The sequence below is a fragment of the Lissotriton vulgaris genome, chromosome 6 (genome assembly GCF_964263255.1).
Source record: "Lissotriton vulgaris chromosome 6, aLisVul1.2, whole genome shotgun sequence".
NCBI lineage: Eukaryota > Metazoa > Chordata > Amphibia > Caudata > Salamandridae > Lissotriton > Lissotriton vulgaris.
This window is the reverse complement of record NC_141694.1, coordinates 1271713562-1271785650: the sequence shown is the minus strand read 5'-3', so window position 1 is coordinate 1271785650 and position 72089 is coordinate 1271713562. Positions and strand designations below refer to the sequence as shown.

The 72089-nt window shown below is 41.3% G+C and overlaps 1 protein-coding gene and 1 long non-coding RNA gene across 2 annotated transcripts; both read right to left on the bottom strand.

The window, feature by feature from the left end:
* Nucleotides 1–30747: 30747 nt before the first annotated feature.
* On the bottom strand, nucleotides 30748–49469 carry LOC147708759 (uncharacterized). Its single transcript, XM_086927395.1, has 6 exons — nucleotides 49435–49469; nucleotides 47767–47837; nucleotides 41718–41784; nucleotides 32999–33436; nucleotides 31510–31725; nucleotides 30748–31073 (listed from the first exon to the last, which is right to left on the bottom strand). The coding sequence occupies exons 4-6, from the start codon at nucleotides 33434–33436 to the stop codon at nucleotides 30813–30815; spliced, it is 915 nt and encodes a 304-aa protein (XP_086783521.1). The 5' UTR covers nucleotides 41718–41784; nucleotides 47767–47837; nucleotides 49435–49469; the 3' UTR covers nucleotides 30748–30812.
* Nucleotides 49470–52463: 2994 nt separating this feature from the next.
* On the bottom strand, nucleotides 52464–54613 carry LOC147708758 (uncharacterized). Its single transcript, XR_015296517.1, has 3 exons — nucleotides 53221–54613; nucleotides 53056–53104; nucleotides 52464–52745 (listed from the first exon to the last, which is right to left on the bottom strand). It is a non-coding gene; the product is annotated as an uncharacterized LOC147708758 (long non-coding RNA).
* Between the last annotated feature and the right edge of the window lie 17476 nt (nucleotides 54614–72089).

Here is a 72089-nt window from a genome sequence, read left to right as displayed (position 1 = left end):
GAGAGGAAAGAATGGAGACAGAGTCACTATCCACCGTGGCTGCTAGGAATGGGGACCATGTTTGAAGAAAAACAGAGGCCTGATCTTGCAAGTTATAAATTACACGTTCATAGGAGGCTGTTTGTACCATAGCCACCAGCCACTCTTCCTGAAAAGGAGATAAGGAGGACTTCCATTGACATAATATACTGATTTTGGCCGTAGCCAAAGCAGTACGAAGAAGACGAGTCTGTGGTTTAGACAGTTTCGGAAGACCTCGAAAATCATGTAAAATAATATTTGCAGAAGTAAAGGGTAATGATAATGACATAGTAGATGCCAAAGTCTTTCTTATAAAAAGCCAAAATGATCTAGTACGGGGGCATTCACATATAATGTGCGTAATATCACAGCCAGAAGCAGAACATCTCCAACACAAAGAGTGTGTTATCAATTTAGCATGATGTAGTTTAGATGGAGACCAGTGCCATTCATGAATGATTTTGAAAATGCAAAATTTGAGACAAGCCTCTCGGACACCTTTATGTAAACTTTACAGAATTTGATTCCATTGAGTAATGGAATATGTAACTGATAAGCGAGATTGCCATTTTAATTGAAGAGCTTTCGAGAGGGGTTGCGAAAAAAGAGGATGCAGGAACGTTTTATAAAGACCAGAAGTCACACCTTTAAAGTTTCCCCACAAATGTAAATAAGACAAAATAGGAGACGCGGTCAACAATTCAGGTGAAGAACCTAAATGTTTTGTGATGGCTTGTTGGAGTTGAGTATATTGACGGGATTGTGTGGATGGTAAATGGAATTCCTCACTAATTTGAGAGAAAGATTTAAAGTTGTTGTCATGGAACAGTTGTTCCAGAGAGTGAACACCAGCCTCCTGCCACAGAGGTCATGATAACATGCGACCACGAACACGAATAGCCGAGTTGGACCATAAAGGAGCTTTGACATGAAGCAGCGGATTAGATTTAAGTAAACAATGAATTCTTTGCCAAGATTTATACATAGCAGATAAGATAGGATGTTTAGGGTCGGAAGAACTGGAACCCTTACCATATAAAAGGGACAAGCCAAGACTAGAAGATAATAAGTGGCATTTAAGTGGGACCCATTGAGGTATGTCTTTAGACTTGGGCAAAAAGAAGGAAAGTTGTGAAAGATGGAGGGCGAGTGAGTAATGCTCGATAGAGGGAAGACCCAAACCTCAGTGTAATTGGTGAGATTTTAATTTGGCCAAGGTAAGAAGCGGTTTAGCCGTACCCCAGATAAAAAATTTAATTTTGGAGTCAATGGACCGAAGAATAGTCAGGGAAATGTTTAGAGGGAGCATACCTAGAACATAAAGAAATCGCGGTAGGGTAACCATCTTAACCGCCTGAACCCGCCCCCAAAGAGATAAGCCAAGGACTTTCCATTTATCGAAATAAATACATTTTTGAATGACCAATTGGAAGAGGAACTCCAACCACTGCGGGTGATTGACGTATTGCAGCAGCCAAAGGTTTCATTGCCAGAAGGAAAAGAATAGGGGAAAGAGGACAACCTTGACGAGTACCCCGTCTGATTGGGAATGGAGTAGAAAGGAAACCACCGCAGTTAACTTGAGCTGAAGGACTATCATATAACAGACGCACTTTAGATATAAATTGGTCACCAAGACCAAATCGTTGCATTATGGTAAAAAGATACTCCCACTCAATACAGTCAAATGCTTTTTCGGCATCCAAAGAAAGGAGTAGGACATCGGTAGCGAGATTTTTAGCTGACCATAAAGCATGAGAGAGAGTACGTAAATGATTTCGAGATGAACGACCAGGAACAAAGCCTACCTGTGAATTGTGGATTAAAGAAGGTAAAACCTTACGAAGACGTGATGCGAGAATACTCGCAATAATCTTAACACCAGAGTTTAAGAGAGATATGGGGTGGTAACTACCACACAGCAGAGGATCTTTACCAGGTTTTGGTAAAATAGCTATGATGGCCTTGTTGGAAATAAAACCAAGAGAAGCTTCCTCTGTGGCTTCTGCAAATGCGGCATGTAGAGTATCAACCATACTCTGACCAGTCCATTTGAAAAATTCAGGGGGGAAACCATCATCACCTGGTGCTTTATGGTACGGTAAGGCAGCGATAGCTGAGGAAATTTCCTCCTTCGTAATAGTTCCATCAAGTAGAGCTCTACCATCATCAGAGAGTCGTGGAAGATGTACTGTATCCCAAAAATTGGACATCTCTGACGTATCTATGTGAGTGCTTGGTGAATAAAGAGATCTGTAAAATGAAGCAAATTCATCAACGATTTCTTGCGGTCGAGTAAGCATATCGCCAGAACTTGATTTGATAGCCAGAATTGCCATAGCAGCTTCCCTCTGACGCAGTTGCGCAGCCAATAGCCGGCCGGCCTTTTCACCATGCTCATAGTGACACCCTTTCATCTTTTGTAAGGCATATTCGGCCTTAGAAGTAAAAAGACTTTTAAGAGACATGCATGCCTGCTCCAACAATTTACGATTTTGAAGGGTTGGTTTTGAAATATATAATTGAGAAAGTCGGCAAATGTCTTTTTCCAGATCAGCCTGTTTGGCAGCGTTTTTCTTGTTATATAGAGCAGCGTTCGGCATAGGTTGACCTCTGATAGTTGCCTTAGCAGCTGCCCATACCGTTCTTTTAGGGGAAATTGAGTCCTCATTATTCAAAAGGTAATCACGCATGTGTGACTGTAGAAGATGTTTACCTGTTGGTGTTTTATATTTATTGATGTTTAAACGCCAGGACTTGCGCCCCCGACTGGAAAGACCCAAATCAAGAGACAAGAAAACAGGGGAGTGATCAGAAATGGCTGCTTATAGAATTTTCGATTCTGTCACTAGGCGGACTGTATGTTACGAAAGAAGAAAGTAGTCGAGACAGGAGAATGTACCGTGAGTAGAAGAAAATAATGTGTATTCTTTATCTTGAGGGTGACAGAGTCTCCAGTGATCAACAAGACCAGTATCAGTAAGAATGTCACTCAAAATGGCTCTGTCGGATGCATTGACGGTATCAAGGCAACCTGTTCTGTCAAGGGCAGGATCTGGAGCCAAGTTCCAATCACCTCCAATGAGAAATTGGGCAGCATTTATATCTGTGAGGAGGCGATTGAGTCGAAGGAAAAATTGCTTTTTGGAACCTAATGGAGCGTAGATAGAACCAAGACAAATGAAAGAGTTTCCAAGTTTCAACTTAACAAATACATACCGACCATCTGGATCAGTCCATGTCTTGATAATCGTAAAAGGAAGTGACTTCCGAAAAAGGATGGCTACCCCACATTTACGAACAGGGTTGGGATTAGTGGGGTCCGGTTTAGAAACACTGCTATGAATGACTTTACCAACCCAATCCCTGCTAAGTTTACTAGATTCAACATTGTCCAAATGAGTTTCCTGTAGTAAGGCAACGTCTACATGGTTAGAATGCAAATAAGAAAGAACCTTCTTTTGTTTAATATAATGGGTGAGGCCATGAACATTCCAGGAAATCACCGACAACGGATGGATAGAAGACATGACAACACAATTGAACAAGGAGATAATAAAGAAAAGAAAAAATAAATAAATAGAGATAAGAGAAGAAGTTTGTTACTCTGGGTAAGGAGAAAAAAAAGGGGGGGAGAAAAAGAAAAGGGAAAGTAGATTATAAAGGCAGAGTGAAGAGTGGAACAGACAAAGCAAATATGAATAGAGTGAAAAAAAGTATTAAAGATGCAAAGAAGAGAAAGAGAGGGAAAGAAAAGAAAAAAGAAACCTAGACTGTTAACTACGGGTCTGGGTGCACCTACAGCAGCACCAAGGGAGGTCGGACCCCCTCCGAGCAAAGAAGAATGGGGATTCAGGGAACAAGTGATAAAACTGAATATGTAAAACGTATTTAGAATATGATTACAACAAGAAAAACATGGAAAACCATATACCATTATCCTGAAATATAGGCAGTAAAATGGAAAAAAAATCAAGATATAAGAACCATACAATAAGAGAATAACAGGAAGAGAAAAAATAAAAGCAAGGGAAATTAAATAAAAACGAGACATATGACATAATAAAAGAGGTGCAAAATATAGAGTGAAATAAATATGAAAGTTAAATGAGAGGAATAGAGAAATCCAGCACCATCATAAAGAGGGGGAGAAAAGGAATTAGAAAGTACAGATAATAATGCATGGGAATAAAAACATAGGAAAATACCAGAACCTATTTTAAGAAATATATGAAAGTATCCAAAGCGGAGTGTCCACTGAAGGAAATGAAGATTGTCACGTTAAGCAACGAGTACAATGTCATAGGGAAAGGAATACATTGGAAAAAGGATCACCATAGGAAAGGTAACAATTTGGAGGCAAGCCTGCAAACAGAGACATGCTCTGAGGAGGCCGAACACGTAGTGTAAAACCATAAAAGAACAGGGAGATAAAAGACACAATATGAAACAGAGAACAAAAGTTATCACACCACAAAAAGAAAGACGGCGTGAGAATAAAACCTAGACGAGAATATTAGGACAAGGAGAAGAAGAAAAAAAAACACGAAAAGGAAACAAACCAACAATGGCACATAAAAAGAGGGAGAAAGATAGCATGTAAAGACAAGGAGGGGAAAACCATAAAATCATGCAATAGAATAGAAACAAAAGAAAATGATCAGAAACAATCTAAACATAGAAAACAATGAAACAAATAGACATCATTCAAAAGCGGAATAGTTAATAAATGAAATATTTAGTGGTTACTTTAACAACAATAACAGCACTATAGTAGGGGGAATGAACAGGAAGAAAGAAAGACTACCTGTGGGTAGGTAACAGTCTTATAGTATATAATAAGCACAACTTGAAAATGATTAAATAACTGTAAAACTGAAAATCCCATATTAATAGCAAATATAGAATATCAGTAAGGCATGAGGCACTATACATGTAGAGGAAAATACAACCCCTCATGAAAGTGGCAAAAACCTTGCAATATATAAGAAGCAGAACCTAAAAATGGATAAGTAGCTTCAAAACTGGAACTAATGCACTGGTGGAAAATATAAAATAACAGTAAGGTAAAGAGCACTATGAAAACCTGTAGCAGAAGTGACCACATTATACAGTGCATTGGATTCGCAACTGACAAATTAAGCAGCAAACGCATTACCAACAATAAGAATTGCTACAAACGTATGAAATAAGAAAGAGAAAACAGTAGAGTATAAAAAGGGGAAATTCAGTCAGCATCAGAAGGCTTCTTGAGAGGCGATCTAGACTTGTCCCTTTGCTGTGTGTTAGTGAGGGAGGAGACGGAATGTAAAGCTGAGTCCCTGTCTTCCTGAGAGCGAGGCAAGCAGGTGAGATCTCTACCACGTTGCCTGCAGTCAGTAGAGTCCTTTAAGGGCGATGTTGACATGTTTGTAGATGAAGTCTTGGATTGAGAAGGTTGAGCATAGGAAGAAGATTGAGTTTCCATATCATCGGACTTGATATCATCTAGAAACCGCTGGAGAAGGGCAGGATCATAAAAGTCTTTAGACTCTCCATTCCTGGTAATACGAAAACGTGCAGGCTCAAATAATCCGTACTTGATGTCCATGTAGCTGGGGCCGTGGGGAAAGAAACGCTTTCCTCCGCTCATTTGTTTCCTTAGAGAAATCTGCAGCCATGTGAATGGTATGACCTTGAAATATAAAGGAGCACCGTGAACGAGCCATTGATAAAATCTGTCTGGTCTGTTCATGCCGAAGAAAACAGGCAATAATTGGCCTGGGTCTTGCAGAAGCACCAGAACATGGTGGACCCAGCCTATGAGCACGTTGGAACTCAAGAGGAGGAACAAAAGAGATACCAGTCAAAATGGGGAGGGCATTACAGAGAAAGGTCTTCATATCTTGTTTTTCAATATTTTCTGGAAAGCCGAAAAAACGGATATTGTCTCTACGACTGCGGTCTTCCAAATCGATGATCTTACTGTGTAGAAAGAGTAGGTCCTGATCCGAATCCTGAACAGAATCTAGTCGGCTTTCCATATCCAATATTTTAGAGTCAATGGTGTCAATCCTTGTGTGAAAAGTAGCGAGTTCTGCCTTAATTGACTTAGTCTCTGCAGCCAATGATGTCATGGTAACATCCAGACTCTCCAATCGACGGTTAACCCCAGAAAGTTCTTGTAAAATGCGTTGCATAGTGTCAGACAAGGACTTGTCGCTCTGAGGTGATGCAGCTTGCGATGAAGGAGGCGACGCAGAGCCATTACTTTTATTTATCGAAGTAGAGGGTTGTTTTACCACGTCAGTGAAAAGAGTCTGCTTAGGTCCACGACCACCATTTTTGTTACTAGACATGACGGTGCACCTTTGTAGAGACGGTCTATAATAGCGAATATTGGAATATGAGGCAATGATGGGACCAATGACGCATCAAATAGCAAAGAGGCAGTGAACCATATGTAGCAAGTAAATGACCACTACACTCAGCATGTAATTAATGCTTGAAAGTGGAAAGCATTACAACATTGCCACGAAACACCAAGTATTGTTTCACTGAACCAGCGCAACACTGAAGTAACAAATCTTGCGCGCCAAAAATACCTCAGTAATAAAGCATGAGGGCGCAGTAAGTGGAAGCGTCAACAGACCAGTAATGCCATGGTGATTAATTAGTCTGTACTCAGGAAGAGCATTTGTTAAACTGAAGGTGGTATATGAGAAAGCAGAGTCATGCAAAACCACCAAATGTAGTAATATAATCCAATGTAGGGGTTAATTTGTCGTTACCGGCTGTCAGTTAGAGGCAGCATAATGAAGTACATAGCGTTTATTTGAAGAGATTCAATAAGCAAAAACAAGCTGAGGCAGAGTAGAAATTCATGCATGAAACACTTCAAAAGCCCCTAACATATGAAAGGTACCGTGAAAAAATGAAATATCAGAGTGCTTCGCTACAGAACTGCAAAGAAATCCTCTTATTAAAGCATTGAAAGAGGGCGCCGTGTGTTAAGAATGCACACAATGTTAGTCACGGCATGTTCATGGTTAAAGGAGCGCGTCCTCGTCGTCTGAGGGGGTGCGGCCTAAGGCATGAGAAAAGCCCGGCCCTGAAGTTGCAGGAGGCGTGGCTTACCCTGACAAAAAACCGTGGCGTAATCAACGCGCAAATTCTGATGTGCACAACGGAGGAGGCAGTCACATCTACGCCTCGCCGAAGGTCAGAGGAATTCAGCGTTGCCCCACAGAAAAGACCGTTTCAGCGTTCCTCGCAAGTTCCGCTGTCATATGAGCACCAGAAGCAGGATCCCGGCTGCCTAGTAAGAGAAGGAAGCTCGTTAGAGGTCCGTCCCTCGGCGGAGCTGTTCCCTCAGGCGGCCATCTTCCTGCGTGGCCAGACCAATCCCCACATATGCATATTCAAACATTCTAACTCTACTCATTTTTGCATACCAGCTTTCAAAAGTCAGTAGATCCTTTGATTTCCAAATTTGCGGTATCAGGGACCGAGCAACTGCCATACATATACAAATAAAATACTGAACAAACTTAGCCAATTTGCTAATACTAGATGAATGTCAATTAGTACTATAGTCGCTTCAGCCTGAATTCTGACCCGATAATTTTGCTAAGTTCTTGAAATAACTTGGACCAAAATTCATCTGCTGGACATGTAAAAAACATATGAAGCCATCCCCCCGAATCGTTCATTTGGCACATGAAACATTGACATGGAATTGCTTAAAACATTCTATAAAGAATATTAGGAGTGTAGTACACTAGTCATCCCAACAAAAAAAATCTAAAATATAATTATTTTTAAACTGGCCACCCTTAAAGGTTTATATCCCGTCACTAAGATAGATTGCCACTCTCCTATCATTGTTCTACAGTTGGTAACTACATTTTGTATCTAAAACTTCTAGGATCAAAGATGTGATGCCACCGAGCCCTATAATTCTATACCAATTCCTGACCCCTGAAAGTTTATTTTTAACAAACAGTTTAATCACTGTATGGGTCGCATTGTTAATCTTGCAAAAGTTAGTTGCCTAAAAGGCCGCTCTGTAGGAAGCTGAAGAAAGGGGCTGAATCTTTTCACTGTGCTACAATATTATCTCGAGCCCAAGTGTTCCGTCTTTGGCCAATAATAAAATCTCCAAAAATACATGACATTCCAGTTTTCCAAAATAGATTTGGAAGTGGCTAATTGCATAAATCTACAATCATTCACTATCGTAAAACATGATAAGACAGAACGCAACACACACTAAAAAACTGTTTCATCAGCTTTCCATTATATCTAGTTCTTTTTGGAAGTTTAGCAGTTTTTAGAAAGACTGGCAGCTTAATTCCTGATTCTTTCAACATATAAATCAAAATAAACTTATCAAATTACTCAAATTCATGAGAGAGTCAAACAATATTATCCAACAATGCTGCCCTATAATAATTGATAATATAATAATTCTATAAATGAGATAGAGGAAGTCCTCCCTAACCCTGATTTAACTGTAGAACTGAAAACGGAACCCTTGGATCCTTATTATTCCACATACATTTTCTTTAAAAGGAGATCAACTTATTTCAAATATAAACTATTAATCTTAATTGGGACTTTAGTGAAATGGAAAAGAAACCATGGCAAAAATGACATCTTGATTAAAATAATATGGCCAATCAAAAATAACGGAAGTAAAGCCCATCTATTCAACAAGCCCTTTACATTCTTGATCATACCAGTGTAATTAATCTGGAATATATCACTATAACTGGATGTTACATAGATTCCCAGATAAAGAGCTGGGCGTTGTGGAGCATACTCTTGTTGGAGATTCTGAGGAAAATCCATGGCTGCTGCATTAAACAATAAAAGCTCTTTTTAAAAAAAAGAATTAATTTTATAGCCTCCCACCAAGGTATATTTCTGAATCTCATCTAAAACTCCTTGAATATTGGCCTTTTCCCAATTTTAAATATAAAATAATTTCGTCAGCGAAGAGTTTCATTTTCACCATCCTCTCGTGGTTGGACATTTGAAGCTTCATTACGAATCCTAAGTGCTAAAGGTTCAATAAAAAATGTGAAAAGAATTGGTGACATTGAATAGCCCTGTTGAGTGCCTCTTGTAATTGCCACTGATCCTATTTCTTTCAAATTAATCATTATTCTTGCTTCAGCGTCTTTGTATAAATTCTGGAGCGTTCTTATATATTGGCCAGGGAATCCCAATTTTGTCAAAATATAAAATAAAGCCTCTCAATTAACTAAATCAAAAGCATTCTCTGTACCTATCCTCAGGAGTACCAACTTCACCTGATTACTAGAAAGAAAGAAAATCGATGGCCTGAATCAGAAAATGCATGTCGGCGTCCATTGATCTATCCTCTAGGAAGCCATACTGATCTATATGAATGATTTTTTTTGCCACAGGCATAATTTGTGCTATAAATATTTCAGTGAACAATGTATAGTCTGAATTTGGCAGGCTCATGGGTCAATAAAATTAACATTCAGAGTTGGGTATGTTCCCCCCTCCCTAAATTGATTAAATACTTCTGCTAAAAATGGGAGCAATTCGTCCGCAAATTCCTTGTAGACTTCAGTTGGAATACCATCATTTCCACAAACTTTGGCATTGGCCATCTCTTTTAATTACGTCTCTACTCCCGTAAAGGTTACGTATCCTTTGTATCTCTGTCTATTTGGGTAGGATAAGAGTACTAAAATATTGTTAGTACTTACGAAGCAGAAACATGTTCTGTTTGCTCATATAAAGAATCCTAATGCTGAAAAAAATCTCTGCTATTTCATGATTGGACCAAGCCATATGCAAATTAGTCTTGACCCTGTGCCTCAAGGGAACAGCCCAGCCCAAACTGCCTGGCCAGGTCCTCTCTGGACCGGAAACAAGCATCCTGGGACCCGTTTCGGGGTAACAATCCTCATCAGCCAGGCTAGCTTGAATCCAGTGGGAAAGTGAGCAAGGGACCCACGTCTGGGCATACCCTGCCAACTTAGTGCGAACAAAGCAAATACAAGGAGATGATGGACGGAGCTCTGAAACTTTTCAGTCACAGATCTGGGTTGAATCCATCAGTAAGTGTATAATTAAAACATATCCTAGGACCCATTATGTGTGTAAAAATATTAAGGTATGGTCCATCCCAAATGCATGTTGCGAACAGGTATATTACACTAACCATTTGTCAGTTGTTGGTAAGACAAGACAGAAATGAATACAGTTCTACTACGTGCAGCCAGTAACAGAGCAATTGCAGTAAACCGCCTAGTGTGGAATCAGTTTAACATAGCCTTATAGAGCTGTTAATGGTTGTGGTTCCACCTACCTGCAGTTTATGCATTAGATGGTACTTGTGTTTGCCACTAGTATTTGAAGGGTTATGGACAGGACCAGGTCATGTGGCTAAACCCTGCATGATCTACCTGGCACCAAGTCTCGTGATCATGCTTGGGTGGATCTATCCTGTGCTGTTTTAAGATGTAAAGTGTGCTTGATGTAAAAATGAAGTAGTTTTTTTACGTGCAATAATATTTCAATTTTGCATCATTCAGCTCCACACCAGGGTCTGTGTTCTAGGCCTGTCTACTACGAGTGGAGCCAAATGTTCTAGCTACAGTAAACGTAGTGTATAATTTAGATACTTAGCTTGTGGAATCTGATTAGTTGGATCAGGCGGGGCCGGGGTTTGGGGCAAACTAGAGGCATCACTGAGGACGCAGTGCGTGCAACACTTGGTGGGAGGGAGAGGGGAGCGGGGGCAGAGGGGCAGAGGGAGGGACACAATGTAGAGAAACAATTGCTGCTTTATCAGGCATACAACTTCATGTTGCATTTGAGTCAGGTGCTGTGTAATGATGACCACTGCTCTACGCATAGTTTTGCTGTAATGCTGTTGGAATGTTGATAGAAGCTTTGTTGTTCAAAGGAGTAGAGGTCTCGGGTTTTGGGCATGCAGAAAGGAGTGTCACCTTAAGAGCGTGTTGTGCTTTTTATGTCTTGATTTTTTTTTTTTTCAAAAACCTTTATTGCACCTTCAAAGTTACACAGCGGAATGCCTACAACCCCACGGGCTGGCCGCTATAACAATTCGTGAATCATATTGCAACATTCGATCTTTTGTTTATTCATAACCAGTATTTGAGATAATGTCGGAAATGCCACATTTAAAAGGTACAGCATATGCATTTGAGTCCCAAACTGTACAGGTTTTTGGTTTTCTCTGTTTTAGAAAACAACAACAAAACAAAACAAACCAAATTACTGGAATCACAATGCGATCATTCGTTGATTAGTGTCGATCGTTTATCGCTTCTCCCTAAAATGTATTCCCTCAGTGTCTCCCCCTACGCCCACTGTCTCGTCTAGCATGAGTGTCCAATGTGTAAGTGTTTTCAGCCCGACCTTGTACCCACACCTTCCCCCTGCTGTGCTTCTGCGTCAACACGTCATCTAGTAATTCCCTTACTTTTAGTGTTTCCCCCCTCAGTGCTGTCCAATGGGAATATTAGCTTTCTTCCTCTTCCCCATCTGATTCTTCCTGTTCCTCCTCCGCCAAGGGCTCACAGATCTCCCCTCTGTAAAGATTCCACTTAGTCCAGATTTTGTTCCACTTCCCCGGGCAGGCCCGATTGGAGTAGACCGCCCTTTCTGTTATCATCACCCTGTCCATATTCAAGCACCATTGGGTCTTGGTTGGTATTTCTGCTGCCCCCCAGCGCTGTGCAATATCCCTTTTGGCTACCATCAATCCCGTTGTTACCCAGAGTTGGCCATGTCTGGAGAGATCATTAGGTTCCCATACATTCAGTAGGCACCGCCTTGGCTCAGGTAGTAATGATACCTCCAGTGTCTGAGATATTGTGCGTAGTATCTGTTTCCAATATTCCCGGATCTGGGGGCATTCCCATAGGGTGTGAAAAAATGTGCCCTCTTCCCCACATCCGCGAAGGCAATAAGGATGTTGTGATCTATGGATGCGATGTAGCATAGTTCTTGTGTAGTAGACCCTGTGCAGTATTTTCAGCTGTACAAGTCGCATCCGGGACGAGATGCCCACCTCCTTAGGTGACGCTACCGCTTCATTCCACTCATGTTCGTCCATCTCACAGGTGTCCCCCTCCCATTTCTCCTTTAAGGATGTCAGTGGGTCTGGTAAGTTGTTGAGTAGTTTACGATATGTGAGGGACGTTGCCCGTTCAGTCATGTAATCAGTGAGTAAGCGGTCTTCCAGTGGAGAAGATTCCGGTAGATCTGTGTGTGGGGGCAGGACAGCGAGTAGCGCGTGTTCTCTCTGAATGTACCTGTAGAGCTCTCTTTCACTCAGGTTGTACAGTTCTCTCAGTCTTGTGAAAGGTATCACTTCTCCTCTCTCCCAAAGGTCTCCCACCGTGGATATCCCTATAGTATCCCAATGGGAGAAGCCCCGGCTATTTCTCATGTTGCCCAAAGCTCGAGTATCCCATAGTGGGGTGAGTTTCGTTATTTTCCCCTTCCAGCCCAGAGCCGCTGTCGAAGCATGCCATAGCGTCACTGTTAGTCTGGTGGGGCCCACCAGTTTGCGTATTTTGCGTTGGTCATACAACGGAGCCAACATGCTATTGGTACCCAGTTGCGCCCTATCGGCCTGAAAGGCTGGCTCAGTTTGCGGGGCATGAAGCCATTGGTTGATGGGTTTAAGGTGCGCAGCCCAATAATACAGTTTTAGATTAGGCAACGCGATGCCCCCGTTGTACCATCCTCTGTGTAATTTGGGCTGTGCAATGCATGCTGGTAAATTACCGCATAGGAGATTGGAGACCAATGCTGCCACTTTTTGAAAGAATCTTGGGGCCACTTGGTAGGGTGTGTTCTCAAGAACATACAGAAATCGGGGTAGTGACATCATTTTATATAATGCGGCCCTACCCAAAAGCGTTAGTGGTAGTCCCGACCAGAACTTGACATACTGTTTAAATCTTTCCAGATGGGGATTCAGATTCTTGTCCATAAATTCCGTAGGGTCTTTAGTTATATGAATACCTAGGTATTTAAAGGAGGAACCTGCTACCTTCAAAGGGCAGTCTGCAGCGAGCGCTGGGAACTGCCCCTTCAGGACATATAGTTCCGACTTGTTCCAATTTAACGTGTACCCGGAGATTCTCCCATGATTATTACAGAGGTGTAGTAGGGCCGGCACCCCAGTGTCTGGTTCCGTGAGATACACCAACATGTCGTCTGCATAGAGCGACAGTCGGTCCTCCCAACCCTCTTTCCAACGTATTCCCTTCAGCAAGGGTGAAGTTCTAATAAGAGTGGCAAGGAGTTCTAAGGATTTCGCAAACAACAATGGCGAGAGGGGGCATACTTGTCTCGTACCTCTCCCTAAGGTAAATGTTCTCGAGATATGCCAGTTCGCTACCACCTGAGCAACTGGGTCTGTGTATAACAGTCTAACCCATGCAATGAAGCGGGGGCCAAACCCCAACCGTGACAGCACCTCAAGCAAGTAGTTCCATTCCACAAGGTCAAATGCCATCCTGGCATCAAGAGCTAACACCACTGCCTGGGTTGCGATTGAGTCCGCCCTGGCCAATACCCCGTGCAGCCTACGCAGGTTCAACGCCGTGTTTCTGTGGGGCATAAATCCGGACTGATCCGGATGAATAAGGGACGACAGATGCGGTAAGAGCCTGGTTGCCAGGAGTTTGGCGAGGATTTTGGCTTCTGCGTTAAGCAGCGAGATGGGGCAGTAGGAGGAACAGTCCTCAGGTGGTTTCCCTGGCTTGGGGATGGCCACTATCGTCGCCATCCTCTGGTCTATTGGGAGTGTACCTTTTTCTAGACAGTCCCTAAACATTCCTAGTAAATGTGTGCTGAGAGTTGCAGGTGTTGCTTGGTACCATTCTATAGGTATGCCGTTGGGTCCTAGCGCTTTGCCCGGATTTAGGGCTTCAATTGCCAGTTGGATTTCGTCCGGAGTAATGTCGGCCTCTAACTCATCGGACATATCCGGGGATAACGTTCGGACCTCTATTGGTGCTAATGCTTCCCTAGCCATCTCAGGGGTAATCACGTTTTCAGGGGTGTAAACCCCTTCAAAGTGGCTTGCGAGCTGATCTACTATGTGTGCTGGGTTTGTGTATACCTTTCCCTGACTATCCTTTAATCGTTGGATTCCCTTGGAGTTCCCTTCCCGTTTGTCTAACCAAGCAAGCATTCTCCCCGCCTTGTCTCCTACCTCATAAATCCGATTCTGAGTGTCAGTTATCTGTCTCCTTACCTGAAAGCGCAAATGACCGCTGTACAACCGTTGCTGAATGTCAAGTGCGTGTGAGGTTGCCGGAGTTGGGTGTTGTTCGTGTGCTGCCTTCAAATTTTGCAATGTTGATTCCAATTTATCCAACTCTTGAGTTTGTTCCCGTTTGTGTCTCGTGATTGAGCTTATGGCTTGTCCCCTCAAGACCGTCTTATAGGCTTCCCAAAGTACCATGGGGGAGCGCACCGAATCAACATTTTCATTGAAGTAATGTGTTGTTGCTCTTTTAAGAGCCTTACGGACTTGAGGAATCTTTAGATAGGTGGCGTGTATGGGGTATATGCGTTTACGGGACCTCTCTTGGGTAGAGAGTGTGAGAGAGATTGGTGAGTGGTCTGAAATTCCCCGGGGGTGGATCTCTACTGTGTCTATAAGTTGGAGTGCATCTCCCAGGGTCAGAAAGTGGTCGATCCTCGTCATACTGCCGTGAACTGCGGAATAAAACGTGTATTGTTTTAGAGTAGGGTGAAGGAATCTCCACACATCAGTAAGGCCCATAGCTGTCAAGAAACGCTGGAGGCGGGGGGTCCCTGTCATGTGAGACAGTGTCGGGAACCTATCAAGTTGTGTGTCTAGAATGGCGTTAAAGTCCCCCCCTAGGATAACCTCTCCCTCAGGTAGAGTCAGCAAAAAGTCACCCAGCTTCGGAAGCTGCACCGAGTGTAGTGCCGGTGGGACATAAACGGACACTATGTTAAGAAGCCTACCCTCCCATTGCCCCTGTAGCACGGCAAAGCAGCCCTGATCGTCTATCTTGGTCTGTAAAGGGATGAACCGTGAGGCCCTTTGTATCAGAATACCAGTCCCCCTAGATCCTGACGTGAAACCCGAGTGTACTACCATCCTGTATCCTCTTCTATCCATAGCTTTGGTAGCCCCCCGTCAGGTGTGTTTCCTGCAGTAGCGCTATGGTGGGTTTCTGTCTCTTGAGTGCAGTTAACACCAGGCCCCGCTTCACCTTGTCCCCCAGTCCCCGAACGTTCCAAGACAGTAATCGCAGGGATGAGTGCTGTGTCTCCGATTCTATTCCTTCTGCCTCAGGGACCGGGTTCTCAGCCATTTGGTATTGTGAGGTCTATGGTGTGATAGAGTGTGTGTGAGTCTTGAGTGTGTGGTCCGTGCGCATTCAGTAAGACGTAGAGGGGTCTAACCAAGGAGACAGATCGCTGTCCAACCCACCAATTATCTGAAAATTTAGGCGAAAGTATAACATTCTTCGTTGACCACACATGTGTATTCCTAACTGTGGCGAAACAAACCCTTCCCTGTTCCCCCCTCCCTGCACCCCTGCCTAACAGACTTTCAACTGCCCGCCCCCCCAACTGAGCAGAGTGCTTAACCCATCCCTTAACCAGAGTACTTGCGTGTGGGGGGAGAGTGTCTCCCCGAGTAGGCGGCATCCCTGCATGCTTCTGGGGCCTGCTCATGCCAGCGTCCGCTCGCAGCTATCGCACAGTATTTTTATTATTCAGCAAGTACTGTCATTCCAGGTCCAGGAGATCAAGTCATTCCTCTCCACCATGCCGGCAGAGCCGAGGGGAGGGGAGCCCTCCGCTCCCCCCCGGCCCGATGTTTGGGAACCAGCTCTACTATCGTCTCTGTGGCTGTAGTTGGGCCTGTGTGATCTCCTTGAGTGTTCTGTCGTGCGCCAACCTTCAAGCCAGTCCCGAGCCGCCTCCGGGGAATCAAAAAACCACACTTTCTTGTCTGCCACTACTCGCAGTCGGGCCAGGAAGAGCATCGAATAGGGAAGTTCCTTCTCTCTCAACGTCTTTTTAACCTCAAGAAACGTCCTTCTCTTTCTTGACACCTCGGCCATGTAATCTGGGAAGAATGCAATCCGTGAGTTCTGGATCTGAATAGCAGGTGCCACTCGTGCCGCTTGTAGGATGGCGTCACGGTCTCTGAAGTTGAATAACCTTGCAAGTATTGGTCTTGGTGGACCTCCAGTCTTAGTTTTTCCTCCCAGGACCCTATGTGCCCTTTCCACCGAAAAGAAATTTGAGAGTCCCTTCGGTTGGAGCCTGGTTTTGATCAGGTCCTCCACGTAGAGGTCGAGAGCACCCGTATCTTCCGATTCCGGCACGCCTAAGATTCGGATGTTGTTGCGTCGTGAGCGCCCTTCTTGGTCATCCAGTTTGTCCCTGAGTAGTTTGTTGTCCGTTTGCAGTCTTTCTACTGCTGTTTGCAGTTCGGACATATCCTCTACCAAGGATTTGGTAACCACCTCAACCTGCTTGACCCTTTCGTTGATTTTCTGGAGGTCCGCCCGTATCAAAGTTACTTCCGTGGCCGTGGCGCCCACCGTTGCTTGAACCTGGGCCAGCGCTGCCAATACATCCTCAAGTGTGGCCTTTTTTGTACCCTCTGCGTCCATTGTCTTCCCAGTGGGCTTGCGTTGTTCCTGGGGAGGCGTCTGCCTTTCATACGCAAATTTGTCCAATTTTGCCTGTGTTGTCCTGTGTTTGGGGCCTCTGTTGGACATAATTCTCCTCTTATAGGCGTTGCAGTCCCCCGCCGATACGATATATCAATGCCAGTAGAGAGCTGATTCGCGCGATGATTTCGGCGGGTCCGCTACTATGACTTGGCTCCAGCGTCCCCCGGTAGGCTCTTGCTGATCAAGGCTGCTCCAGATGGCAATCGGAGCTCATGCAGTATATTTCCCTAGCTGAAGGCAAGCCCGAGTGCAGTCCGTTGTGTGCCCTATAATCTCTGTGCTGGCTAATATGGCTACTGGGGTGATATGGCGAGCCCCCGCCGCTATAGTGTTTTACTTCCAGATCAGGTAAGGTGCATCACAGTCTCCCTGCAGCGGGTGGTATTATCTGTTCCTGCCCGGCGCTTCCCCTCCCCTCGGCTGCGCCCCTGACTCTCTCTGCGTGCCAGTGTTCAAGCCTGTTCTGTAGGGTGGCGGGGGAGGGAGCGGCGTATAACTCACCACCGGCCCCGCGGCCGGCCGCTGCTCAATTGGATGCCTCCACTGCTCCTCTCTCACTCTCCGGTGTGCTGCTTCCACTCGCAGCGCGGATGACGGGACCCGACGATTTGAACGGGCCCGGCACTCAAGATGGCAGCGTCATCTCCCAGGAGTCTGTCGTCTTGTTCTTGTCCTGCCGCGCCGGATCTGTGAACGCGCCGACCTCCGCCGGGCCCAGCAAGTAACCCCTCCGATTCCCGGGGCTCAGAATAAAGGTCCGGTCACCGACAGGCAGGTCACCCTCGGGGCCGGTACTTCCGCCTCGTCCCATCCGCCGATGCTCCACTTCCGGTCGGTCTCTAGCCGCACGCCACACCGCTGCCTTCTGGAGGACAGCAGGCCCCTCCTCCCCTCCGCTCCGTGGGCTGAATCGGGCCGATCACCAGTCTCCTCCGCCTCTGGAACGCTCCGCTGGGCGCTGCAGGGACTCCAGGCACGGTCTGCCCCTTCAGGCACCAATAATTTTCGGATAAAGATAACGGATTAATGGGGGATGCCGCCTTTCAACGGGAGCCTCCCTAAGCTGCGGCCGCCATCGTCGGCTGCTAGCCACGCCCCCTATGTCTTGATTTTTGATAGTTAATGTGAATAGAATTTTGTGGCATAGTTTGGGAGCAAGAAGAACAAATGAACAGAAGCAACAACGGAGAATCGAACTAGAAAGGGTATAAAAGCGGAGGCAAGAAACCTAAATAAAGACAAGCCCGAAAGCTACACATGTAAAGAAAAGATAGAAGGAAACAAAACCTAAGTTGGGAGTGCTGAGAGATAAAGGGCATGAATTTTGAGTGACCAGAATTTAGTTCTAAGCACATCGGACATACTATAGTATAGGTAATTATTCTTGTATATGATCATTATTTTTGGTTTGGCTATTATTACTGTACATCATTATTGAATTTTGCTCCCCTTAAGTCATTATGCTCCATCGTCTAGCACATTCTTCGTTCATCCAGGTGTATAAAAGATCTGTTAGATGTTCAACATTTGATTCAATGCCTTTTAGACTCCCCATTTGACTCTTGTTTCGATTGTTTTGGGTACTGGTTATTATTCCTGTATATGATTATTGTATGTACTCCCCTTATCTCTCTATGCTCCATCGCATAGCCCATTCCTACTTGTGCACTCAGGTTATATTGAGCTGTTATGTTTGTACTAGTTGATTCAATGCCCATTAGATTCCCCATGTTAGACTAATGTTCTGATTTGTTACCTTTGCCTCAAATTGTAAAGCGCTCTGATATACTTCGGGATCAAGTTTGCGCTATATAAAACTTTATAAACAAATAAACAAACTACCATTAGGCCCTGTGACTGTAACTCTAACCAAGATGCAACAGTCCTTTTGCCCCTGCTCACTTGTCTGCCATTTTACAACTGGTGTTCAGTTATCATGAAGGTTACCATCTGTCAATTGTTGATTAGGTGAGATAGAAATGTCCACATCTATCATAAGGTCCTGTTCTGTGACTGTAACCCTAACCAAGATTAAATGGTCCTTTTGCCCCTGCTCACTTGTCTACCATTTTAAAACTGATGTTCCCTTATCATGCAGATTAACATCTGTCAAGTGTTGGTAAGTTGAGACAGAAATGTCTATAACTACCATGAGGCCCTGTGCCTGTAACTCTAACCAAGATGTATAGTCTTTGTTACCCTGCTCACTTGTCTGCCATTTTACAACTGATGTTCACTTATCATAGACTGTACAATGTACATACAATGGTCTACTCAGAGACATGTCTGACTGTTTGATTGATGGTGTCCTGGTCTCCTCAACTGAAACCATTGATAGAGTGACACCATACCAAGTGTGTACCTCAAATATATATAAGCCATGAAGGCAACTCAGCTGATTAGAAGTGACAGGTGACCAAATGACTCTGCGCTGCTCACATGATGAATAATGCCAAATATACAACCAAGTTGCCTGTTCGCCTGTATTATATACAACTAGGCCTTGAAATGGTCAAATACACATTACTTCTACACTGTGTTGGTTGAAATGTTTTGGAGAAGTCATATTTATCCCTAAATACTAAACAATACATTTCAGCACATCTAATGAGCTAGTCAATTCTACTACATGTATGTTACGTCTCCAAATGTCTTAAAAGCAACTTCAATGCCAAGCAAACAGATCATAATAGTACTCTTTACCTATTTTGTGTCATCCTACGTCTCTCCTTACTGTGACACAAACAATGTGGATGGCACACTTCCACCAATAACAATGTTCTCTATTTCTCAACTGGTCGATCTGGCAGAGAGGCTGGTCAGAGCTTGACCGCAAAAGGATCAAGACCTCAGTGATGACAACACTCCTGGAGATGTGGACATGGATGACCTTCCTGACCCATCTGGTTAGTCTGGGCAGATGGCAACAGTTGGGCTCACTGTCCCCACAATGACACCTCCCACGACAGATGCAACAAGACAGCCAACCCCTGCCCCCAAACCTTTGTAGCAGGCACAGTCACTAACATCTTGTGCCCCCCCCCCAGTCCTGGATTCTGAGGTGGCAAACGCCAATGTAGTCACTGAGGAACTAGGAGCCAGTAGGAGGGTGCAGTCTGGGCAAGGGAACAGGCCCATGGGGGTAGGGTATGTGGGAGGGTAACTATGGGCCTGCTGAGTGAGCCCACTGGGGACACTGACACGCAGGCTACCATCACCCAAGTCTTGGGAGTCTATCAGGACTCCCAAGGTGTGATGGGCCTGGTACTTACGGAAATCCTGGAGATGAAGCAGCAGCAGAGGGACAGGTGCCTGGATGTGGTTTACATCAGCACCAACATGACCTCCCTGGTTGGATGGCTGCAAGACATCAACACAACCCTCTGCAGGGCTTTTCTACCTGCATCTACCCCTTCCTGTGGTCCTAGTACATCCCAGCCATCAACATCTGCAGCAGCCGCAGGAAGGCAGGCCCTGTCAGAGGAAGACACGTCTGTAGACACCCCTGTCTAAGCAGCAGTGGATCCACCCAAAGATCCAGGAGGTCAGATGTCAAGACACTCACCACCACCAGGAAGAAACCTCGCACCTAATTTCATCCGGTGTGTGCAACACATTCACTTTGTGGACTATTTCTGGACACTTTTCCATTTCTGATGGGAGTAGTATGTTGGACTTTGGAGTTCAAACATTTTGGCATCTACAACTATGGTTTCATTCAACATGACTGACTTCTTCGCTTTTGGTGTTACCTGTTTGTTTTTGCAAATTGTTTATTTTCTCCTTGGTCAATGCAATAAATGTAGTAGTCACAAACTCCTTGCCTTCTGTAGTATCTCTCTGTCACATTTCGCCCCAAGTTACCTAGGTTCCCGAAGAATGATTGAGAGTGAATGTTACACTACATCGCCCAGAATGCTTAGGGACACTGTCATTCCTTTCTTTCTATCAGTTTCTTTACTTAACTCCTCCTCTAATAGAGTCTGGTGCTTGTCACCTGACCGTAGGAGTACCTGCACTGAGAAGCCCTGGACCTTGGTGTACTGAACCCGGATTGTACCTTTCTGCTTTCTTTTTCGTGTGTACTTTTAACTTACACACAGTCGGAAGCGTGCACGGATATCGGGTGAAACCTTAACTCGATCGCGCATTGAACGCGCTGGGATCTGAGGTTTGTGTGGCCCGAACGAATCTTGTTGTCTGAGACTCGAGGAGGAGTTAAGGATTCACGGTAAGGTAAGGCGCAGGAGCGCTGCCTTGTCGCATGTAGTATTACGCTGGATTTTGATTGTAGAGCGGCCGCTTTACACTTCCGTTTAGAAACTCCTGTTGACTTGATTCTCTTGTTCTCCCTTCCTCGACCGCATCGTTGTTGATTCTATGGTCTTGCTTTACTCCAGTATGGCCTTAATACTTGGGTGAGGAGTGAGGAGATTTTCTATATCAAGTATACATATGTGTCCTTCATCGAGTACCAAGCAGGATTCTATGCAGTTCCACTACTTTGCTACCATTTAATAGCGGTGTGCTATTGAACAGTCAGACTACGTTTCTCTCAAGAATCCAAACGGTTATAAACAATTGGTAGCACTAGGAGGTGGCTTAACCTTTGTTTCAGGATCTTATGCACCATGCAGGAATGGCGCTTCTTATTCTTTTATGCTTTATTTTTCCTTCTTTTTTGAGCCTGTGTTTTATGAGCCTGAGCTGCAGTTTCAAGTGTAAGTGCATATACATATATGGCGATTAACATAATTATAGAGGACTTGAATGCATGCGTGACCCCGTGTTTCTCCCTCTGCAGGGTTCATCACCAGTTACCAGGGAGGTTATTCAGCGTATCTATATCCGAACATACCTACCTGCTGATTTGAGCTGATGCTACTTTATTGTTTCTTTGTCCCTTTTTCTCCCTTCCCTGGTGGTGATACACTTAGTGGAGTTCTTTTGTATATACTCGCTGAGTGTGCCATTAAAAGGGATAAGGAGAATCAGCTACCTTCATCGCTCCTACTGTACCCAGCTGAACAGGTTAGTGGAAACCTGCATGAGATCACGACACTCTCCCGTCTATCTATGTATATATACTCCCATGTGAACTTTCCAATGCCAAAACAAGCTAGCTTAATTCCATTGTTCCAATCAAAGGCTGACATTATGTCAAAAACATATCAAATCATACATGACTCAAATAATCTGTGTCAGTGATCAGATTCACAGGTGAAGATCTTATGAACATGGAAGGAGGGGATACAATAGACAATTTCCTATAGAATAGGCAACATAAAAATAGGTTTATGTCATCAGTTGGAGCCATTATCGCCTAACTCACAAAAGGAATCCCACATCACTTGAAACAATAAACAGACACATGCCAGTGCAACAGTTTCTAAACGCAAGATCATTCCAATACAGTGTTTCTGTATCTGGTGGAAAGTCACAAACAAATGTCAGTGATGTGCTACATGCACTTTGGTCTACAATGAGGAGACATATCAACAGCTACATCCAGTTCCTACAAAATTAATATTTAGCCAATGTGAAGGCAGAATAGCATGATTTGAGCCCAACACAACATTGGGTTGTAGCACATGGTGGCACACATATTGCATTAACACCGCCATACCACAAGGATCAAGTCCAATGGAAACCGACAACTTACATCCTATCACTGTGCAAGTTGCCTTGGTATGGGTTTTGTACACTCAAAGTCTGTGACAGACATTCCCAGGAACAATCCATGTCCACTTCATACATCTGAACAGAATCATATACCTGCTAATGTCACATCTTTGGCATGTCCAAATAAAGATGCCATGGTTAAGGTATCTAAAACAGACCAAAACAAAGAGGTTAGTTATGAAACCATACATATGGCACAATTCAAAAAGACAACTTCTAGAGAATACAGTGCAAACATTCAAAGCTAAAGAAAGCTACAATAACAAAACAAACACCAGTCACCAGAATTTTCCAGAGCTTCATATTCCTTGTGTATTTCGTGAACATCGTCCTTGCATCATCAAAACAAGAGTTGCTATGATAATCAAAGTCATGACATCTCACACCATACTTACACTCATTATAAGGAGCTTTTAATGAGATCTGGATGCCAGTCAGCTCCTTCTTCTTCACCAATATCATCATCATTTGAAATGTCAGGTTCCTCACTTGGTGCCTCTTCATGGTTTTCATCCTCTGTGATATAAGGGATGTTCCGTCGCAGGGCAATTTTGTGGGGTATGCAGCAGGCCACGGTGATCTGACACACCTTCTCGTGTGAGTAGAAGATGTGGCTCCCCCAGTATTGTCCAGACATTTGAATCTGGCCTTCAGGAGCCCATATGCCGCTCCACTGGCCGTCGTGTTCTTCCATGGGCTTCATTTAAGCAGACTTCATCTGGCGTAGTTGGATTTGTTAGCTGTGCCAACAACCATGGCCGGTTGGGATACTCAGAGTCTCCTAGATGGAAGACAGACAGAAGTGCAACAATGAGTTAAACGCTTTCAGATTATACTACCTGACATTACCCATACAAAGTTAGGACAGATCAAACTTACCAACAAGCCAGGCCCTCTCCGGTAGTAGTTGTGACATCAGCTGGGGTATGGTGCTGTTCCGCAGTATGAAGGAATGATGTGTAGATCCTGGGAACTGGGCACAGACGTTTGAGATATACAATTTCAGTGAGCAGATAATTTGCACAAAGATAGAATGGAAGTGCTTCCTGTTACGGTACATATTCCCTAGCTTGCGGTGCTAGTAAGGCAATATGGCTTCCATCAATGGATCCGGCCACATGTGGGATACGATAAAATCGAATGAAATCATTATTCACAATGGCTATATCCTCACGTCTGAGGAACTGGATGTAGCTGTCCATGTGTCTCATAATTTTTTTTATTTTTTTTTATTTTAAGTTAACATTGGTAAACATGACAGCTCTGCATAAATTTGTTACCTCAGATACATAGATAGCGTAAGCGGGTACAACACAATTAAATCCAGTTTCGCTTTTTAAATCTTAAGCTCAACATCTGTATCATATTATCACCTCACTTCGTATGTCTCGACTTAGCTCCCTTAGTCCGAGTCTTCACCTTCTTCAGTGACTCTTGGTGGTTCACAAATATTACCTCTGAATGCATTCCACGCCCCCCATATTCTGCCCCACTTTCCTGAACAACCACGGTGGATGTAAACTGTCTTTTCTGCCACCATTGCCTCATCTACATCCCTACACCAATCTCGAAGCGTCGGCGATGTTGCCGAGCCCCAGAGTCTCCCTACATTACGTTTTGCTATTAACATACCAAGCATCACCCAGTCCTATTGGCTATGATTCAGGTCATTTGGTTCCCAAACATTTAACAGACAGCGGCGGGGCTCAGCAAGCAAGGAGACGTCTAATGTCTGAGAGATCGTGCGCATCACTGCCCTCCAGTAAATCATCAGGTACCTGTATTCCCATATGGTGTGGAAAAACGTTCCCTCCTCCCCACATTCACGTAAACAGAATTTATGTGTAGCCCGTCCTATCCTATATAAGATCGTTCTGGCGTAGTATGTGCGGTGTAATATTTTAAGTTGTATCAGCTTCAATCTAGAGGGTATAGCGGTCTCCCTGGGTGAGGCAAGGGCCTTCCGTCATTCAGTTTCTTCGAAGGGGCCTACCTGCTCCGACCAGTGTTGTCGTAGTGTCATAGATACGTCCGGGAGGTTGTTTATGAGTTTTCGATACGCAAGGGAGGTTGCATTCTCCTCCATGTGTTCTGTTAAGAGTCTGTCTTCAAGAGGCGAGGAGTCCTGTAGGACAGTACCCTTCGGTATGGCTGATTGTAGCGCATGCTTAATTTGCAGGTATCTAAACATTTCAGTGTGTGACAACTCGTAATTCTTTTGAAGATGGGCAAATTCCACCACCCCTCCCTTCCTCCAGAGATCGCCCACTACAGATATACCAATGGTATCCCAGGCACTGAATCCCTTACTATTACGGAGTGAGCCCAATTTGCTGGAGTCCCACAGCGGAGTCATCTGGGTGATAGTTCCCAAGCATTTAAGACGCCTGTTGGCCTTGTACCACAACTGGATTGAGTGTTGTGTCGGGCCTATCAGATCTGAAGGTGGACGAGGGCCGTAGAGAGTACATAGCAGTCCCTTGTCTTCCAGGGAGTGTCTGTCTGCCAGATATGCCGGCTCAGTTTGTGGGACATGCAGCCAGAAGTTGATCTGCTTTAGGTGTGTCGTCCAGTAATATAGTTCTATATTTGGAAACGCTATCCCCCCATCATACCAGTCCCTGATTAACTTATCCTGCGCGATTCGGCTTTCCACCCCATATTAGATTAGACACTGCTGCGGCGATCGTTTTAAAGTATTGTGGAGGGACAGCCGCTGGTGTATTTTCTAGCACATACAGGAAGCGAGGAAGCGACACAATTTGATATAAGGCGGCTCTACCCAGAAGTGTAAGAGGGAGAGTCTGCCATACTTTAACGTCACGCTGAAACCTCTGCAGGAGGGGGCGGAGGTTCAGGTCATAAAAGTCATCCAGATCTAATGTGACAACTATACCCAGATACCTGAAAGACGTTGTGGCAGTGACCAGGGGGCAGCTAAGAGGCAAAACGGGCGGGGGACCCGCCAGGACAAAAAGGATTGATTTACTCCAGTTAATCTTATATCCGGACACCCTACCAAACTTCTCACAAACATTTAAGATTTCCAGGATAGATTTTTTAGGGGAGGTGAGATATAGAAGGATATCGTCCGCATAGAGAGATATACGATCCTCCCACACATCAGACCAGTGGACCCCTTTGATGGAAGGTTCCCACCTGATCCAAATCGCTAGAGGCTCTAAGATCAACGCGAAGAGTAACAGGGATAAAGGGCAGCCCTGTCTTGTGCCGCGGCCAAGCGAGAAGTCGCGTGAGATGTGCCCGTTTGCGACTACATGCGCTAAGGGCTTAGTATACAATTAGGGCTCCCGGTTTGCTGTTTAAACTGATATTTACACATAAATACAGACGGAAAACTATTTTTCCTTTGTCTGTATTTATATGTAGATGCAGTTAAATACGAGTAAATTGTGCGTGCTGCCGTGCTCCAGCCGAGGTGACTTGCCAAGTCCCTCAGCTGCAGACAGCCCCCCTCGTGTGTGGTTGCTGGGGCTGAGTCAGCTTCCCGGGCACAGCCGTAACCGAGTACTTCACAGGTCTTTTAAAGACCTCTAACTTGCTAATGAGGCTTTGTTGTTTTGTCACCACTTCTAGAGCCTCTGTATCTCCAATCTAAGTATTACTGGGAGAGTCGCCCCCCCCCCCCGCCCGAAATGTTTTCCCAGCCCCTCACCCCGACTAAATGTGGCTCTAGTTGGGGCCCTGGCTGCAGGGCTTGTGATTTGCTCCTGCCCCTCCCCTCATATCACCGTAAATGAGGTGTGAGAGGCAGGCTGGACTAAGGTTGCTGCAATGCCACAAAAATGGTCTCTCTTCCAAAGTGAAAAAGCCAATGTTGACGAGTTAAAATGTCTTTGCCACAGGCTAAGATAACCTTGTGCAGGGTTCAGTACCGAAAACCAGAAGAGCAATTTAGAAGAAAGGAGTCCTTATGGCTAATTAAAATGTGGCAGAGACATGCATTAAACACCTTAGTCTTCTCCGTCAGAAACTAGGCTACACTTAAACATGTCATGTGCTTTGTGGTGGATGCGGTCCATGGAGAATTTGGAGGACCCATAAACGCGAAGGCTGCGACAAAAATGCTGAGAAAGCTATTTAATCTGAATTGGAAGTGTTTCCAGTTGTGAATGAGCGACAGTCCCTCAGAAATTATGGTGCCAGGAAGGAGCGAAAACACCCCAGATTTCTTTTGTTTCTAGTCCAATAGTTCCTACTGACTGTGCAAAGGCTTGTGCATCCATTCTGCATGGAAAGCTATTTCAAAAGATGAGAACTCTTGAGGATAAATAAATGTATGTTTACAAGTGCCCATCAAGTGCCACAAGCACTTTTAAATTAAACACGAGCAAAGTGTGACAGAAAAATGTTTGTATTACACGAGACAGTACCAACAAGCATTTACAATGCAATGGTTTCGCCTTTGTTAAAGTTAGAGCTATTGGCATTGCTCTTGACATTATTTTTATTTATGTATTTTTTAACATAAATAAATGGCATTGTCATTTACAATGCCACTAGCTTTATCTCTCGCAAATGACACACACAGAGCCCCCCCCACACACACAGCCACACAAAGCTCCCCACACACACAGCCGCACAAAGCTCCCCACACACACAGCCGCACAAAGCTCCCCCCACACGCAGCCACACAAAGCTCCCCACACACACAGCCACAAAGCTCCCCACACACACAGCCACACAAACCTCCCCACACACACAGCCACACAGAGCCCTCCACACACACCCACATGGCAGAAGCAGGCAACAGGGGCACACTGAGGCACAAGCAGGCAACAGGGGCACACGGACGCACAAGCAGGCAACAGGGGCACACTGAGGCACAAGCAGGCAACAGGGGCACACGGAGGCACAAGCAGGCAACAGGGGCACACGGAGGCACAAGCAGGCAACAGGGGCACAAGCAGGCAACAAGGGCACATGACAATGGGGGTCCCTGGCGAAACGCGCCCTCGCCCCTCACCGGCGGGAAGCCACGCAGAGAGGCGTTTTTGTTTTTCTAAGCCCTATTTGTTTTTTTTCCATCAAACACCGGCCTTTCAGCAGCCTGGGGCTTTCTCTTGAAGTAGTGGGGCAGGGAAGCAAGCACAGCGAGGGGGCAGGGAACTAAAATTAAAATACTAAAAATAAAATATTCCATGTCGCAATTAAAGTTACCATCACCCAGTCACTCGTTAATGACTGTAAAAACAGCATCATCGCCTATGTACTAAAGGGAGGAGTAAAGAACCTCAGGATGCCCTTCAGTGTAAAAGTCTTCATTGGCTTAGGGTGCAGGTGAGCCTTACTTTTGTTTGAGAAAATGATTTGAGCAGGCCCTGTTCCGTCCTGATGCTCTATTCATTAGGTAAAGACAGGCACCAAGAAACAAGTTAAAATAATACAATAAGATGCACACATGGCACATCAAAATGTTGCTATGATATTTTTCATCTTGGGGTGCATGATTCATAAGCTGGACTTTATTGCACCCAATAAGTACCATAAAGAGAGAGATAAGGGGCCTAAGATAGAACGTCAAAGGCTTCATTAAACTGGAACGTTTTAAAAATGTTGCTAAAATGTATGTGTTCTTGCTGTTTTCTGCAATCCTGTGGTAGGCATGTTACAGAACAACTGTTGTACTAAAACTGTTTTGCCCCCAAAGCTGCAACGTGCTCTGCCAGAGTCCTTGGATTTGTAGTGTGCATATCTTTTCATCCCTTTGTTGTCCAAAATATACTGGGGTGCGGGGAGTTGCAAATATTGTGTATAAGGGAATAGCGAGCAAGGAAAGAGGACTTTCTCTCGGAGATAAATAACAGGGCAAGTCTTATGAAAAGCTTCCTGTTTATGGCAAAGTTGAAGTTCATCACAATTCCAATGTTCTTCACCTTGGAGGCCATATAAAATTCCCAAGAGGTACACACCATGTAAATAGTAATAACTGGGAAAGTTCTGAGGAGTTTGTATGCCGCTGGCAGCATTCTTGTATCTACCATAAAGGAGTCATGGATGGTCAGAGACTCAAACAGTTGCATAAGCACCTGTTGGCACATCAGCCTCAAATTCCAGACAACATGAACTAAATGTTAAGTTGCTCTGAGAACCAGAACATTTAACAGACCCTGATATCAAACAAAACAACCTAGGTCTGGACTATAGTCTCTATTAACATTAGGAAATTTCTTCTTGGATTGCAACTAGTAGCAACCTGCATGAGTCTCAATCTGAGACCTTAGCTCTCAAATCTCCTAAAAAGGCATCAGTACTTGCATGAGCATTGAAATGATTCTTTACAATTAACATATTTTGGGGCTGAGCAGCATGTAGGGGCATAAAAATTCACTTTCATCTTAGCTGACGGACAGCACCACCACAGTAGAAATATTTCCTACAAAGTTTAGAATGGACTCCAACCGTCATCAACAACTGATGGAATGCAAAAGCGCACAGCAGAATGCACCCAACATATGAATCCTCAAGGCAGCCATTGCCAGGCTCACACGTTTACCAGGTGAACATCCAGGGTGAATTAAGAGATCACAATAAATAGTACAAAGAAACAGCACAATGACATTAAGAACAGTTCGCTGTGGTCCTGCAAACTTCTTTAAGGAACATATACAATGATGTGAAGGTTTTAGAATGCAATTGCATGTATTGTTGGAAAACATCAATAAGGCACTTGAGGATGTCACACCGAACGATGCATAAGTACAATATTGCACAGTGACTTTACTAGTTTGAAAAAACCATAAGTTCTGAAGAATCCATAGATTGATGTTAAATGTTGCATGGATGACTGATGGATGTGTGAAAACGTGTGTGTATGTGTAAAGGATGGATGGATGTATGGAAGGATGAAAGTGTGGATGGATGCAGGTTGGATTGTTGAAAGTGTGAATGGATGAAATGTTGGACGGAAGGACGTATAAAAGAAAATGTAGGTGGATGGATGTATAAAATGTTGCATGGATGAATGATGTATGGATGTGTGAAAAGGTGGTGTGATGAATGATGGGTGGATGGATGAAAGTGTGAGTTAATTGATGGATGTGTGAAAAGGTTGTGTGATGAATGATGGTTGGATGGACGAAAGTGTCGGTGAATTGATGTATAGATAAAAGGATGGATGTATGAAGGATGTATGAAGGATGGGTGGAAGAATGAAAGGATGGATAGTTAAAGTTGCATGGATGTATGATGCATGTGTGAAAAGCTATGTAAAAAAAAATTTACACATTAACATTTTTGCATGTAGCTCAATTTGCTATAGAATAATTACATTTGTTGTAGTCTTTTTCAAGTAAAATTGTCCATTAACATATCTTATGTACTCTGTAATAATAATGCAAATACAAGATAAAAAGCTTTAAAAAGTTTTATTTAAGTAAATATATATTTAGTATTATTGTTTGCAAGCAAATTAAACTTTAATTAAAATACTGTATTTTTAGCCTTTTAACTGAAACATAATTTGAATATCTCCCATTTTTAATTAAAGAGAGTCTGTCAAAGAGATAGTCTATCAAACAGAGAGAGAGTCTGTCAAAGAGAGAGAGTCTGTCAAAGAGAGAGTTTGTCAAAGAGAGAGAGAGTCTGTCAAAGAGAGAGAGAGTCTGTCAAAGAGAGAGTCTGTCAAATAGAGAGTCTGTCAAAGAGAGAGAGAGTCTGTCAAAGAGAGAGAGAGTCTGAGAGAGAGAGTCTGTCAAAGAGAGAGTCTGTCAAAGAGAGAGAGAGTCTGTCAAAGAGAGAGAGAGTCTGTCAAAGAGAGAGAGAGTCTGTCAAAGAGAGTCTGTCAAAGAGAGAGTGTCAAAGAGAGAGAGTCTGTCAAAGAGAGAGAGAGTCTGTCAAAGAGAGAGAGAGTCTGTCAAAGAGAGAGAGAGTCTGTCAAAGAGAGAGAGAGAGTCTGTTAAAGAGGGAGAGTCTGTCAAAGAGGGAGAGTCTGTCAAAGAGGGAGAGTCTGTCAAAGAGGGAGAGTCTGTCAAAGAGGGAGAGTCTGTCAAAGGGGGAGAGTCTGTCAAAGGGGGAGAGTCTGTCAAAGAGGGAGAGTCTGTCAAAGAGGGAGAGTCTGTCAAAGAGGGAGAGTCTGTCAAAGAGAGAGAGTCTGTTAAAGAGAGAGTCTGTCAAAGAGAGAGAGTCTGTCAAAGAGAGACAGTCTGTCAAAGAGAGACAGTTAGTCAAAGAGAATACAAGATAAAAACCTTTTTAAAAATTTTTTAAAGTAAATATATATTTAGTGTTATTGTTTGCAACCAAATGAAACTTTAATTAAAATACTGTATTTTTAGTCTTTTTACTGAAACATAATTTGAATATCTCCCATTTTGTACATTGATTTACAGTCAAGTATTGTGTTGTTTTTCACAACTCATGTATTTTCCGTATGTATCCATTTTGTAATATTACATTGACATTTTTGGGCAAGATTGGCATTAGTGCTTCCTGAATGTCGTCAATGTCCGGTGGTATTTGGAAGTAGTCCAGTAGAATATTGTTATCTATTTCGACTGATTGTAAATTTTCTGCATTATCAATATGTACATTTAGTGTACTGTGTTCCTGATTCGCATTTTCGAGGCTATATATAGTCATATTTATTTCTTCTTCTGGCGGTTCTATTTTCTGTGAAGGAAAAAGAATTTAGTTAATTTCATATTTATGAAGTTATTTTATTTCTTTTCTTGTGTTGACCTACGGACAAATTTCTTGATATATGCAGTCTTAAATAATGTTAATAAGTAGTGAAGATAGTTTAAGAAAGGATAGTTTGTGAGTACGTATAGTGAAAAGGTATAATAGAGGATTATAGACTGTTTTGTAATGTTATAGATACTTTAGTAAAAATACGTTTTCATAAAGTGGAGAGTATAAGTTAGCTTTATAGTAGTGATTAGTATAATACATAGTGTAGCTTAATGCATTTAGATAGAGAGTATTAGAAGCGATAGTTTGAGTGAATTTTAATTAGTGAATATAGAGTTTGATGGTGTTTGAAGAAGTAGATAGTATAGATTGAGTAGTAGAGCAAGTTATTAATATTTTCATAATTTGTACTTACTTGAAATTGTGTATTCCTTGTTGTGTTTAACATTTTATTGTTGTTAAATTCATGCACTGTCAAGTGCGTCATCTTAATGTAGGATCCAATTTCAATGGGAAAGTCTGTGGCATCTCTCCAAAGAGTTATTTTTACTGAGTCCGTTGTGTCTTTCACAGTTATTGATTTAAGTTTTGTATCTTGTCCGGCAATAACAATTGTTTTTATTTCTTCTTCCTGTAAGATAAAATTTGTAATAGAAATTAAAGAGAGTCTGTCAAAGAGATAGTCTATCAAAGAGAGAGAGAGTCTGTCAAAGAGATAGAGAGTCTGTCAAAGAGATAGAGAGTCTGTCAAAGAGAAAGAGAGTCTGTGAAAGAGAGAGTCTGTCAAATAGAGAGTCTGTCAAAGAGAGAGAGAGTCTGTCAAAGAGAGAGAGAGAGTCTGTCAAAGAGGGAGAGTCTGTCAAAGAGGGATAGTCTGTCAAAGAGAGAGAGAGTCTGTCAAAGAGAGAGAGAGTCTGTCAAAGAGAGAGAGAGTCTGTTAAAGAGAGAGAGTCTGTCAAAGAGAGAGCGAGTCTGTCAAAGAGAGAGCGAGTCTGTCAAAGAGAGAGCGAGTCTGTCAAAGAGAGAGCGAGTCTGTCAAAGAGAGAGGAGTCTGTCAAAGAGAGAGAGTCTGTCAAAGAGAGAGAGGAGTCTGTCAAAGAGAGAGAGGAGTCTGTCAAAGAGAGAGAGTCTGTCAGAGAGAGAGAGAGTCATCAAAGAGAGGAGTCTGTCAAAGAGAGGAGTCTGTCAAAGAGAGAGAGTCTGTCAAAGAGAGAGGGTCTGTCAAAGAGAGAGGGTCTGTCAAAGAGAGAGTCTGTCAAAGAGAGAGAGTCTGTCAAAGAGAGAGAGTCTGTCAAAGAGAGAGTCTGTCAAAGAGAGAGTGAGTCAAAGAGAGATAGTCAAAGAGAGTCTGTCAAAGAAAGAGAGAGTCTGTCAAAGAAAGAGAGAGTCTGTTAAAGAAAGAGATGGTGTCAAAGAGGGAGATAGTCTGTTAAAGAGAGAAAGTCTGTCAAAGAGAGAGTCTGTCAAAGAGAGGGAGTCAAAGAGAGTCAATGAGAGAGAGTCTGCTCAAAGAGAGAGAGTCTGTCAAAGAGAGAGAGACTCTTTGAAAGAGAGAGAGAGGGAGTCAAAGAGAGAGTCAAAGAGAGAGTCAAAGAGAGAGTCAAAGAGAGAGTCAAAGAGAGAGTCAAAGAGAGAGTCAAAGAGAGAGAGAGTCTGTCAAAGAGAGAGAGAGTCTGTTAAAGAGAGAGAGTCTGTAAAGAGAGAGAGAGGGAGTGAAAGAGAGAGTCTGTCAAAGAGAGAGTGTCTGTCAAAGAGAGAGAGAGTCTGTCAAAGAGAGAGAGAGTCTGTCAAAGAGCGAGAGTTTGTCAAAGAGTGAGAGTTTGTCAAAGGTGTAAGTATTGTGTGCAAGACTTTTTGGTATATAGTGTGTGTGTAAAAGGGTGAATTTTTTTTTATAAGCTTACCTCAGCAATAGTCCCAGAAATGCTCATTAATGAGCGTAGTGAAGCTGCTTTTACTGTTTTTATCGGTGATATTGGTGGAGCAGGGGGTTGTAGTATATATTGTGCCTCCTGTATTATTTCTTGAGGTATAGATAAGGGCATCATGCGTGATAGTTTCGTTTGTTTTGTGATGATAATCACATTGTTTTTGGCTAAGAAATTGCGAATCATAATTCCATTCCCTTCTTTCGTTTGCTGGTAAAATGGCTCATTGTAGCACGTTGCTTTAATGCAACTACTTTCATCAGCTAGAGCTAGATGATACATTACTTTGTGCTCTTGTTTAGCATTTGTATAGTTTGTTTTTGTCGAACATTTTATTACGTTGGCTCGGATTGTTTTTTGGTAAGGTTTGTTGTCTTCATGTTTCATTTTTTTGAGGTCTTCTATGGAAATCATCTGAAATGAGAGAAAATGTTAGTACACATTCTGAGCATACATTTTTCCCCTTTTGCTATTACCTGTAATAAAATAGCATGTTAATGAAGTTGTTGCATTTTAAACTGCCACCCATAATGCTTTGTGATCACTGTAATATGATTCTAATGTACCGTAGTGCATGATGTTGTCATTAGTATAGATGTGATCTAGTGTAGAATTGTAGTCTGTTGTGTATTGTTCTATTTTTTGCTGGCATTGAAATTGCTGCAGCATATATTCTAATAGCAAAGTTCTGTTTGGTGACATTTGTGTTAAATCTATATTGAAGTCTCCCATGATGACATATTTTGAATTTGGATACAAGTAAATTATGCTACTTAAAGCTTGTAATAATGTCTGCAAAAGTACATGTGGTGGTTTGTACAGTATAATAAATAAGTATTCAGAATCATTAAGATGCAGAGTGAAAATTAAAAAGTCAATTTCGTGTTGTGTTTGATATATTGGCGATAAAAGCATGTTTTTTTTGTAGTAAATGGCAATACCATGCTTAGTGTGCTGGTTGTGAAATTTATCAAATAATAGTAGGTGATATTGTTCTATTAAGAACGTATTCTTATCTGCTTTTCTAGTTGTGTTGATTTCAGTAAGGCATATAATATCACTGTTCATGATATTTTTGTCTGATTTCATAGCAGTGTAATTTCTTTGCAAGGACCGTATGTTATGGACAATTATATTACACTGTTGTCTATAGCTATGCAATTGTGGTACTGATATTTGTAATAGCATGTGTGTTCTTAAACGTGTCATTTCTTCATGCACTTTTGGATGTACAGCTATTTTGTCTTGCTGAAAGTTTCTAATGTATATGTTGTCTAAAGATTTAGCTCTGCTTAAAGCTACATAATGTAGATGATGTACTTTACTGTTGTTAAAGTGAATGTAAATGGGCTCAATTGTTTCTCCTTGTGTTCTATGTATAGTTCTTGCAGATGATTGTCTCAATGGGAATTGTTTGCGTATAATAGTTATAAATTTCTGTGTATATTGGAAATGCCGTGTAATAGCATGAATGGGTGTCCAATGAGGCAAAATATTACTGTGATATATGTGTTTGTTTTCTTGTCTTGTTAATTTGCCTACTGTTTCTTTATCAAAATTAATCCAAATTACATTTGGGCTGTTATTGATAGTTTCCACAAATTCTACTATACCTGTTGCACCATTTGTTAAACCATCATTGACATTTATATTGTTAGTTAAATCATATCTTAATTGCAATGCAATATGTAATATTGATGGCAGGCTCATTGTTTTAGTAGAATCTGTGGGCAACTGTTTTAGTATTTTTTTTTTTACTGCTTCACTTAAGTCTGCTGCAACTGTATCTATTGCTGTAGCTGTGTAAACTGGGTAATGGGTTATATGTTCTAATAAAACTGCATTATTTACGCTATTGACTTCATTGTTAGTTCCCATAATGTAAGGGATCGTTTTGCTAATGTTTTCAGGTGGCTCTATTTCTCGTGTTTTTATCTGTATAATATCCTCATTTGTTTGTTTCCCTTCTCTTAATCTGTTTAGTAGTTGAGCAAATGGCAAGTCATTTTGTTGTCTCATTATTTTAGTCAACTCAAATAACTTGAAATGTGTCTGCCATAAATTAGTACTCACTGGCCTATATGAATGTTTTGGGTTGTCAAATATGTATGGGTCAAAAACTGGCTTCAATTGGTAAAAGTCTCCAATTGCTAAAATAGATATACCGCCAAAAGGGAGATCAGACATTTTTATCTCTTGCAATCTATTATGTATAAAGTTGAATACATTAGCCCCTACCATTGATATTTCATCAATTATTAGCAATTTAAGATGCATTAGCTGACCTTGTAGTGTGCTTCTATTCTCATGAGTTAGCTGTCTATGAGTTAGTGTTTGTGAAATAGGTATTTTAAAAGTACTATGTAGTGTTTGTCCTTGAATGTTATGTGCTGCTTTGCCAGTTGGAGCTGTAAGCAATACATATATGTTATCTGGGTTTTCTCCTGCTTTTGTATTGTAATAACGTACTAATGTTTGGTAAAGTGCTGTTATAAGGAAACTTTTGCCTACTCCTGCACCACCTGTACAAAATGTGTAGCATGGTGTTTCTTTAGTTTTAACCCAATGCAAATGATGATATATAAAGTTAAGTTGTTCTTCTGTTAGATTTTGCATTATACTATCATATTGTTCTTTTGGCATTATGTTATTGCTTATTGATTCTTCTCTACTTGTACTTCTAATCCCTAAATCAAATGATAGGTCATACAATGGGTTTTCATTATTTTGCACTTCATGGCATATGGTGTTATCTTCTTCTGTATCTATTGGTGGTAGCAATGTATCTAATATACTAGTTTCATTGCTATTAGTTGTTAGTTGTTTATTATGTTTATTATATTTATTATGGTTTGAATCAACTGCATTTTTAAGTTCTAGATAGCGTTCATAATAAGTTCCCTTGTTATTAATTATATTATGTTCATTTCGCCATGGGTAAAAAAGCATGAGCAATTCTCTATAGTAATTTTCTGAGTCATTTTTGATGTTAAATCTGCAATAGCGAATTACTCTTGCTTTTTTTCTTTTTATGCAGTTTGTTTCGTCTACTAAATTTATCTCAAGTTCTTCGTCATCTGAGCTATGAAAGTTATTTTCAATAAGGAAATTGTCATGGCCTGTTTCTTCTTTTCCTTTACATTTTTTCTTTTCATTATACATAGATGCATAGTCAGCTAATGTACATGTTTCTAATTTTACAGGGCGTTTACTATACCTGACTATAATATTATCATATTGTATTTTACAAGACTCATCTGGTAAAGAATTGATAGTTTCGATGTCTTTTAATAAGTATGTACGCTTTTCATTAGGACTTGTATTGATAAATACAAAAGATCTTGAACTTTTCCGTAAAGGAATTTGTAGTATTAGATATGCTGCTTCTTGTGCACTTATTTCTGTACAGTTTAAGAATTTGTTCCCTATATGCTTAAGTTGTTCCTTAATACTTGGATTAGCATGTACTTCTTTAGCAGCTTGGGCAATTAGTTTGCTCATTCCTCGCTGTGATTTACTAATGTATGAAACAATATACACAGCACATGCATATGCATCTAAGATGTATTGTATATCTATGTTTGCTTGCCATGCTTTCAAAATAGTTGGATTGTAGTTATTTATAAAGCATTCAGCTGGTGTTCTTTTCAAGAAAATAGTATTTTTTTGTATAATAGATTGTATACATAAAGTATATTGTTTTAGATCTATGTTCATTGAATGCAAAAACTGTTCAAAAGTATAATTTGAAAATTCTTGGCTATTTATAGTTAGATGTATTAGTTCAATTTGCTGTAAGAGCTCGTTATTTGTTTTGTCTAGCTCTATTGGTTCTAGTATAAAAGTTTCAGGCATTGGATATCTGGGATAATGATATTTGCATGTTCTTTTATGTTTGATACGGCAGTTCTTGGTATGGCCGTGTCTTTGTAGAGGTAGTAAAGACTCTATATCTGGTTCTTCTGTTTTTGCACATGTAACATACTTATTTATGAAAGTAGTGACTTCATCTCTATCAGAAGTTTCATATAGTGGAGCATTTTCTATCCATATTATAGCATGTATATGTGGTGATCCCCGTTGTTGGAATTCCACTCTATAAAAGTAATCAATAATTTTGCCAATTGGATTACTTTCATGCAATAAAACAGAATTAAATAATTTCCGAACTTGAAAGTCAAAATGTCTTGCACATGTAATGGGATTCTGCTGTATTAATTTGCATTTTGTTTCCCATGACATATTGTTAAATTCTTCTTTTGTGCATTCTGGTCTCTTTTCTGTACGTAATAATATGTTAATTAAGTGATACCATTTCGTTTCTGCAGCAGATAACGTTAAAAAAAATGTTGGTAATCCTAATTGTCTAATCATAGCAAAGAGGTCTTTTTTGCATTGCTCCCAATATGGTGGTGAACTACGGATAGTTTTAAGTATTTTGTATCCTTCATTATACTGCAAAATTGTATCTAATTTATTCTTTATGTCTTTGGCAGTTATAATGTTTCCATTATTAAAGTATTTCCTAAGAGATATAAATATTTTGCTCTGTAATTGTTTAATGTGTAATGTTTTTAATTTAAAGAAAAGATTAGTAACACACTTTGCTACTCTTAGATCATTACTTCTTACTTCTGATTGACAGATTGTGCTGTAATGTATTGGGACATGCCTTTCTTCATTAGTTGGCCTTCGTTTCCCGCCAAATATAGTTGGGAATGCCAAATATTCAGAATCTTTGTCTTCATACAGGCCTCTTGGTGTGTTATATTCTGCAGGTGCTAAACTTAAAATATTATTTGTTTCTGTAGTAATAGTTTCATTATCTAACATAGTATCTAAATTTCCTGCTGGAATGTTGTCTGAGGAATCTGACGTATTACTTGTATCTGAAGTCTCATCACAAGAATGTATATCTTGTGTTGTATAATCCCAATCTTCATTAATAGTGATTCCATATTCTTGAAACAAAGTGCTTGTAGTGGCTAAATATAAAGCTGCACGTTTAACTTTGTTTGGTCTAACATTTCCATAATGGGTATAAGATTTATAACTTAATTTCCTTTTTAATTTTATTGGAATTGTCATGTTATCATTAATTTGCCTTGGTAAAACAGTTACTGTTGTCATAACGTCTGCAGGGACATTTACTACTGCACCTGATAGAGATTTTTGGAATCCACGTGGTAATGTTCTAATTTGTAAAAAAGGTATTCTTGGCGATACTAATCTTTCTTCTAAGTTATGCAACTGTAAGACTGGTGGGATATCAGGAAATGTCATCCCATTATATACTGAACATGGAGGTATTTTGTCTTTTGATATATATGTGTAACATGTTCTGCATATCTCATTTGTTCTGTATTTGCTAATATTACATTCTATGAATTTAGCTCTCTTACTAATACTGTGTGTATTTTGAAGACTTTGCTTATGCCAGAGTTGATTGCAAATAGTGCATGTGTACTCGGGTCCATATCTTATTTCTTCCTGAAATATCCTAATTATCTCATTTGTTGTTTGACCTGTTATATGTCTATGATTAAGTTCATTCTCTTTGTTTTGTGTCTGTTTTCTTTTTCTAGTACTGTTTACTTCTAGAATTTCTATATTTGTTGGTTGAATTAGTGATTCAACATTAGCTGTTAATGTGTTTATTATCTCAGTATTGTTAAGAGCTATGTGTGAAGCTAAATAACTGTCTTCTGTTACATGCAGTCTATTGTCCTGACTATTGCTGTTTTGTGTGTTTAGTATTGTATTTTCTACTTGTAAGTTATTCGAAGGAATTTCCCCTAATGCATTTATAGATATATGTGTCGTATGAACATATATGCTTTTTCTCGACTTTACATTTCCTTGTCTATGATTCCGTTGTGTTTGGTGTAAACCTTTTTTGCTAATTGTTGTTATGTTCACTGTAGTTAAATCTAAAGTAATACTCTCAGAATTAGTAATTTGTTCTCTATTGCCTAATTTTAGGATGTATTCTATAATAAGATTAATAGAGTCAAGGTTGATAGCAATACATGTTCCATTAGGATGTTGTATTGCATTTTCATTTTGGCTATGTGAATCAAATAGAGAGTATGTATGTAGAGTTTTGAAGACTGAAATTATATATCTACCTATAGAGATCAATATACCAGTTTGTGAATTAATTGTAGAAGTTAGTGCAGATATAAATTTACTATGTAAAGTTTGTGCTGATTTTGTTAGTTCTTCGCTAAAGCATTTTTTGAGCTTTGTAGAATAGATTATGTCATTGCTAACTATGTAATTTGGTAACTTTAGAGGTTGCATACAATCTTGTTCACCGACAGAGTGCATTTCAGTGTACAAAGCATCTCCAAGATTCATAATACAGTGCAAGTCTACACTATCCCAAATATATGCTGGTTTACAGTAGTTCTTTAGAATTGCAAATATACTATTTTGAAGACAATGTGTATAGTGACTAGTTTTATCACTATGTGTATTTTTGTCCTGTGGATGTGTGTTATGTAAAAAGGGAATTTCTTGTGGTGTTTGTGTTAAAATATGTGAATCTATATTGGTATTATTTGTGCTACTTTCCTTGTTCTGCAATGTGCTATTGTGTATATTATCATGAAGTAAACTGTCATTACTTCCAGTAATAAGTTTATATGTATTATAGTAATCACTTGAATATGTGTTTGTATGTACATTACTTGTGTTTATTGTTTGTTGTACATTTATGTGTGTGTTATTAATTACATTAGTAGAATATGTGTTGGTATTTAACTTACTTGCTGGTATTGTTTGTTGTAGATTTATGTGTGTGCTATTAATATGTTGTCTTTCTGTGTTGCTCTTAAGTGTTTTCTTAAGTATACTTGCATATGTGTCAGTAGGAGTAGTCTCTTCTGGTGTATTAGTATATTGTGTTGTGCTGATCTGCTTGCTGTTCTCTTTAGATTGATTATTAGGCCCTGTTGTAGTGAGAATTGCACAGGAATACGTACTAGTACTAGGAGTATTATCTAAAAATGCTAATGGCTGTTCCTTATTCCAAAAAGTTTTTTTTTTAGATTGACATCTCTGAATGATTTTTTTGGCATTTTCTATACGCATTTCAAATGCTTGTGTGAAAAAATTTTCACTACCTTTAGTAGAATACACATAAAAAATTTTCGGTGCTACTGCATTCTTATTTTTTTCATGACGCACCATTGCTTTTTGAAGTGATTCTTTTGTAATCGTACTTATTTGTATTGGAGTTAATTCATACGGCACACAATTCAGGTTTGGTTTCTTAAGATAGTGTGCCAGATTAGTGATGTACTCTAGAAGTTTTTCAAATGTGAACTGTATAGTAATACATGTTCCATTTGGATGAGGCATTCCAGTCTTATCACGACTATGTGAGTCAAATACAAAGTATGAATCATTTTTCTTAAAAATGGAAATAACATAAATTTCCATGCAAAGTATAACACCGGAGTTGGAATCAAGTGCAGGTTTTAATATTTTGTTGAGATTTGGAAACGAAGGGTCACATTGTTGTAATATGTCTCCATAATAAGGTTCTTTAAGTTTAAGAGAATAGATAGTAGTATTGTGTTCAATAAAATTAGGTAACTCATCTGGATGCCTAAGTTGTTCGCTATTAAGTAAATGCATATCTATATATAAAGCATCACCTAATTTCATAATGTAATGCAAGTCTTCTTTAGTCCATGTATGTGCATCTTTGTAATAGTTGTGTATAATTGCAAAAGTACTATTTGGCAAGCATTGATAACCTCTCGAATTGCATGTAAATTTGTCATGACCTTGATGATAATCTGCTGCTAGTATTTGCATGTTAGCTAATCTTATTTATGAAATAATTTGATATCGCTACAGTATTGCTAGATTTTTTTGTTATCCGCGAGTCTATTTTCGTTCTCTTATTTAATCTCTATCTATATATATATATATATATATATATATATATATATATATATATATATATATATATATATATATATATATATATCTATTGCTAATTTATATTTTATTTTGTACTTAACTATAATGCAAGGCAATTAATTGAACACTATTTTTTTGCATTGTATTTTAGGTAGCAGATTTAGATGTATTTTGTTTACAATTTTAGTGATGTACTAGCTATAAGTTATACTATTAGCATATATATATATATATATTTGGATATATATATATGTATATATATATAGTTATTTTACTGTTAAATATATTCCAAGTTACAGGTTGATAGCTTATTTAAAAAACATACTTCTAATTGTATATATTTCCAAACAATTAGCAATTGTCTTTATAAAAGAAATAATTTTCAATGTTAAGTATATAAATATATATATAATTTTTTTAATAACTAATTATATATCTGATTTTGTCTAGTTTTTTTTCTCTAAATCCACTCTATTGTTGTTTTGGACTTGTTTTATAGTTGGAGCTGCTATCAAAAGAAAAAGCAATTACTTTTACTTTTTTGTTAACTATTTTTTTTTCTTAAGATTAATGTTACCTATGGAAATCTTCTATATGATCTTTTCGAATTCTAAGTATATACTATATATATATATATATATATATATATATATATATATATATATATATATATATGGGTTTGTGTTGATATGTGTTTTGCTTTTTCCCTTGCTATTTCTATACTTACAAGTCAATAAAGAAGCAAAATAGATACTTTTACCGTGATGATGTTTTCACTGATGTTGTGTCAAAGAATTACGTCTGATGTTATTCAATCAATTGGCAATCTAAGGAAGAATGAAACAAGCATTAATATTGAGTTGACTTATTAATATAATAAAAGCGGCTCGATACTCAAGACTATGTGTAGAAGTTGTATGTGTAGTATGTGTGTGGACTGAGTGAAGCATATTAGTAGTTGTAAATCGAGTATTAGAAGTGTATGTAGTATAGAGTAACTAGTAATGTATAGTAGTAAGGAGGATAAAGTGAGCAAGATAGAGAGAGATGGAGGGCAGGAAGAAGAGATGTTAATAAAGAGGGGTGGTTAGGCAATATTGAGAGTAGTGGAAAGATGAAGAGAAAGATAATGAAAAGAGAGAAGTCTGATAAGGAAGAGAGGATATAGAGGTGTAGAATGTAAGCTACAAAAAAATAGAAATGTAAATTACATGAAGTGATTTTTATGAGAAGTTGTAAAGAGTGTATTAGATGCATTGTTTGTAATTTTAAGCAAGTACAAAGGAATAGGAGAGGTAGTGAGATTAAGGAACACTTAATCCCTTGTTAAATCTAAATAAACAATAGAAGAGACGTTAAATACATCTGAATTTGCCACAGAGACTGAGTGATGCAACTGGGGAATTGCACACTCACTTTAGGTGGAAAAGAAAGCCCTCACACACCGACCTAGTCAGTGTCATGCTTCATCATTGGGCCCCACCAAAGAGGCCGAATGCCTCTTTGGTGTGCTACGACGCCAGAAGACTGCGGAGCAGGTTTTGTGAAAAAGGCATGTTGTGAGTTTTATAATTAAAACTGCCTAATGTGTAAGTAAAAATCTATAATTCTTGATGCTTAGTACACAAATGAAAGAGTTATGTGTCTGAATTTAATGCCCAAGGTAATGGATTTGTTAATTTAAAATACTAATTAGTCAGTCAACATGTTTCATGTTTTACATTTGTTTACATTTCCTTAGGCATTTATAATGACAGAATTATACCCCGGCGGTATGGACTCTCTAATCGCCCACCCTGACCTGGGGGCGTGAAAGTGAAAATATCAAAAAAATGATTTAGTGCATAAAAAAAAAGGGGAAGAGCAATTGCTCATTCCAAAAGTGTTTGTGCACCTGTAAAAGAAATAACAGACAAACATAAAACTTTCACACAATTAGTTGTAAATATAAGTCATTGCGTTTGTCCAGTGTGTTCTATAGTTGTTGCATAGTGTTCCTAAATAAACACTATAGTTAACATCATCTATATAGCCTTATAGGGATGCTCACACTAACTTAGTGAAGTGGAAAAATGTGTGTAAAGCACACAAAGTAGCTAGAAAGTGTTGATGAAGAGAGGAGACACATAAGAGATCAAGAGGGCTAGAAAGCAAGAAGAGAAGTAAGTGCAGAATGGAGTGAGAAGATAGCAAGTAAAAAAAGTGCAAGATAGAAAGTGAAGACAAGATGGAGACGTAGATAGAGTGTGAAGACAGGAAGGAGAGAGGACATGAGAGAGAGAAAAAGGGAGGGAAGAGGGTGCAGGAGAGAGGGATGGTAGAGAGAAAAGAAAGCATAAAGGAGATAGAGATAAGAATGATAGATAGGGAGGAAGAGGAACATGGAGAGTATTAGAAAGAGAAAAAAAAGAAAAAGGAGAGTGCAGGACAGAGAAGCATGATAGATAGAAAAGGAGCTAGAAAAAAGAAAAGAGCAGATGTAATAGGGGGCAGGAAGAAGGAAGAGAGCATAACGGAGAGATATATAGAGAAGAATGAATAAAGAAGTAATTAAAAAAGGAAGAGAGAGTGCTAAGAAAGAACGGAGTATGCAGAGAGGAGGTGAAAAGAAGTTAGAGAAAGATAAGTAAGAAAGAGGAAGAGAGTGCCGGAGATAGAAGTATGATAGATAAGAAAGTAGAGAGGATGCAAGATAAATGGAGATCATGAGAGAGAACGTAAAATGGGCAAAAGACTGCAGAATGGAGGCAGAGGTCCAAAAATATAAGGAGTGCAAGATGGAAAGGCAGAACAACATAGGGAAGGATATAGAGAGCAAAAGGAAGAGCAAGAAAGAGAGAAAGCAGGAGTTAAAGGGAGGGTGTCCATGAGGGAGAGTGATGGCAAAGGGAAAATAGCAGAAGGGAGATAAAAAAAGAATGATGATAGAGAGTGAGGAAGAAGGAAGGAGAGAGAGCAGATGGAATAGGGGTCAAGAGTAAGAAGAAAGGGAGCAAAAAGGAGAGAGAAAAGAGAAGAGAGTGCAGAATGGAGTCAGAGGGCAAGAAAGAGAAGGAGTGCAAGATGGAAATGTAGCACAATATGGGGAAGGAGATAGAAAGTTAAAGTAAGAGAGAGGGCAAAAGGGAGAGCAAGGGAGAGAGAGAAAAAGCATGATGTAAAGAGAAGGATGGAAGAAAGAAGGTGAGAGGGTAGATGAAGAAAAGCACAAGAGTGTGAATATAAGATGGAGTGGCCAAAATAAAGAGAAATAAAGAAGGAATACAAGATAGCAACATAAGGAGCAGAGAAAGAAAGGAGAGAGATGGAAAGGGTATGCAAGAAGAAGAGAGGGGCAAAAGGTAAGAGCAACAGGGAGAGAGATAAAGATCGAAGGAATAGGAAGAGAGGGCAGGAGAGATAAGCATGATAGAAAAGGATGGAGAGAGCAAGCAGAAAGGAGAAAGGACGCAGGGCGCAAAGGGAGCAGCTTTTTTGCGCAAGCCAAAACCTAATGAGAACTGTAGTGTGAGTTTGGGTCGGCCCTCGTCATTCATTGTTTGGCTCCATAAATTGAGCCTAGCCATTGGACGAGGGGCCTGTCCGTCAATTTAAAGCAGACTCAGGGGCGTTCAAGATTCTTTGGCTTTTGCCGACAAAACGACGCCGGGAACGCCCCCGATTCTAGCCCGGCATTGCCGGGACCTGCCTTTGATGACGTATCTGGTTTCTTTGTCTGTGGCGGAACAAATTGCAGGTAAGCGATGATGTCTTTTGTAATATAAATGACTGTATTTTTTGAATGCCCCATCCGAAATGTTTAATCACGTTTTTTTTTTGTTCTCTGCAGGTATTTTGCGACGGCCCGGTGGGGGGAACAATTTCCGGGCGGGATCCTTGGCTCGCTGTCTGTCTCCGTCTCCATGGTACAAGGGATTTCTTGCAGGTAAGAGATGGTATCTTTTAAGGACAGAGATGGAGAGTGAAGGCAGGAAGGAGATAATACGCAGGAGTAAGAAGAAAGGCAGAAGGTAAAGGAAGAGTAAGAAGTAGGGCATGAGCAGGGAGGGAGAGAGAGCAGATGGAAGAGGGTGCAGGAGAGAGGTATGGTAGAGAGAAAAGAAAGCATAAAAGAGATAGAGAGAAGAATGAAAGATAGGGAGGAAGAGGAACACGGAGAGTATTAGAAAAGAAGGAGAGTGCAGGACAGAGAAGCATGATAGATAGAAAAGGAGCAAGAAGAAAGGAGAGAGCAGATGGAATAGGGGGCAGGAAGAAGAAGGAAGAGAGCAGAAAGGAGAGATATTTAGAGAAGAAAGAATAAAGAAGTAATTTAAAAAAAGAAGAGAGTGCAAAAAAAGAACGGAGTACGCAGAGAGGAGGTAAAAAGAAGATAGAGAAAGAGGAAGAGGGTGCAGGAGATAGAAGTATGATCGATAAGGAAGTAAAGAGGACGCAAGATAATGGAGATCATGAGAGAGAACGTAGAAAGGGGAAAAGACTGCAGAATGGAGGCATAGGGCAAAAAATAGAAGGAGTGCAAGATGGAAAGCCAGAACAAGATAGGGAAGGAGATAGAAGTGAAAGTCACAGAGTGCAAAAGGAAGAGCAAGGAAAAGAGAAAGCAGGAGTTAAAGGGAGGTGCATGAGCAAGAAAGAATTAAGAAGGGAGCAGTTGGAAGAGGGGGCAAGAGGGAGAGTGATGGCAAAGGGAAAATAGCAAAAGGGAGATACAAAAAGAATCATGATAGAGAGGGAGGAAGAAGGAAGGAGAGAGAGGAGATGGAATAGGGTGCAGGAGAGAGAAAAAAGAGCAAAAAGGAGAGAGAAGAGAGTGCAGAATGGAGTCAGAGGACAAGAAAGAGAAGGAGTGCAAGATGGAAATGGAGAACAACATAGGGAAGGAGATAGAAAGTGAAAGTAAAAGAGAGGGCAAAAGGGAGAGCAAAGGAGAGAGAAAATGCATGAGGTAAAGAGAGGGTGGGAAGGAGGGCATGAGCAAGAAATAAGTAAGAATGGAGCAGTTGGAAGAGGGTGCAAGAGGGATATTGATGACAAAGAGAAAAGAGCAGAAAGGAGGGAGATAAAAAGAGAAGCATAATCGAGTGGGAGCTAGAAGGAAAGAGAGAGCAGTTGAAATAGGGGGTAGTAGGGAGAAGGAGAGAGCAGAAAGGAGAGATATATATAGGAGAGCAATAAAGAGAGCAGGAGGGAACAGATTGTGATGGAAGAAAGAAGGTGAGTATAGATGAAAAAAAGCACAAGATTGTGAATGTAAGATGGAGTGGGCAAAATAAAGAGAAATAAAGAAGGAATACAAGATAGCAACATAAGGAGGAGAGAAAGAAAGGAGAGAGATGGAAAGAGTATGCAAGAAGAAGAGAGGGGCAAAGGGTAAGAGCATGCGAGAGAGAGATAAAGATAGGAATAGGAAAAGAGATGGCAGGAGAGATAAGCATGATAGAAAAGGGAGAGAGGAAGCAGAAAGGAGAAAGAACGCCGGAAATAGAGAGATAAAGAATGAATTCAAGAGACAGCTACATTTAGGAAGTAGAGAAAGAAAGGAGAGAGATGGAAAAGGTATGCAAGAAGAAGAGGGGCAAAAGGTAAGAGAGCAAGAGGGAGAGAGATAAAGATAGAAGGAATACGAAAAGAGAGGGAAGGAGAGATAAGCATAATAGATAAGTAGGGAGAGAGCAAGCATAAGTAGAGAGAGCAAGCTGAGACGCAAGCTAGAAAGAGCATCAGAGAGAAGGTAAGGAGGAGTAAAAGTGAGAGCAGAATAGAGTGAGTAAAAGAAAGTGCATGATAGAAAGAAAGAGAAGAGGGGAATACAGGAGAGAGTGTAGGGGCAAAAGGTAAGAGCATGCAAAGAGAGATAAAGATAGGAATAGGAGAAGAGATGGCAGGAGAGATAAGCATGATAGAAAAGGGAGAGAGGAAGCAGAAAGGAGAAAGGATGCAGGAAATAGAGAGATAAAGAATAAATTCAAGAGACAGCTACATTTAGGAAGTAGAGAAAGAAAGGAGAGAGATGGAAAGGGTATGCAAGAAGAAGAGGGTCAAAAGATAAGATAGCAAGAGGGAGAGAGATAAAGATAGAAGGAATAGGAAAAGAGAGGGAAGGAGAGATAAGCATAATAGATAAGTAGGGAGAGAGCAAGCATAAGTAGAGAGAGCAAGCTGAGACGCAAGCTAGAAAGAGCATCAGAGAGAAGGTAAGGAGGAGTAAAAGTGAGAGCAGAATAGAGTGAGTAAAAGAAAGTGCATGATAGAAAGAAAGAGAAGAGGGGAATACAGGAGAGAGTGTAGAAGAGAAAGGATGCAAAAGAGGGAGAGGAAAAAAAAGAAGGAAAGTAGGAGAAAGTGAGGAAAGAATAGAGCAGGAGTAAATAAAATAGAAAGACTGCTGGCAAAATCATGAATGAGATGCAGAGTAAATGCAAGAGAGAGGAAAGGCAAGAATGCAAAATTGAAAGGGAAGGCAAGAGAAAGATGTATATATGTTGCATGTGCTGTCTCAGTATCTAATCATTTGCTCATCTCCAAACTAAATCAAATGTTGTTTATGAGGCAAACTTTTGTGTATATCCAGCAAAGAATGCCCAGTACAGACAGAAAGAACAAAGTCTTAGTTATAAGTTTTCCTTTACCTTTGACCTCTCTCCTGATTACGACCTCACCAGTGCTGCTTTCATCTCCAAAGTAAATTAAATGTTGTTTATGAGGCAAACTTTTGTGTATAACTATCTAGCAAAGAATGCCCAGTACAGACAGGAAGTACTACCCAAAAATGTCTAAAGTAAAATAAGTTTTAAGTATTAACGTACCGTGTTGAATGAACGAATTTGAAAGATGTGTCCTCGATGGGGCAGTTGCACCAAATGGCAAATTTTTTGTCCTGTAAAAGCAAAATATACCGTTAGCAAAAGTTTGAGAAGAGTGAGGACATTTGTGTGAAGTATATTAGAAGTTGTAAATAGAGAATTAGAAGCAGTATGTATTATAGAGTAACTAGTATAGTAGTAAAGACTATAAAATAACAAGGTGGAAAGAGATAGAGGTCAGGAAGAAGAGAGAGATGGATAGAAAGAGGGGAAGATAGGCAAAAAGAAAAGGAGTGAAAATAAAAAAGGAGAAGGATGATGAACCGTGCAAGTTAAAAAGAAGCTTGATATGGAGAGAATGCAAAGAAGTGAAAAGACGACAAAAATAAAGACAAAAATAAAGAAGTAAGAGTGCAGGAAATTGAAGTATGATAGATAAAGAGTGAAGCATAATAGAGAGGGAGCAAGAAGGAAGGAGAGAGCAGCTGGTAATTGAAAAAAGGAAGAGAGAGTGCAAGAGAGAACGTGAGGAACTTTTTTGGACAAAAGAATGTCAAAAAGGGTATATAAAGAAGAAAACCACAAGAGTGTGAAAGTAAGATAGGTAGAGTGTGCAAAATTGCGAGAAATAAAGAAGGAATACAAAAGAGCGAGATATAAGGAGGAGAGAAAGAAGGAGTGGTGGAAAGTGTCTGGAAGAAGAGAGGGGCAAAAGGTTAAGATATCAAGAGAGTGAGAGAAATAAAGATAGAAGGAATAGGAAAAGAGAAGGTAAAAGAGATAAGCATAATAGATAAGTCGGGAGATAGCAAGCAGAAGGGGGAGGACGCAAAAAATAGAGAGCACGAGAGAGAAGAAAAGGATGGGTAAAAGTGAGAGCTGAATAGAGATGGAGTAAAAGAAAGTGTGCATGATAGAAGGGAAGAAGATTAAAACAGGAGAGAGAAGGTATAAGAGAGGGCATGAAAAAAAGAGGGAAAAGTTTAGAAGAAAGAAAGTAGGTGTAATAGTGAGGGAAGAATAGAGCAGGAGTAAATTAAAGAGAAAGACTGATGGCAAAATGGGAAAGGAGATGCAGAGTAAATGCAAAAGAGATAAAGGCAAAAATGCAAAATTGAATTGTAAGTCAAGAGAGTGAAATGTATGTATGTTGCATGTGCTAGCTTAGTATGTAAGCATTTGCTGCCGGGACCTGTAAAGAAGGTGGGGATGAATATATAGGGTGAGGGCAGAAGAGTGAGAATGCAGGAGAGAGAAGGAGAGCAAAAGAAAGAGAAAGTCGGAGAAAAGGAGAGAAGAATAATGCGAGAGTGAAAGAAAGGACATTGAATGTAAAATTGTGAAGGAGATGCAGAGTAAATGCAGAAGAGAGACATAAGGAAAGGCAAGAAAGAAATTGAAAGGGAAGGCAGGAAATAAAGAGATCTATGTATATTGCGTGTGGTAAATGAGTCAAAGCATTCCCTACAGGGACCTTTCCAAAAAGTGTTTGTTATAAGTTTTACTTCTCTGTTGATTCCAACTTTACCAGTGGCGCTCTTGTACAAAAGCATAAGATGTGCTTTATGAGCGAAATTTTGTGTATAAGTATACAGCAAAGAATGCTTAGTACAAACAGCAATTATTAAAAAACGAAATGTATTAAGTAAAATAAATAAAGTATTAACATACCGTGTTTATATAACGAATTTCAAATTGTGTAGTCGATGGGTCAGTTGAAACAAACGTGTACTTTTTTATCCTACAAAACAAAAATAGCATTAGCAAAATATTATGAGTGCAGGCCAAAAAAGCAGTGATTTTCTCATTCAAACTGTGCAAATTGAATCTTAGCCAAAGCTTTGCGTACTAGCAATTAATGCGTTCTAATGTAATAGTATGCCAATTATTTGCGTCACGTTACTGGTTTGTATGTGCCTTTAAAAATATAGAAATCCGCGCATGCACGTTGTGAAAAAAAAAAGAAGGAATGTTGTCAGTGTTTTATTTAATTTCTCGCATCGTGCAAAGCAGTTTGTGAACTAAAGTTGTAACTGAACATATATATATATGTGTGTGTGAAAGATTAGTCTTACCTAAATCAGTGAAATGGATTAACAAAAAACATGGTGAAATTGGCCAAATGTATATACAACACAATTGAATTGTAAAGTGATACGTATTCTTACTGCAAATTAGTTTTACAGAAAGGCATACTTACATGCGCAAACATTTTCATCCTAAATGCACAGTTTGCAAACATTTATATCGTAAATGTACCTATTGACGATGTATGAAAAAGAACTCAAAGGCATTAAACAAAAACATGGGGAAATTGGGAATATGTATATGCAAGACAATTTAAATCTAAAGTAACACGTATTATTACTGATTTGTTTGCACGTATAAAAACTGTAAAATGTGCTCGTAATACCGCTGCTCAAAAGAACAGATTACTTTCACAGAAAGGCCTGAACTTACATGCGCAAACATTTTCCTCCTAAATGCAGTTTGCCGATGTATAACTTTGTACTGAAAGTCGTCGTGTCTCACATTATCCTAACTGTTCTTTATGTTCTAAGTAAATGTAACGTGCCTTCATGCTCTGACTAAATCTAGTGTTGCGACAAACACATGCTTGTGCTCATCTAACTCTCAGCCCTACGATTTGAGCATATTAAATAAAAAAAGGGGACAAATTACTTTCACAGAAAGGGCTAAACTTACATGCGCAAACATTTTCCTCCTTTATGCAGTTTGCCAATGTATAACTTTGCACTGAAAGTCGTCGTGTCTCACCTTATCCTAACTGTTCTTTATGCTCTCAGTAAATGTAACGGGCCTTGATGCAATGACTAAATTTAGTGTTGCGACAAACACATGCTTGTGCCCATCTAACTCTCAGCCCTACGATTTGAGCATATGAAATACAATCTGGCATCGCACAAACAAGGCACCCAAAATGTACATAATGACGAATTGCATTAAACAGCAAGGCCTTACAAAGTAAGCATGTGTAAAGGCCATGAATAAAGTAGACATGCGCAAACATTGAAATCGTAAATCTACCTACATTTTTCTCCTAAATGCAGTTTTCCGATGTATAACTTTGCATTGAAACTCGTCGGTCTCACCTTATCCTAACTTCTTTATGCTCTCAGTATAAAATCTGGGACAAATGACTTTCACAGAAAGGTAGAAACTTACATGCGCAAACATTTTCCTCCTAAATGCAGTTTGCCGATGTATAACTTTGCACTCAAAGTCGTCGTGTCTCACCTTATCCTAACTGTTCTTTATGCTCTCAGTAAATGTAACGGGCCTTCATGCTCTGACTAAATCTAGTGTTGCGACAAACACATGCTTGTGCTCATCTAACTCTCAGCCCTACGATTTGAGCATATGAACTAAAAAAAAAGGGGACAAATTATTTTCACAGAAAGGGCTAAACTTACCTGCGCAAACATTTTCCTCCTAAATGCAGTTTGCCGATGTATTAGTTAGCCCTGAAAGTCGTCGTGTCTCACCTTATCCTAACTGTTCTTTATGCTGTCAGTAAATGTAACGGGCCTTCATGCTGTGACTAAATCGAGTGTTGCGACAAACACATGCTTGTGTTCAGTTAACTCAGCTCAACAATTTGAGCATATGAAATAAAATCTGGCATCGCACAAAGAAGGCATCCCAAATGTACATAATGACGAATTGCATTAAACAGCAAGGCCTTACAAAGTAAGCATGTGTTCGAATTTTCAAAGGCCATCAATAAAGTAGACATGCGCAAACATTTATATCGTAAATCTACCTACATTTTCCTCCTACATGCACAGTTTGCCGATGTATAACTTTGCACTGAAAGTCGTCGGTCTCACCTTATCCTGACTGTTCTTTATGCTCTCAGTAAATGTAACAGGCCTTCGTGCTTTGACTAAATCTAGTGTTGCGACAAATACATGCTTGTGGTCAGCTAACTCAGCCCCACGATTTATGCATATTAAATAAAATGTGGCATCGCACAAACAAGGCATCCAAAAAGTTCATGAATATAGGAGACATCCGACAACATTTATATCATAAATGTACCTATTGCCAATGTACCAAAAAGAACTCAAACGCATTAAACAAAAACATGGTGAAATTGGACAAACGTAAAGGCAACAAAATTTAATTCTAAAGTGATTCATATTATTACTACTTTGTTGCGCGTGTAAAACTGAAAATTGTGGTCGTAATACCGCAGCTCAAAAGGACAAATAACTTTCACAGACAGGAAGGAACTTACAGTTTATGTCGAAAGGCTCCAGTCCGCTGTCTCGAAGTATACCTCCTGAGATCGGTCGAGAAATCGAGAGGCTCCAGTCCACTGTCACGAAGTATACCTTCTGAGCTCGCTCGAAGAAATGTTTCTTTCCGTGGCTGTAGTCCTTTACATACTGTGGAAGACAAAAAAAACGGCAGTTAGTTCATTAAATAACAAAAGACTTGCAAAGTTTGTTGTTAAGAACATGTAGGTGAGATGTTGTTTAGGATGTTGCTGTCTCGACATATGTAAATTGCCGATAGGAGGCTGTCTGGCCGAATGAAAAGGTCATGGATGCTGTGACTCGTTAGAGTACTTAGTGGCAATGTGCGACTTTTGCCGATCTTGAATATCAAAGCTTAGTGGTAGACGAGTTGGCGCCACGCTGCCTGCAAATACAAAAAAAAAGAAGTGCTGGTGAATATCATTTTGTTAAAGTAGAAAAACACGATAGCTCTTTCCAATAATTCCCTACACAGAAAGCACACGATATAAAATAACTATTAAAGTAAGCATAATAGAATTACGACACCACGCCGCCGACATATTCCTGCAAATAAAGGGAAAGAAATGAAGTTAGAAATTACTTTTGAAACGTAACAAAACACTCCGGGTATTCGAAAGTGACAGTAATTCTTTAGTTACCAAAAACATCGCTTACCTGCAAGTCGTCACGCCACGGATGAGACCCGACACGGAAACACTAGAGAGAACAGGCCAAAAAAGAAACATCAGAAGAACATAAACAAAATAGCCCGAAAACCTGTTACGTTAAATCTACAACACCTGTAATAAAATACAAATTACATTTGAATCTATCTACACCGAGTCGCACTAAGACATGACAACAGCGCTTACCTTAAAGTTGTTCGTCCACGAAGAAAGATCAGAAGAACATAAACAAAATAGCCCAAACACCTGTTACGTTAAATCTACAACACCTGTAATAAAATACAAATTACATTTGAATCTATCTACACCGAGTCGCACTAAGACATGACAACAGCGCTTACCTTAAAGTTGTTCGTCCACGGAGAAGGAAACCCGACACGTCACGGCAGGCTACACAGAAACAATAGAGAGAACAGCCCAAAAAAGAAACATTAAAAGAATATAAACCAAAAAGGCTGAACACCTGTAAAAGAAATACTAATTACATTACAATTTAAATCGCGTACCTGAAATTCCTTGGACCAAGGAGACGGAGACAGACAGCCAAAGATCCCATGACAAAATGGCGACCGGAAATCGTTCGCACGCCGCCGCCGTTCAATTACTGCAAAGAAAGGAATATACATAAACTCAAAAATACCTTTTCCATGTCCAAAAACTCACGGGCATTGAAAAGGGACAGACATTTGTTACAAAACACAACATGGCTTACCTGCAAGTCGTCATGCCACGAATGAGCCCCTACACAAAAACACAAAAGAGAACAGTCCCAAAAAAGAAATACATTACAATATAAACAAAACAGGCCGAACACCTAAAAGAAATTACAATGACATACAAATTTAAATGGCGTACCTGAAATCCATCGTCCCACGAAGCCAGACACCGAGCGCAAAATGGCGAGCGGAAACCGCGACCACGCCCAGATCCCGGGACCACGCAGCAACGCGGAAAAAAACCTGCAACGAAAGTGATATAAATTAATTCTAAAAAAAGCTTTACAAAGTTACAAAAACTCACAGTCATTAAAAAGAGACAGCCATTTATTAATTACAACACACACCATCGCTTACCTGCAAGTCGTCACGCCACGAAGGCGACCCAACCCGGAAACAGTATAGAGAACAGGCCCCAAAAATAAATACATTACAATAAAAACATAATAGGCTGAACACATAAAAGAAATTACAGCGACATAAAAATGTAAATTAAAAAACACACCATCGCTTACCTGCAAGTCGTCACGCCACGGAGGAGACCCGACACGGAAACATTAGAGAGAACAAGCGCAAAATATATAAAACAAATAGGCTAAAGACTGTAAAACACATAAAACAAATTACAATTATATAAAAATTAAACGCGTACCTGAAATCCATCGTCCCACGAAGCCAGACACCGAGCGCAAAATGGCGACCGGAAACCGCGACCACGCCCAGATCCCGGGACCACGCAGCGACGCAGAAAAAAACCTGCAACGAAAGTGATATAAATTAATTCTAAAAAAAGCTTTACAAAGTTACAAAAAAGTCACAGTCATTAAAAAGAGACAGTCATTTATTAATTACAACACACACCATCGCTTACCTGCAAGTCGTCACGCCACGAAGGAGACCCAACCCGGAAACAGTATAGAGAACAGGCCCCAAAAATAAATACATTACAATAAAAACATAATAGGCTGAACACATAAAAGAAATTACAGCGACATAAAAATGTAAATTAAAAAACACACCATCGCTTACCTGCAAGTCGTCACGCCACGGAGGAGACCCGACACGGAAACATTAGAGAGAACAAGCGCAAAATATATAAAACAAATAGGCTAAAGACTGTAAAACACATAAAACAAATTACAATTATATAAAAATTAAACGCGTACCTGAAATCCATCGTCCCACGAAGCCAGACACCGAGCGCAAAATGGCGACCGGAAACCGCGACCACGCCCAGATCCCGGGACCACGCAGCGACGCAGAAAAAAACCTGCAACGAAAGTGATATAAATTAATTCTAAAAAAAGCTTTACAAAGTTACAAAAAAGTCACAGTCATTAAAAAGAGACAGTCATTTATTAATTACAACACACACCATCGCTTACCTGCAAGTCGTCACGCCACGAAGGAGACCCGACACAGAAAAATTAGAGAGAACAGACCCCAAAAATAAATATACATTACAATATAAACCAAAAAGACAGAATACATATAAAACAAATTACAATAACATACAAATTTAAACCGCGTACCTGAAATCCATCGTCCCACGAAGCCAGACACCTTGTCCAAAATGGCGACCGGAAACCGCGACCACGCCCAGATCCCGGGACCACGCAGCGACGCAAAAAAAAAACCTGCAAAAGAAGTGAGATAAATTAATTCTAAAAAAAGCTTTACAAAGTTACAAAAAAGTCACAGTCATTAAAAAGAGACAGTCATTTATTAATTACAACACACACCATCGCTTACCTGCAAGTCGTCACGCCACGAAGGAGACCCGACACAGAAAAATTAGAGAGAACAGACCCCAAAAATAAATATACATTACAATATAAACCAAAAAGACAGAATACATATAAAACAAATTACAATAACATACAAATTTAAACCGCGTACCTGAAATCCATCGTCCCACGAAGCCAGACACCTTGTCCAAAATGGCGACCGGAAACCGCGACCACGCCCAGATCCCGGGACCACGCAGCGACGCAAAAAAAAAACCTGCAAAAGAAGTGAGATAAATTAATTCTAAAAAAGCTTTACAAAGTTACAAAAACTCAGTCATTAAAAAGAAAAGAGACAGTCATTTATTAATTACAGCACACACCATCGCTTACCTGCAAGTCGTCACACCACGAAGGAGACCCGACACAGAAAAATTAGAGAGAACAGGCCCCATAAATAAATATACATTACAATATAAACCAAAAAGACAGAATACATATAAAACAAATTACAATAATATACAAATTTAAATCGCGTACCTGAAATCCATCGTCCCACGAAGCCAGACACCGAGCGCAAAATGGCGACCGGAAACCGCGACCACGCCCAGATCCCGGGACCACGCAGCGACGCCCAAAAAAACCTGCAAAAGAAGTGAGATAAATTAATTCTAAAAAAGCTTTACAAAGTTACAAAAACTCAGTCATTAAAAAGAAAAGAGACAGTCATTTATTAATTACAGCACACACCATCGCTTACCTGCAAGTCGTCACACCACGAAGGAGACCCGACACAGAAAAATTAGAGAGAACAGGCCCCAAAAATAAATATACATTACATATAAACCAAAAAGACAGAATACATATAAAACAAATTACAATAATATACAAATTTAAATCGCGTACCTGAAATCCATCGTCCCACGAAGCCAGACACCGAGCGCAAAATGGCGACCGGAAACCGCGACCACACCCAGATCCCGGGACCACGCAGCGACGCAAAAAAAAACCTGCAAAAGAAGTGAGATAAATTAATCCAAAAAAAAGCTTTACAAAGTTACAAAAAGTCACAGTCATTAAAAAGAGACAGTCATTTATTAATTACAACACACACCATCGCTTACCTGCAAGTCGTCACGCCACGAAGGAGACCCGACACAGAAACATTAGAGAGAACAGACCCCAAAAATAAATATACATTACAATATAAACCAAAAAGACAGAATACATATAAAAGAAATTACAATAACATACAAATTTAAATCGCGTACCTGAAATCCATCGTCCCACGAAGCCAGACACCTTGTCCAAAATGGCGACCGGAAACCGCGACCACGCCCACATCCCGGGACCACGCAGCGACGCCAAAAAAAACCTGCAAAAGAAGTGAGATAAATTAATTCTAAAAAAGCTTTACAAAGTTACAAAAACTCAGTCATTAAAAAGAAAAGAGACAGTCATTTATTAATTACAGCACACACCATCGCTTACCTGCAAGTCGTCACACCACGAAGGAGACCCGACACAGAAAAATTAGAGAAAACAGGCCCCATAAATAAATATACATTACAATATAAACCAAAAAAGACAGAATACATATAAAACAAATTACAATAACATACAAATTTAAACAGCGTACCTGAAATCCATCGTCCCACGAAGCCAGACACCGAGCGCAAAATGGCGACCGGAAACCGCGACCACGCCCAGATCCCGGGACCACGCAGCGACGCAAAAAAAAAACCTGCAAAAGAAGTGAGATAAATTAATTCTAAAAAAAGCTTTACAAAGTTACAAAAAGTCACAGTCATTAAAAAGAGACAGTCATTTATTAATTACAACACACACCATCGCTTACCTGCAAGACGCCACGAAGGAGAGCCGACACAGAAACATTAGAGAGAACAGACCCCAAAAATAAATATACATTACAATATAAACCAAAAATACAGAATACATATAAAACAAATTACAATAACATACAAATTTAAACCGCGTACCTGAAATCCATCGTCCCACGAAGCCAGACACCTTGTCCAAAATGGCGACCGGAAACCGCAGCGACGCAAAAAAAAAACCTGCAAAAGAAGTGAGATAAATTAATTTTAAAAAAAGCTTTACAAACTTACAAAAACTCAGTCATTAAAAAGAGACAGTCATTTATTAATTACAACACACACCATCGCTTACCTTACAGCGAGCCAAGGATCCCGACCGGAAATTGTTCCCCCCGCCGGGCCGTCGCAACCTGCAGCGAAAAACCAAAAAAAAAAACGCGATTAAACATTTCGGAAGGAGCATTAAAAAATACAGTCATTTATATTACAAAAGACTCCATCGCTTACCTGCAAGAAATCCCTTGGAGCACGAAGACGGAGACAGACAGCAAGCCAAGGATCCCGACTGGAAATTGTTCCCCCCAACGGGCCGTCGCAACCTGCAGAGAAAACAAAAGACACGATCGCTTACCTGCAAGAAATCCCTTGGAGCACGGAGACGGAGACAGACAGCGAGCCAAGGATCCCGACCGGAAATTGTTCCCCCCGCCGGGCCGTCGCAACCTGCAGCGAAAAACAAAAAAAAAACGCGATTAAACATTTCGGATGGAGCATTCAAAAAATACAGTCATTTATATTACAAAAGACTCCATCGCTTACCTGCAAGAAATCCCTTGGAGCACGAAGACGGAGACAGACAGCAAGCCAAGGATCCCGACCAGAAATTGTTCCCCCCGCCGGGCCGTCGCAACCTGCAGAGAAAACAAAAGACACGATCGCTTACCTGCAAGAAATCCCTTGGAGCACGGAGACGGAGACAGACAGCGAGCCAATGATCCCGACCGGAAATTGTTCCCCCCGCCGGGCCGTCGCAACCTGCAGAGAAAAACAAAAAAAAAAACGCGATTAAACATTTCGGATGGTGCATTCAAAAAATAAAGTCATTTATAATACAAAAGACACCATCGCTTACCTGCAATTTGTTCCGCCACAGACAAAGAAACCCGACACGTCAGTAAAGGCTGGTCCCGGCAACCTGCTGAGAAAAACAAAAAAAAAAAGTCATTAAACATTTCGGCTGGGGCATTCAAAAGAGACACTTATTTAGATTAGAAAAGACATCATCGCTTACCTGCCATTTGTTCCGCCACAAACACTGAAACCCGACACATCCAAAGGCAGGTCCCGGCAATGCCGGACCAGACACGGGGGCGTTCCCGGCGTCCCGTGACGTCGGCAAAAGCCAAAGAATGTCGGGAACGCCCCCGTGTCTGGTCCGGCATTGACGGACAGGCCCCTCGTCCAATGGCAAGGCTCCGTTTACGGAGCCAGCCAATCACGGACGAGGGCCGAACCAAAGCCACACTACCATTCTCAACAGGATTTCGCCTGCGCGGAAAAGCTGCGCAGAGCGCAGCTTCCGCTAGGCGAAACCTAAAAAAGGAAACGTGCCAGAGATGGATAGATCGATGCATAGGGTGTTCCCAAATTAAAATAAAAAACAAGTGCAAGTTTCCAGGTACAGCTAAATTGCAAATGCCCTTTAGATCAATTGTTTCTCAGCGATTTCCATAGTGACTGCCTTTGTGGTTTTGATATTCTAATAGCGAGACCCGTAACACAATCATTTTTCTTCGGAATCAGTTTGTGTCTCAATCTTTGAAACAGTTTGATAGAAAACACAATTTATTTATGTTTGCTCTGGGGCATGTCTGCGTTCAGGGCTTTTTGGGGAAAACATTATTTGATGAACACAATTACCATGCTGCATAGAGAATTGGCACACAAGCATAATGGCGCTTAATTATTTGAAATTATCCTTCATACATTCAATAGGTGAGACCGGGTTCCATGAGAATAGACAGAGAGACTGCCACCTGACACTATTGGGTGTCTCAGAGTACTACACTGCACTGGGTCTGGCTACACTACCATCTCATAGGCACCTGTGCCATTCCAGTAACTGAACTCTCCAGAGGAGCCCCCGGCTTCCTGGTTCCCTCTGAAGTACCAAAATTTCTATAGTGGACCTGGTTACACTGCCTACCTGACTGCCCAGTCCATGCAATAGGTACCTCGACCACTTTGTATTTGTTTTAATTTTATTTTTGTCTCGGATTTGGAGCCCCTTTTAAGTTGGCATCACAGCCTGCACTAATTAAATGGAGGGACCGCTGCTGCTGAGAGCAGGGACCCCTTAGCCTGCTGGTACTCTAGGTCTGTAGCATTGTGGGCATCACAGGCTGTAGCGGTTACAATTAGTAAGTGGCAACGAGGCCTGGTACAGCACGGTAGCCTGATGCCAGAGCTGGCACAGTCCTATTTATTCATGTATGAGCCGCTTTCACATGCACTTCCTTCCTATCTTGGCACCAACATAAAAGTGGCCCCATTATCGAACCATAAACCTTAACAAGCATTGGCATAGCCAATAGGTCTCGCATGTGAGACCTTATAAGTGTTTGTCCATGCAACAGCTGATGTTGTTGCACCAAGGATATTGTGCTGCATAACTAAATACTTATAAGTTCCCAAAGGAGAGACCTATTGGCTATGCCAATGCTTGTTATTTGTTTTCTAGTACAATATATATTATATTGTACTAGAAAACTAATAAAATTGTCAATTTAAATAAATGTCCAAAAATACTAGCTGTAGCGTCGCCTTTTGCTTGTGGCAAAAATAAAAAATGCCCAAAAAATAAATATGGATAACTACAGACGGAAATGGTAAAAAAATAAATACCATAAAACCGGGAGCCCTATATACAATAGACGAATCCAGGCGCAGAATTTGGGACCAAATCCCATATGTTGAAGCACAGCAAATAAATAGGGCCATTCAACTGTATCAAACGCCATAGTAGCGTCAAGTGAAAGGATTACAGCTGGTTCTTTAAGGTGCGGTGCACGCGCCAAAACTGCATGTAGCCATCGAAGGTTAAGGGCAGTGCTCCGATGTGGCATAAAGCCAGATTGGTCTGGGTGCACCAACGACGATAAATGAGGAGTAAGGCGGAGCGCCAGCAGTTTGGCTAGTATTATGGTTCCGCGTTGATGAGCGAAATTGGACGATAGGAGGTACAATTAGTTTGGGGTCTACCAGGCTTGTGTATCACTACAATCGTGACCAGTCTCTGTTCCCACGGGAGCTCCCCCATTTCAAGGCTATGGGACAACATATTTAAGAAAAAGGGGGCTGTCGTTTGCACCGTTCTCTTATGGAGTTCAACCGGCAACCCGTTTGGCCCCAGTGCCTTGCCAGACGCCAGCGCGTAGGTGGCTGCCTGGATCTCATCAGTGGTAATGTCGGTCTCCAATAACAGTGCTGCCTCCGGGGAGAGCTTAGGTATTTATAGATCCTTGATATAGTCATACGCCTCCGCATTTGTATAAGTTGCCTGGGGAGCATGTATCTGTTCATAGTGGTCAACTAGAAGATTCACTATATCTTCAGGGTCAGAGACCAGAGACCCCTCAGGGGATATCAGTTGTGCAATTACTTTATTTGCCCTTTCCTTTTTATCTAGCCAGGCAAGCATTCTGCCTGCCTTGTCTCCCAATTCATACACCATGTGCCTGTTGGCCTGTAATTTGAGTTGTGCCATTTGTATGTGATGGGTTACAACTTCCGTTTGTCTCAGACGGACCTTATGAGCATTTCCTTGCGATGGGTGGGCCTCCTGCCCCTCGATGGCCGCAGCCAAATCAACCTCAAGACTGTCCAATTCTGCCTGCCTCTCCCGTTTGTGACCCAGGATGGAAGCCATTGCCTGACCCTGGAGCACCACCTTATATGCCTCCCATAACACCCCGGGCGAGTCAACCGAGCCCTGGTTTTCTTGGAAGTATTGTTCGGTAGTACGTGTGAGGTCCTTTGTAATCGGTGCCATCTGCAGGTGTCTCATCATTTTTGAAAGCATGTCTCGTAGTACACGACTGAACATTGGTTGCGACATACCACCAAAACTAACAACAGTGAATTGAAACGACTGTGGCCAGAAAATGCAAGACTGACACAAGTTTCAGAGTTGGCGTGAGGGATGTAGGATAATCGATTTGAGGAAGGAGGTCAGCTCCAACTGATGACATAAATCCTATATTGTTTGCCTGTTCAAATGTCTTCATCACATTTCTTTCTTCCATGGTCGGAAGACCTGGAAATGGGCAGTATACTGGAGGCTGTTGTCTCCCCTCTCTTGCAGGTTACCTATGTGAGGTGTGAACATCAATTTGTACATTGGTCCCAGAGCTCAGAATATAAATATATGAAACGTAAGCCAAAACTCATGTGACATAATAGAACTGTTTTATAAAGCATTACATATAATTCACATTATCATTGTCTAGTGTGCAACATCCATCCATATTTGCCAATGTGGCCTTTACATGTGCCTCAGATTTCATCAAGTTTATCTCAAACCCTGACATCTTGCAGAATTTCTGTAGCTCCTCCAGAAGTGGGTGTAACAGCTGTGTGGGTTTGGCCAGTGCCACTCAGATATCATCCACGAATAGGGGCAACTTGAATTTATGGATGCCTAGCTTCACTCCGTGAATGGCGGCTCTATTAGAATCCTCTGGGCAAAATACTCGAAGTACAATGCAAAATGCAGAGGTAACAAAGTCCACCCCTGCCTCATCCTTTTTTCAATAGTTATTACTGGAAGATCTCAGGCATTGACTTGGAGTTTCGTGGTAGGTTTTCACCTAGCATGGCAACAAACCTGTGGCCCACATCCAAGGCCTTCTGTGCTGCTTCCAGAAAGTCCCATCCTACCGTCAAAGGCATTTTCAGCATCCAGAGACAGCAGTTGGACACTCCTCTATTTATTGGTTATGGCTATTAGGAGGATTATTTTCATTATTCTATTACTTACCCGCTTCTTAGAGATAAACAGTCTCTGGTACAGATGGACCAGCCAAAGAATCAAGTTATTAAGGAGATCAGCCAACATTTTAGCATAAATATTGCCATCCATATTTCACAGTGAGTTTGGAATGTAAGAGCTGAATCCTTCCTGTGAGAAGTTGGCCTGATATGTGATGTCCACTATTCTAGTGGGCACCCTGTATCAGTCCAAACAACCCTTATTGTGATGGTTGTAAAGTCAACCTTATAGACCAGCTATTCTAGTGGTAGCATGGACAAAGCAGTCTTAGGCTAAACTCAAGAGGGCATGTGAAGCCATCTGTTTTACCATATGTAACCCCTTTAATATCAAATGAAAGGACACCACACAGGTTATATATAAAATATATATGTATTTATTTCTAACACAACCCCTCTGAACTCTTTATGAGGTCAGATATACAAGCACATAACAAGATACTTAATTATCATACAATAAGTTGCACAATATACAGTAGCACCCTAGGGGCACGTCAAACCATATACTAAAATAGTGGTATAAGAACCACGTCACGAACAAAGGATAGGCCTAGGGCATCGCTGGGGCTACACTGTACTACCAAAGGATAGTAAGTAGGAGGCCCACGGGAGGCATGTGCAGTGTCTTTACACACACGCGAGTTACCATAGAGTTAGAATGGGAACGAAAGAATTGGAAACTAGTTCTTTTAGGACACTTCCGGATGGACTAGGAGAAAGCCACTGAAAACTAGGACACAAGGATAGTTAATACCCATAGGAGCACCGGAGTACTCGCGTTACCTCACCCACAGGAAGCGGGTGAATAGGTGTTAAAGTGTGTCGGGTTTCGTCGCTGAATCCTATAGAGCCTTGAAGAAAAGATGCTGCAGGCGACCACGAGAGAAGTGTCCGGTTGGATCCAAGGGCGGATCGAGGATGAAGAGTATCTGAAAGCAGAGGGGACATAGTGTGGGTCACTAGCCAGTGACTAGGAAGGAACCAGGAAGGAACCAGGTGATGTCGCGAAGCAATCAGGTGATGTCATGAAGCTTGTCTCTGCAGCCACGTAGACCAGGAGATGTCGACGACGACCAGGAGCTGGACACGGACTGTCCTACAAAGGATATCGCTGTCGGCGGTGTTGGCTTCTGGATTGGAGTCAACAAGCCTTGGCTGAGGCAACCCTCGCAGGAATCAAAGATGGCTTCTGGATCAGACCAGCAAGGTCTGATGGGCTTCTCTTTTTCAGGGAAGCAATGGCCAGCCTGGAGCAACCAGGCCAGTTGTGGAATTTCCAAGGTTCATCGTCACAGAGGCCACTAGCCAACGGACAAGTGACCAGACAGACGTGTCGAGCAGAAAAATGCAAAAGGGCCCCACGCAGCACTCGTGGAGTGTGGAGGGGTGATCTTTGGTGCAGATGATGCTTGGGGCTGGAGCTTCTCAATCCCCAATGCACAACTTCGAGGGTGCCTCAGAAGTTGCACAGAAAGCAATTCGCTGGCTTTCCAAGATGGCCGGTCCCACGTCTCTCGTTGCCTCCACGGGTCTCAGCTTTGCTGTGGCTGTGGATCGGGCTAAAGGAAGTCTGGAAGTCTGGGTCTTGTCAGGCTCTGTGTTCGGGCTCCGGCGGGAGCAACAACAAAGCAAACTGTTGATCACTTGATGGTGCCTGCTTGTGCAGGATGGTCACTCCTTGACCACAAAGGAGATTCTTCAGTCTTCTATGTTCAAGCAGAACGTCGAAGGTCCAGAGTTTCGTTTCAAGTTTCAGTCAGGATAAATCTAAAGTCTCTAGACTCAGCTCCTACCTATATACTAATCTAAGGGGCTGGATTACCTGCTAGGTCCCTCCTATGGGTATGACCAGGGAAGGGGGTGGTTAAACCCCTTTCCCTTTGTCCAGTTTCACACCAGAGCTGGGGCTGGAGTGCCCCAGCAACTGGTTTCAACCGGACTATGCATGGGACACCTTGCGTGCCCCAGGCAGTGTCTCATTTCATTCAGCCCTCCCTGCCCCAATACACTATGACCTGTCTGGGGTGGTGCTAGCACCTCCCAAGACAGGAAACCTATTGTCCAAGCATCCCTCGCTGGAAGGACTCCCAGCAGCAGGAGGTCAGACTTGTGTCTGTGACAGCAGCATCCATTTTGTGATGCTGAGGCTCTGGCTAACTTTAACCGGGAATAGTAGGAACAACATGTCTTCTCCCTCTAGAAGGGTGGAATGCTACCCCTGCCGCCAGAACTGGCGAGGGGGTAGTATTCCAAAGCGTATGACACCTAACACGACATGTTTTGATAAAGCCAAACCAAAGTTAGCAGTCAACCGCGAGGATTATAATGCACTTAAGAGTATATGGTATGGGTATATCATAGAACAGCTATAAGGACATGATTCCGAAAGCTGCAGACAGGCTCAGCTTATGCTAGAGCCTCATCTCACATAAAACCAGGCACTCTGCCTCCAGGATTGTTAAGGCCTGCCATAGGAGTGACTTATAGGTATATATGTGTCTATAAGTAAAGGTAGGTATAGGGATACTATACCTAAGCAAGGGGTGATTACACGACCTTGCCCCAGCTGAGTGATCAGCCAGTTGTGTCAATGTGAATGGCCAGCCAGGGGTGGCAAAATACATGCTGCAGCCCCTGGTAGGCCTTGGATGCACCTATGCCCTGGGTACCTAAGGTACACTATACAGGAGCTCATAAGGTGACCCAATGTCCAATTGGATATGTACCTAAAGTACATGGAGTCCATTTTACAGTGAGAGCAGATAGCCTGGGGCCCTGATTAGCAGGATCCCAGGCCAACTAAGTCGAAAACCAGCTAAACACTAGGCAAAAAATCTGGGGTAACCATAGTCAGGTATCCACCTTCCTACACAATCCCCCCCCCCCCCCCCCACCCCCAAATGAAAGGAGATAAGGCTATCCTTGACCAGGTAAGCCTATATTGCCTAAGTGGCCATATAAGGAAGTAGAATACACGATTAATTGAGGGTCTAAGGGGAAAATATTTATAGACCAGATGACACTATACCCCCATTCACACTATACCAAAACTTAAACAAATGTCACTGGTCTGTCATTTATACTGGGCAAAACAAAGGTGAGCTAAATGATACCCAGAAAATTGTGTTAAAAAAGAAGATGAAATGAATCCCATCAGCCCACCCAATGGCAGAGTTTCATCATCTGGGAGGTGTAAAAAGATGGTCCGAGTTAGTGCAACACACCTTGTGATATTGTGTGCTGCACTAGTCCAACAACCACCGGTGATGGATCATACCATTGAATACGTATTCTGTGGTGTAGGATGGGTGTTTGCAGTGAGAAGAGAGTGAAAGAAAATGTGTAATGTAAAATTGGCTACCATAATACAAGCTACATTTTATTCAAGAGGTATTATGGTGTCAAAGTTAAAAACAGAGTGTGGACAGTTTGAAAAAATAACTCTCGTAAAATGATTCAAAAAGGTTTACATGTTTCAGCCTTCGTAGGATAAAAGTGACCTACCTGGATTTCGTCAGGACCAAGACTACACTACTGCAAAAGAAAATATATCAATGTGAAAAAGATACAGTACATCCTACCATGCGTAGATTTCCGCTATGTGGGATGCGTGTTCAAAAACAAAGGGATTCCTTCCTAAAAAGATACACAAGTAAAAACAACGAACAGGTAAGTCTCAAGCTCGGTGTTATATTCTTGCCACATAAATAACCACAATTGGGTTTTGTCATTATGATCAATAACATGGATAAGAATTTGTTTACTCACCCAAAATTTCATGGGAGTAAGCCTCGCCTCTCCTGGCCACTGCTCAGGGATGGAGGCCCTGCTCTAAGGGTGGATAAAAATAGTGGAGGGCTAGTACAGTCTCACCCCACCCAATTTCCACCAGCTTTTCAGCTAGAAACCTTGGTTCCAATTTAAGACACTTCACAGGCTTTTTCACCTGACCATAATACTTAGTGTCTAATCCATCTGGAGTCAATCAGTATAATGATGATGTGCTCAATATACATCCTTCAATATCTATAGGTAAAGCTACTCTCATAGCTAGCAGGTCTTAATTATGTGTTATACTAAAGACCATTATATACATATATATATATACACATAATGTAAAGTTGTTCTATGACTTTGCACAAGGTATTTGCAACAAAATAACTTTCTACAATTTCTTAATAGTCAAAAAGAAACTTTATCCCAAGAGATTAAATTAAATGAATAGTCATTTTTTAAGTAATTTTTAAGTTAAGGATAGAAAGGACCCACCTGAAGAGCAGCCTTACCTGTCCGTCGGTACCCCTGACTGATCCTGAGCCGAGGGGGAGGTACCTGACAGGAGCAGGAGGGCTGCCTTTATGTCCGGCGTCGGTCAATCCAAACCCTTTGTATCCTTCATCACTGCCTATTAGGCATAGCGGACCAGATAGGGAACAAGATTGAACGTCTGCGCATGGGTGAAACGCTGAAGCAAACTCGAGTGTTCACTAAAGTGCACCCAATACGCATGCGCTACTTGCGGACCAGAGTGGAGCCACCCCAATTCTATTTGCGCATGTGCAAGCGACCACAGCATTGTGCCTGTATCGAACCAAACTGCATGCATCAGAGGCGGACCGGAGAGAGAACTCTTCAGGTCGAGATGCGTGTCAATATGACCGGTATGCATGCGCCAATGGAAGGCCAAAGTTAAATCCATCCACGCATGCGTAGACGGTCCCGGAAATGTTTATATAGAGACGGCCCGTATTTTGCAGTAGCGGACCGAGGAGGGACCTCTCTAAGTGAAATTGTGCATGAATGAAATATACACAGGAAGCGGAAACATGAGAAGTGGCCTTTTTTAATCCATTAGGTATAATTCTGAAGGGGGCAATTGCAAACCATCTATCATAATGTGAGCACTGAAATACAGTTTACATCGAGAGAACGCTGAGATCCTATTTCCACATATCATTTTGTGTAATATAATTATAACAGGAAAACTGTATATGCATGCAAATGTAGTTTCCCTTTCAATGGATCATGTGTTGTCTGTAAATGACAGTGTGCTACCACACAATGCTTTACTCTCTGACTCATCTCAAACCTTATGCTACTACTCTTTCCAATGCCCTACCCTATTTCTCACCCTTTTACCACTCTCAATATATCCTCTACCTCAACTCTCTGACTCATCTCAAACCTCATCCTACAACTCTTTCCTATGCACTACCCTATTTCTCACCCATAACTCTATCAATAAATCACCCACCTCTACTCTCTAATTCATCCCAAACCAGTACTATGAGTCCCAAAATAACCCTCTCTAGACTCTTCCCTAATCTCGTCCTCCTTGCTTCATCTCATACCTCTTTTACTATTCAGATCTCCCAAACAAGCCATTCTAAACCCTTCCATATGACTCTTTCCTCTCCACCTTCCTTTTACTCATCCCAAACCTCCTCTTACTGCTATGAGCTCAAAACAAAATTTAAATAAAATTCGAAATCCTTCCCTCTTCTATCCCTTCACTATCATTTTCAATCCAAAAAACAGACCAACATGTCCACCAGTCAAATTAATTTCATATTACACTATACTAATTCATCACTAATCCTTTATGAGTTCCGGAGTGGCATGCTACTCACCGAAAAATTGCTTCAACACCTCATCAGGGGCAGCAAGCACTATATAAATACAAACCCTTTCCCTCTTTTATCCTCCCACTATCCTTCCCAATCCAAATAACTGAATAACATATCCACCACTCAAATTACTTTCATATTTCACTTTACTAAATCAGCACTAATCCTATATAGGTACCAGAGTAGCCTTCTACTCGCTGAAAAAGTGCTTCAACACCCCATCAGGGGTAGCAAGCGTAATATTAATGCAAACCTGTTTCCCTCTTCTATCCCTCCACTATCCTTCTAAATCCAAATAACAAACATATACACCACTCAAATTACTTTAATATTTCACTATACTAATCCACCACCAATCATTTATGGATTCCGGAGTAGCGTACTATTCGCCGAAAAAGCAATTCAACGCCTCATCAGGGGTTGTATGCACTATATAAATGCAATTACAATACAATAAAGAAATTGCCCGCCTCTTTTCAATTAAAGCTAGGTAGGTCGCGAAAGTTTATCATTCTAAAAAATTGGCTTGTGGTTCTGAAAAACACTGCTCTAGATCTTTGCATGAGCTACAACTGGTGCTCGTAGCTAATGAGCAGCCTTCTCCTTTCTTTATAGTATCTGGCAGTGATGCTAGCATGCGCTGTCTGCACAGCTAGAGGTAACTCTGTGTTTCAAGCTGTTCCCCAAAATGCATCCAGTCCAGTGATGTGAGTGGGAATCACATGGTTCGTCGAGCAGTAGCTATTTCATATAGCACTTTATAGTGCAGTGCCATCGTCTCAAAAGTTTGTAAAAGATCATTATTAAAAAAAAATGTAACAATACTTAATAATTTAGCCCCCTGTGGATGGACGGAAGACTGAGTCGGCTTTGCCCGTTTCTAACTCTTTAAGTTCAGATTACCTCATGTTTCAGCGCCGAGCGTTGAATTCAATGAGCCAGCCGGTCGATGTATATCTTTTTATTCATAAAATCAACTACATGTTTTTGCACTACTAGTCCATTGCTTTCATATTGATGTTACGTTTTAGGTAGCTTTTGGATTGCAGATTTGCTCTAAATAACAATTAAAAATTTGCTAACATTCGTGCCAAGAATTTTCAATTCTGTTAAGGACAGGAGGCGAGGATTATGCTTTCTCAATTTCTTTTCTGAAAAAGACAGCAGCCAATCAGCACACAGTAAAGAAAAAACGAAACTACGTTACCCATGAACCCTGGCTAACCATAGAGTACATAACAGTATATATAGAGTCATAGAGGTCACAACTTCCTCTTTCTTTGTCCATAACCATCAAGGAAAAGTTCAAAACGGCAAACTCCACCAATCCACTAAGGACGTCCCGCGGAGAGGTCATCATCAGGATGAAGAGAAGATGGAACCTTCCAGATCCACAGGAACAACAAAAGACCAACCAACAAGAGAAATTCGAAGCACACTTCATTTAAGGTCAGAGCCTGGAAGAAGTAAAACAGAGCCATAAAATCCATCCCAAAAAGGAATAAACACAGAATCCATGACCGGGCGGGAAACATTTCATAGAACAATCAACATTATGGCACAGCAGAAATGCTTAAAACAATACAATCCATCATAAAGAATGAAATAAGGGTGGGATAATCCTCGCCTCCTGTCCTTAATAGAATTGAAAATTCTTGGCACGAATGTTAGCAAATTTTTAATTCTATGTCTGGACGGAGGCTCCGGTTATGCTTGTTCAAAGCTAATCCACCACTACTGAAGCAACACTTACAATAGGTTTAAAATAGAATTTTTTAAATACAGAGTCAGAAGTCCAATCAGCGGCCTTCATGATGTCATGCAGACTGACACCCATGGAAAAAGCCTTGGAAGCCATAGCTCCCCGTGTCGAATGGGCACCAAAGAGAGAAACATCAATGCCTGCTCCCAGCATGAGCCATCTTAACCAACGTGCCAGTGTAGCAGGAGTAACGGTCTTGAAAGGTTTCTGCAAAGCAATCAGTAATTGACCTTGTAAATTAGAACGAAAAGGTGCAGTTCTTACCTCGTAATCTTTGATACATTGGACCACACACAGCTGAGGGTTGTGAGGAAAAGAAGGATACGTAATTGAAGACGTATTACATTTAGTCCGTCTTGATAGAACAAAAGTAACACCCTCCGGGGAGAAGGTGCGACCTGCCAGGTCCAAAGCCCGAACATCAGAAACTCGATTGCAGGAAATCAAACACAACAACATAGTCAACTTAGCTGAGAGTTGTTTACGGGTCAATAAAGAATTAGCAGGCCAAGACTCTAAGAAACGCAAAACAATTGACACATCCCACAAGGTAACATATTTAGGGCAAGAAGGTTTTACCATCCGGATGCCTTTAAGTAATTTAGATATCAAGGGATGTTCCCCAGCGGGTTTACCATCAATAGAAACATGACCCGCAGAAATCGCAGAACGAAAACTGTTAACTGTTCTATTAGCCAACCCAGAAGAAGCCATGGAGGCCAGAAAATTGATAATCAAAGAGAGATCTGCTGTAGCCGGATCCACCGACCGTTGTGCACACCAATCACACCAGCTTTTCCAACTTGACGCATAACGCTTGCGTGTGTTGGGGGCCCAAGCTTCACTGATACATTGGGTAGCTTCTCCAGATAACCCCGTGACTTTCCAGCGTCCACCGAAATCCTCCATGCCACCAGATGGAGTTGACCCGACAGAACCAAAGGATGCGGTTCGTGACGAGGGTCCAGCAACAGGTTCCATTTGTGAGGAAGAAGGAGCGGCGTCGAGCAGCTCATCTCCAGAAGAACTGGAAACCAAGCTTGAGCCCTCCAAAGAGGAGTGATGAGAATGAGCTCCGATTCGAACTGTCTCGCACGGACCAGAACCCGTGAAATCATCACGAACGGTGGAAAAGCATAGCACAGGAGAGGAGGCCAAGACTGGAGAAACGCATCTGTGGCCAGGGCCTCCGGATCCGGACGCCAACTGTAGAACCGGGGAACCTGAGCGTTGAGGCGAGAGGCAAACAAGTCGAGGTGACAACGTCCCCAAATCCTGGACAACATGTGAAAGATGCGAGGATGAAGCTTCCAGTCGCTGTAATCTCTCAGATGACGAGAGTTCCAGTCCGCAATCCGATTGTCGCGTCCCGGCAAATATTCTGCAATAACTATGATCTGACGTTACAGACAAAGATGCCAGAAATCTTTCGCAATTTCCGCCTGAAGTCTGGACTTGGTACCCCCCAGTTTGTTGACATAACGCACCGCCGAGATATTGTCCATTCTGAGAAGAATGCAACAATTCGTCTTGTGAGGAGACAGACACCGAATCGCGAAAGAGCCTGCCAGAAGCTCCAGGCAATTGATGTGAAGAGACAACTCTTCCTGGGACCATTGACCTCCCGTCGCAACCGGACCGCACCGGGCTCCCCAACCCCAAAGGCTGGCATCGGATTCGATCACTACATCCGGGGTCCTCCCGAACAACGCCCGGCTGTTCCAAGACTCCATGTGGTCTAACCACCACAACATCTCTGCTCGGGCATCATCCAAAAGAGGAACGTGATCCGAATACCGAAGACCCTTCTGCAGATGTCTGATCTTGAGACGCTGCAGAGCGCGGTAATGCAATGAACCCGGAAAAATCACTTGAATGGAAGAGGACAGAAGGCCTACTATTCGAGCCACCGATCGCAAGGAGACAGTCTGTTGAGCCAGGAGTAATCTCAAGTCCCTCTTGATGGACCTGATCTTCTGACCCGGTAAGAGAAGTTGACAAGAGACCGAATCTATTCGAAAGCCAAGGAAATCCATCGATTGAGACGGAACAAAGTCGTATTTGTGTGGATTTACTAGAAAACCTAGAGATTGTAATAGATCTATGGACCACTGCAAGTGAGACTGAAGAAGAAGTGGGCACTGTGCCAAGATGAGTACATCGTCCAGGTAAACTATCAAGCGAACCCCACGCGACCTCAAAGACTTCATCACTGGACGAAGAAGCTTTGTGAAGCACCACAGAGCTGATGAAAGGCCGAATGGAAGGACCTTGTACTCGTACCAGTTCCCGAGCCACTGAAACTGCAGGTAACGACGATGAGGGGCTGAAGAACTGAAATCTTCATTCTCAGGGAATACTTACTACTAGAAAGAAGAAATTGGCACAGAAGCTGAAATATGAAAAGACATCTTTATTAAACTTAATAAGTGAGGCCACGTCACACAGAAGCCGTAGCAACTGAATGAGGTAGTCTAAAGAGTACAAAACACAGAGGCCTTTTATATGCTTAGGGTTACAAACTCAGCTTAAAAGAAAGGGGCAGTCCTAGCTTCTGCAAGCATGCAAAATACCTAATATGGACATACAAGATCTGCAAAATATTAGCCAATAGGAGAACATTAAAAAAAAAGCATCATATAACCAGAACGTCCCC

Excerpts from the sequence above, each read along its gene's own strand:
- LOC147708759 (XM_086927395.1), bottom strand. The coding sequence starts at position 33,436 with ATGATTTCCATAGAAGACCTCAAAAAAATGAAACATGAAGACAACAAA. Across the intron at positions 31,726-32,998 it reads TTTCTGGGACTATTGCTGAG|GAAGAAGAAATAAAAACAAT; the intron begins GTAAGCTTATAA and ends TTTATCTTACAG. Across the intron at positions 31,074-31,509 it reads CAAGGAATACACAATTTCAA|AAAATAGAACCGCCAGAAGA; the intron begins GTAAGTACAAAT and ends TTTCCTTCACAG.